The sequence below is a fragment of the Protopterus annectens genome, chromosome 10.part0 (assembly GCF_019279795.1).
Source record: "Protopterus annectens isolate FY-2018-M chromosome 10.part0, PAN1.0, whole genome shotgun sequence".
Lineage (NCBI taxonomy): Eukaryota > Metazoa > Chordata > Ceratodontiformes > Protopteridae > Protopterus > Protopterus annectens.
In genome coordinates, this window is record NC_056744.1 from 1,303,522,769 (window position 1) to 1,303,594,857 (window position 72,089).

The window sequence follows — 72,089 nt, forward strand, 5'->3', positions numbered from 1 at the left end:
AATTAGTAGCAAACTCTTTATACTGATGTTTTAGCTTTGCATTGCTAGTATGCTTTCCTGCCAATATAGTAGCAAGTCAAATCTTAACATTCCTGAAAGGTTACTTTTCTCTGAGGATAAAAAGCACAGACAAAACTAATAAATGACTCGATGAGCCATAGCTCTCAACCTCTGAGCACAAAATAAACTGGACAAAGCCAAAAATAACGGGGGGGGACAATTTTTCATTATTGTTCTTATAAACTTAGAACATTGCTAGAATAAAAGGTCTTGTGTTACCATGCATTTTCTGAAGGATATGAAGTCTAAAACTCAAATGCCTGGCATTATTTAGTGAATTCAGTCTTCACGGATTTGCAAAACTATCCAGAAAACTACAAATTTTATGAGGAACATACCAAAAACATGAGTCAAGAATATGAACATTCCGCGAAAAACTGGACAGTTGAGAGGTATGAGGGCTGTTGTGAGTACAACTACAATCTGAGATGGTATCTGGCCTTTGAAACATCCTGCAGGCACCCCTCCTCCAACCTCCTCAGCCAAAGTGGAAACATGCTCAGAAAGCCAGACTGAAAATGTAAACAAAGACTAGCACCAAAACAAATAATTCATGTGACTGTCCCTTTAAGGCTTGATGTGGGTGATTCGGGTCAGGAGATTTGACATACTGGTTGGTAAAGCAATCTTCATTTCTTGTCAGAGTTCTACAACAGTGGAACCCCAAACGTGCACCACAGGGATATTTGGTGCATGAGCAAGTTTTTTTTTAACTTATCTACAGCTTTAACTATTTTAGTTAAAAAATATATTTCCATTCTTTTCTCATTTTTCCTTCCTTGCTTAACATAGTGAAGGCTTTAAATGATGCCCATTTCCTCTATTAAATTTAATTTATTTTTTTATTTATTTGGCATTTGTTTCCCAAGACAGACTAAATGGGTCATGAGGTATCCATTTTCAGTGGAAGCCTGGGGAGAAAAGCCTCAAATACATATGGTTAATAAGAATGAAAAACTAGACAGACATAAAGTCATAACATTCAAGCACAAAATTTGAAAAACTACACATTTGTTTGTCAGAATGAAAACTCAACTGTCATAGTAAAGTCATAGTGTTCAAGTATAAATTATATGGAAAGTCTGATAATAGGAAGATGCAGCATTATTTACATAATAGATGATTATCATAATGATTATTAATATTCTAGAGGTCATGAGTTATGGCAACAGATTATATTGGTGAAAGCGTAAGATAGTATGAGTAGAGAAGGGTAGGGTGTGATAGTGGGGATAGTAGGAATAGATGTGGGAAAGGTATGAGTGTAACCTCGGGTGACTTTGTGTAGAGGAAGGGAGAGTAGGGTAAGTTAGTAGTGGGGACAGGAGAGCAGATGTAGAAAAAGGCATAAGAGTACCTCCACCTGGGCTCATACAGGAAGAAATTCAAGCTTTGTTGAAGTATTCTTTTATAGAGGTTTTGAAGGAGTGCAGGTTAGTTGCAGTTCTGATAGTTAAAGGAAGGGAGTTCTATAGTTTTTCCACAGAGCAGAAGTAAAAGTTTAGGTCTGGGGTTTTGTTAAGTTTATAAGTTGTGAGGAGATGTTTGTCTTCAGATCTGAGATGTTTATTTGGGATATAAAAGTTGATTAATGGGCTAAGAGCAGGACAAGCTAGTGGGTTGTGGATGATTTTGTATACTGTAGTAAGTTGTAGGTATTGGAGGTGTCGGGGGAGTTCAAGCCATCTTAGGGAATGTAGGGCTTTACAGTGATGAGTCAGTGGGGTTGTGTTATTGGCAAATTTGTCAGTTTTGTTATAGCAGCTTTCTAGATTTTTTTCTTAGAGAGGTCTGTAAGTTAGTTAGAATTGGGGTCCATTCAGATTCACTATATTCTGTATAGTTAACCAAGTCACCCCCCCTTATATTGATCTTCAGTATCTGCAGAACCATGAACTTAAATGTGTGCCCTACATTTTCTGCCACATGTTGGCACAGGGCATTACGTTGATTTTTTAGTCTAATATAAGATGTTTCAAAATTCTGTCTTTTAACATACACAATTTGTCTTTCCTACATAGAAGGATGTGCATGATTGACACCTTCCTACATAGAAAGACGTACATGATTGACATTTAGCTAAATAAATTACATTTTTCCTTCTACAGTCTGCATATCTACTCAAAAGATATTCCTTTCCTGTGATGGGGTGCATGCACAAATTACATTCCATAATATAGGGGCAGACCTTACACCTTCTACATTTAAATGTTCCTTTACTCTGAAGGGGGGGGTGAATTGGTTAACTATACAGAATATAGTGAATCCAAATTGATCATAGAACTGACAGCAGATAAAGTTCCTGGCCTGAATGGGTTAATACTGTTGAATCCAGCCCTAAAAAAGAGGAGAGTGCAATATTGAATAATAAATGTGATTGGTTGATTCTAGTTTAAAATCTTTGATTTTTATGATGCATTCTTATCTGTTGAAGGGCTTAGACCTGAAATCACTCGTGTTTTTATCTGCATTTTTATTAAAAAGTGGAATACAGCCTGGTGGTCTGACAGCTCCTTTTACATGATACATTATTGGATTATTTTGTGTGGTGGACCTTTAGCGAGGGACTTTTGTGTTTTGCTTCTGGTAAGTTATTAAGAATAACTAGGGTTGCCACCTTGAGTTGTGGCTAAAACCAGAGCAAGGTCACACCTCTGGCATCACCAGTATCCATGCCCACCACTGCTCTTTCTCCCTCCCACACTTCACCCATTTCATGACATCACAGTGACATCATCAGGCAGGGAATGCCATCTTTTTCCATTACTAATGCCTGCTTTTGGCTGATTTACTATGTTTTTCTGTAAAAAAAAAAAGCATAGTAAATCACCTGATTTACAAACTCTGACAGTCTGTTTCCTTTTTTGAACAGAATACCGGAGTTTGTACAATGTTTTCCGGACTACCAGAGAATCAATTTGATTTCTGGATAGTTCGGAAAAAAAACGGAGGGGTGGCAACCCTAAGAATAACTGGAATATTATTAAAGGCAATAAAGAAATATTTGAGGTAGTAGGATCTGAACCCAAGTCTGTTTATAGAAAAAAAATGTGACTATTAAGAATTTATTACAGCATTATAGATATTTTTCATCACATTGTGTACCAATGAGGCTAAGGGGACTTACAAATGTAATTGCTGTCCTGTTTGTCGATACATTTGTGAAGTACCCTATATTTGTTTTTCACATATAGATAGAATATTTGGCAGTTTCAAATGTTTTAACTGACAGTCTAAAGCTGTAGTTTATGCTGGTATTTGTTCTCAAAATTCAGCATTTTACATCAGAATGACTACAAGGTCTTTACAAAAACGGGATTAAAGAACACATATATGCTATTAAAACAAAGGATGTGAAAAATACCCTATAAAAACATTCAGGAGTCTGCCTAGGTTTAAAAAAAATTCTTATTCTACGTTTTAGATGATATACAGGAGGACATAAGAGGAGGGGATTTTAAAAACAGACTTCAACAAAGAGAAGCTATGAGGCAACTGAAACTAAGGGTGGACTGCCAACCAGGGCTGAATGAAGCCATCAATGCTTTAAAAAATACATGAAGTAATTAGTATGGTTAATTGTTTTATTTAATTGAATTATGGAAAAAATGTTCTTACTCTGTGAAAGTTTGTATATAATGATGTGTTATTATTTTAGTACTATTTCTGATGAAGTCTGATATCTGTTGGATGAAAGCAGTGAATAAAAACATTTTGATGCTAGGTTGTTCATTTTTGAATTGTTTCCTATTGGTTGGCTGTTTTCATCGGTGGATTTTGGTTTTAATTGTTTCACTTTTCCACTTAACATTTGTCTGGCTAATAGATTTATTTTGTTTAATTTTGATTCTCACAATTTTGCTTACAATTATATGCAGTAACACAGCAACCTACACCCATCTGATTGGCATGGCTTGCTGGCCACCTATTGATGGCAGCTGCAGCTGCAGCTCCATCACCACCACCAGCAGAAGTAGTCAGCAATTCTATGTTACATCCAACCACAGATGCCTCCACATCTCCTGCCTTATCTGTACCAACTGCTTCAGTTAGCCTTGCACCGCAGACTGGTACAGTGGTACTTACTAGTAGCAGCATGACACATTTGTCCCTCATTGGCAGCTGGAAGAGATTGTGGTGGACACAGGGAGACCATGCTCTGGTGACTCATTGATTTGCATCTCTGCCAGGCACTGATACCACCTTCTGATCCTGGACCAAGTGATGACAGTAGCTAGAGTGTTGAATAATCCACCACTGTCTCTCTGCTGGCAGAGAATGCATTAGCAGCACCTAGTCCTATTTTCCAACTAGGTGTTATTTATTTATTTATTTATTTTACATGTGGTTACTGGGAAAGTCCAACTGGACATAAGACCTTTTTCAGCGGAGGCCCAGGGAAAAAAGCTCCACATTTATGAAACAGTACATAGTACAATAAAATGATGATATACAACATGATGAATGGTACACATAAATTATACACAGAAACTAATACATACAAGTATGGAAAAAGTATCATGATACAAAAAGTGTCAGAACTATAGGACAATTCATACAGATCATATGTCAGAGAGATGTAGAACAGTGTGAATATATCATATGTCAGAGAATCAAAAAATCTTCTTTGTTTACACAAGGGGAGGTAGTGTGACCTGCTCTATGGAAATGATAAGAGAAGAAGGAAAGTAAGAAAGCAAACAATTTACTGGCTAGTAAGTTTGCAGTAGAGTTGTGGAAAACAGGGATGGATAGTATATGAGGTTAAGGATATGGACTAGCAGGACTAGAAAAGAGGGGTGGATAGTATATGCGGTTAAGGATATGGACTAGCAGGACTAGAAAAGAGGGGTGGATAGTATATGCGGTTAAGGATATGGACTAGCAGGACTAGAAAAGAGGGGTGGATAGTATATGCGATTAAGGATATGGACTAGCCAGGAGTGGCACAAGAACAGAGCCATGTATCAGCTAGGTAAGCTTTAGTATTTTTTCGAATTGTATTAAGGAGGATGTAGTTGATATGCTGGTGAACAGAGTATTCCATTTTTTAGCTATACAATTTGAGAAGAGGGATACATCAGCTGTATTATTGGCTTTAGTTACATCTAGGAGGAGTTTATTACTAGAGCATAAAATCCTGTTACTGCTGTAGGGATGTAGTAGATTTTGTAGTGCTGGGGTTTTTCAGGGTGATACAGAATTTTATGGACTAGAATAAGTTGGTTTGGACCTTCTTTATGGTATGTGAGATGTGGATATCAGATTTCATATTACAATCAATCTCTTCCCCAAGTAGTTTACTGCGAGTCACAGGAGAAGTAATTGTTTTATTCTTGGACATGATATTAAAAGGGGGAACAGGTGATGTATTTCTTGTAGGCAGGAAAAGCAGGAGTTTAGTTTTGTTAGGGTTTAGAATTAGTTGGAAATTAGTAATCCGTGTTCTGATAGAAAGAAAGGAAGCCTGGGTTAGTGAATGGAATTCTTGAAGGGAAGAAGCAGCACATACTAATGTGGAATCGTCTGCATATTGGAGGGCCGAAGCATGTAGTGTAGAAGTATGTAAGTTGCTAGCAAAAAGAATGAACAATAGGGGTCCTAGAATAGAACCTTGGGGAACTCTTAGAGTAACTGGAAGTAGGGGGAATGGGTCCTGCTGTCATCTAACTGCTTGCTGTCGACCTAATAAGTAGCTTTGGAACCAGGTAATAGAGGGTTCACTGAGATTTAGATCAGAAAGAACATTAATAGGTTTACTGTGTGCGACCATGTTGAAGGCCTTAGAAAGGTCAAGAAAGATCACAGATACAAATTTTCCACTGTTTCTATTGTTGTTTACTATATTTGTGAGAGACATTAGAGCAGTAGTGGTGCTATGAAAAGGCAAGAAGCTGTGTTGTGTATTTGACAGAAGTTTGTGAGTATTTAGGTCATGATTTGTGTATGTATCCATCTCTCTAGGATTTTTGGATAGAGGGGAAAGTATAGCAATAGTGTGATAATTGGTCAGTTCAGTCAAATTGCCTCCTTTGTGTAGTTGAATAATATCGAAAATTTTCCAGAAATGTTCTACATTTTCAGATATAGATCTGTTAATAAGAATGGCTACTGGGTAGGCAATTGCATCAGCAGCAATTTCTAGGAATTCAAATGGTAGTTTATCTCAGGCTAATGTTGTGGGCTTTATTTTTTTAAGTATTTTTTTAATTATGTCCACAGAGACAGGTTGTAAGGTAAAGCTCCAGTTTTTATTATGTGATTTAGTTGTTTCCATAGAGAAGGGGGAGTGCTGAGGTCTGGATAGGGCTAGAATGGATTCAGTGAAGTATTTGTTGAACTGGGTAGGTATATTCTGAGAAATTTGTAGTGGTTGGGAAGGGTGTACTATATTGTCTTGGTAGGAGTATGTTATTAATGGCTGTCCAGAATTTTTGAGGGTTGTTTTGGTGCTTCTTTTGTATATTACAATAGCAGTTAATCTTGTCTAATTTGACCAGTTTTTTTGCTTTATTTCTTAGCTCTAGGTATATTTGTTTAGAGGCATGGGATCTATTTTTATGTCATTGGTCCCAGGCTTTATCTCTAGTTTTCTGCAGTGATCATGTTTCTTTACTAAGCCAAGGAGCAAAATTAGATTTAATTCTGATAGTTCTAGGAGGAGCATATGAGGTCAAGATGTCTAAGAAGGTAGAATTGAAGTATTTAACTGCTTCTTCAAGGTTGAGTAGCTTGAGTGGTTCCCAGTGGCAACTTTTTAGAGTAGTAGTGAGGTTAATGGGGTTAAAGTTTTTTTGTTTCTTATTAGCTGGTAAGTAGTACATTTAGCCTGCCATGTATGAAGCCTTTGCATAAAAGGTTGGTAGGCAGCCAGAATGACAACAGGATTGGGTTGGTCTATTTATAAATATCCGGTTGAGGATTGACTGTCTCTGGAATGATTTATCAATTCTTGTGGGAGGTTGGATGATTTGAGTAAATCCATGGAGGCTGAAATAATTAGTGGGATTATGAGAGTTACAAGTTAGCCAATCTATGCTAAAATCCCCCATGATGATAGTTTCATGTGGGAGTGCATCGTGGGCCTGGTACAATAAGTTCTCTAGTGTGAACATGTTGTTTCCTGGTGGAATGTAGCATCCAATTATGTTAATAAGCTTTTGGGGATAATTTTAGACTGGCAAGAATTACTTCAGCATTGTCAAAAGTAGGGGTGGTTAGATCCAAAGTCTCAACATTAAGCTGATTTTAAATAATATTGCTATGCCACCTCCCTTTTTGGTTTTTCTGTCATTGCTTAGAATATTATAAGCTGGTTCCAAGATTTCATTATTAGTAATGTCTGGTTTAGCCATGTTTCAGTTAGTAGGACAATATCAGTTGAATATAGTGAAAGACTGACATGTAGATCATGGATTTTTTAGTAACGCTACTTATTTTTATGTTTAGTAACAACAGGTCCACAGCTCTCCTAGGGAGTTATGGTATGGCATGAGAGTGATTGGGGTTTTGGGTGGTTGAGCTGGTATTAGAAGTTGGTAGACCAGGATTAGGATGTACATCTCCACTGAGAGATAGTTTAGATGCAATGTAGACAATGCTTTTTATGATTTTTGCCATGTACCTATCATATTTTAGGGAAGGTTTGGGGGAGTGGTGGTGAGGTAGGGATAAGAAGGGAGTGTAATGAGTGGTTTATATGTAAAATATGGATGGAGAGATGGGGAAACTGAATGAAGCAGTGTTCTGAGAATAAGAGGTAGTGGTGGCATGATGGGATGTTGATTCAATTAGGTTGACATGATATGAGGTAATGTGTGCAATTGTTAGTATTGCTAGAGCAGCAATGTGTAGTTGGAGCATATTTGATATATTCTACGCAAAAGGTGAATGTAGGTTACTTAATCTGATATTGGTATGAGGTTATGGAATAGTATAATGGTGACTGATTATCTATCTGTTATTGGGTAGTGAGGTTGGTGAGAGTGATGAAAGTGTCTGAACTGTTTTAGCTAGGAACAATGATAACTAATTGTTAGACTTGGTCATTAGCTTAGTTGTAATAGTGAGCAGGATTTTTGCAGTAGTGCTTTTCTATTGTCCAGAATAGATTTATGTCAGTACCATCTATACATTTTTTATAAAGACAGTGTTTATATTTAATCTGTTTATCTAGTAAGAAAGTTTAGGGAATTGTTCTGTTAGAGGTTATGACACTATAGTGTACAATTTAATTACTTAAGTGTAAGGAGTACAGATGAATATGAGGAAGATGGAAGTAGTAATGATGGAATACTTTAACTAAGTTACCTATTACTTATTGTGTTAACCTTCTAAGTTTGTTGTTTCATTGTATAGCAAATGTCTTAGAGAAAAAAAAGAATTAAAGTTGGAAGGAGCAAGGTGTACTATTTAGCAGAGTGGATGGTAAGGTTGTAATGTTATCTTTGAGACAAATGGTTTTAGATAATTTGAGCTGAAGGTGAAGTTTTTAAGGAAAGAGCTGGGTATTTGTAAAAAGGTGTATAGGTGGAGTAGAGAGGTTTGGAAGATGATGGTAGGATGGGAGAGGTCAGATGGTAAGATGATATAAGAGGGATTTGATTTTCCACATACAGGTGTGGGAGTGGCTATGGTGTATTAGTCTAGATTTAATACGGGTGGGTGGGAATGGGGGTAGGATAAGGGTGTAGAATGAGCCTGAGTGAAGCGGGGTTGAAAGGAGCAGGTAGAACCATGAGGATGAGCAGTCAGTAACAGCAAAAACAATCAGTCACCTACAGAACTAAGCCCCAGGTCACTACTGAGAAGTTGAAACAATGCTGCAGCCCTATACTTTTAACCTATATGCAGTAAATTGAAATGGATTTGTAAAAAAATGGAGATAGGGTGAACATCTGATAAGGGCTTAAGAAAGGAGGGGGAACTAAGTCTATGGCTCCCGAGTATTGTGCGGACCTCTTGCCAAGTATACCTAGGGTTTCACTTATAAAGTTCAGTGTAAGGCAGGAATAATATAGGACACACACTGTATGCACTTTGTGGATAGAAGGCTTGATGCATGCTGGTACTTGGTGAGAAGACAAGAGAGTTCCAGACAATAGGTTCAGTGGGGGGGGGAACACTTGCTCTTTAAGGAATGGGATACTAAAGAAAATAAATGAGAAAATGTAGTTTAGGAGAGTGGGTTAGATAGTGGGTTAAAGAGGCACCCACACATAGCAGGTCACAGTATCCCTGGTGTGCACCACAACAACATACACAATTATTAGCATGAAGCATCCAGCAGAACAAGTACACATGTGTGACCTATGAGCAGCAGACATATATACTGTCACTGTATTCATCCTAGCATAGAAATTAAGTGGATGAAATATAAGTAACATTCATAGTAGCAAATACAGTTAAATGAATGAACTGTTAACATGAACTAATCTGCGGTATCATGTAAATGAGACCACACTATCTTCTATATAATTCAGATATATATTCCAGGATACAGCAAAAAGTAAATGTCTTCAAGCGTTTTAAAGCCAAATGCTAATTAACAACAGCAGCAGTACCATTAAAAGACAATGCTCTTCTTATTACACTATAGGCTATCTGAACATTACAAAACTATGCTAACCAAAACATTACAAAACTATGCTAACCACTGTTATCTGCAGTACTTTTAAAATGACCATGCACCGCTTATTATATGGTGAGGAGAATGTTCACTCCATGAAAATCAGGATAATTAGCTGCAGTGCCAGATACAGTTTCTGAATGAACTTACAAATAGCAAACTAAACAATTAATCTGCAGCTGCAGTGCTACCGTACAAAATACAATATTTGTTCATAATAGCCCCGGACAGAGAAGATAGTTCTGCCATATATTTAGACTAAAAATAAGAATAAAAACGTTTTATACTTTAAAGCAGCTTACCTGGTGAACACACTGATTTGGGATGCTGAAGCAACTACAGTCCTACCAGAGAGGAATTAAAAATGGCACATTTTGGGATCTGTTCAAGCACTGTAGGGGGAGGGAGACAGTTTCTGCCAATCAGTGGAGTAAGAAAAACAGAGGGTAAAACCATGAGGCTGAGCAAAATCAGCAAAAACAATCAGTCACCTATGGAACAAAGCCCCAGGTCAGTGCCAAGAAGTTGAAACAATGCTGCAGCCCTATACTTTTATCCTATATGCAGGAAATTGAAATGCATTTGTAAAAAAAAATGGAGATAGGGTGAATATCTGATAAGGGGTTAAGAAAGGAAGGGGAATTAAGTCTGTGGCTCCTGAAGAATGTGCAGACCTCTTGCCAAGTATACCTAGGGTTCACTTATAAAGTTCAGTGTAAAGCAGGAATAATATAGGACACACACTGTATGCACTTTGTAGATAGAAGGCTTGATGCATGCTGGTACTTGGTGAGAAGCCAAGAGAGTTCCAGGCAATAGGTTCAATTGAGAGAAACACTTGCTCTTTAAGGAATGGGAAAACTGTATGCACTTTGTGGATAGAAGGCTTGATGCAGGCTGGTACTTGGTAAGAAGACAAGAGAGTTCCAGGTGATAGGTTCAGTGTGGGGGAGGGGGGACACTTACTCTTTAAGCAATGGGAGACTGGTGAGCACACTGATTTGGGATGCCAAAACAACTACAGTTCTACCAGAAAGTTTTGTGTCCCTGCAAACCCCTCTTGGTTTTATAACCCTCCCCTCACCATTGCTCCCTGCTGTTATGGTGAAATCTCCTTCACCATTTTATAGGTTCATAGGTTCATACTAGGCTATCTGCCCTGGGGCAATTATAAGCCCAGCCCGATTCTTTATGGCTTACGCCACCCCTTGATTTGAGTATACTGTGCCCTTTTTACGGTTTAGTTTACTGTGCCTCTGTCTAATAGTGACACGGGAGTAATCCCTGGGACAAACCTACGATCCCCCATCCACTTATCGAGATTCTTCTTGAAGAGATTCAGTGAGGTGCTCTGCCTCACATGAACTGGAATTCTATTCCAGAGCGAAGGAAGCCTCTGGGTTATGAACCTGTCCCTCCAGCAAGTTCTATTTATTTCTGTGCTGAGGTTCAAGTCCCTCGAGCGTGTGGCTCTAAGGGATTTAGATTTACTGAGGTGGAGCATGTCCATTAATTCTGGATTTGACATAGCTTTGTATGTCAGGCATAGATCGCCTCGAAGTAGGCGGTATGCAACTGAGTAGAGCTGGAGATTTTTTAACCGAGCAGCATATGGCATCTGTTTGAGACCCTTGATCCTCTTGGTGAGATACTTTTGGGGTTTTTCTAATTGCTGCAGGTGTCGGGTAAGGTACATCCCAAAAGGGGCATTGTATTCTATGATGGCCCTGATGAGGGATGAATAAAGAGGCACGATTACCTCTCTTGATCTAGATGTGAAACCCTTCGTGATGAGGTGGGCTATGTAGAAGGTCTTTCTAACCACTTTGGCAATGTGGTTTTCAAAGGAGAGATTGCTATCAATCTCATTTTGTTACCCCATCCCATATTAATCATGTTTGTCTTTCCCTATAACCTATTCTTTAATCTATCAAAAATAAACACCACACACGTGCCCAAAAAGGGATTCTGAATCTAATTTTTTGCAGTTATATAACATGCAGAATGTCACAGAAAACACTGTTGATGCCTATGAACAACCAACAAAATATGGCAACAATGAAGTCCAATCAAAATCAAGTCCTATATTGCAGTCAGCTGCCATTGGTTGCACAAATGAGCTTAGCACCGTTGTGAAGAAGTTGCCAAATATGAGGTGGGGTAAAGTTTGTGCTAAATTCAGGTATGACACACTGTTGCTCAACTTTTTAATGAAGTGATTTGCAGAGTGTCAGTCCACATAGTAGATTGTTTAAAACCCCTCAGGGTTGTATTTTTTAAACTTGTCAACTTAGTCTGCAAATGTGTAACACTCACATGCTGTGTGTTTGCCAGACACCTTCAGTATGTCTCCTGGTATGGGTCACATTGTAGATGCAGTGTTTGTTAGAACATCACTGGTGGTTGAGGTTAATGGGTTCAAATCCCTTGAGGCTCTGTCTTTTCTTTTTGCTGTCATTCCACAAATGCGTAACCTTCTTTTGATATGTGTTTCCCTGAAACCCTCTGCATGATTCCTGTTTTGGCTCACCTTGTAAAATGCAGTGTGCGTGTGTGTGTGTGTGTGTGTGTGTGTGTGTGTGTGTGTGTGTGTGTGTGTGTGTGTATGCGTAACATTTTTACACTGAGTAGATATGTGAAATACAATCCAGTATGTTATGTGCTTAGACAAGAGAGTTCCAGGCAATAGGTTCAGTGGGGGGAAGCACTTGCTCTTTAAGGAATGGGATATTAAAGAAAAATGAGAAAATGTAGTTTAGGAGAGTGGGTTAGATAGTGGGTTAAAGAGGCACCCACACATAGTAGGTTACAGTATCCCTGGTGGGCACGACAACAAAATACACAATTATTAGCATGAAACATCCAGCAGAACAAGAACACATTTGTGACCTATGAGCAGCAGACATATATACTGTCATTGTATTCATCCTAGCATAGAAATTAAGTGGATGAAATATAAGTAACACTCATAGTAGCATTAGCAAATACAGTTAAATGAATGAACTGTTAACATGAACTAATCTGCGGTATTGTGCAAATGAGACCACACTATCTTCTAAATAATCCAGGCATATATTCCGGGATACAGCACAAAATAAATGTCTCCAAGTGTTTTAAAGCCAAATGCTAATTAACAACAGCAGCAGTACCATTAAAAGACAATGCTCCTCTTATTACACTATAGGCTATCTGAACGTTACAAAAGTATGCTAACCATTGTTATCTGCAGTACTTTTAAAATGACCACACACCGCTTATTATATGGTGAGGAGAATGTTCACTCCATGAAAATCAGGATAATTAGCTGCAGTTCCAGATACAGTTTCTGAATGAACTTACAACTAGCAAACTAAACAATTAATCTGCAGCTGCAGTGCTACCGTACAAAATACAATATTTGTTCGTACTAGCCACGGACAAAGAAGATAGTTCTGCAATATATTTAGACTAAAAATAAGAATACAAATGTTGTACACTTTAAAACAGCTTACCTGGTGAACACACTGATTTGGGATGCTGAAGCAACTACAGTCCTACCAGAGAGGAATTAAAAATGGCACATTTTGGATAGGAAGAATTTGAAACCTCTGTTCAAGCACTGTAGGGGGAGGGGGACAGTTTCTGCCAATCAGTGGAGTAAGAAAAACAGAGGGTAGAACCATGAGGCTGAGCAGTTAACAACAGCAAAAACAATCAGTCACCTATGGAACAAAGCCCAGGTCAGTGCCAAGAAGGTGAAACAATGCTGCAGCTCTATACTTTTGTCCTATATGCAGGAAATTGAAATGTATTTGTAAAAAAATGGAGATAGGGTGAATATCTGATAAGGGGTTAAGAAAGGAAGGGGAACTAAATCTATGGCTCCCAAATAGTGTGCAGACCTCTTGCCAAGTATACCTAGGGTTCACTTATAAAGTTCAGTGTAAGTCAGGAAAAATATAGGACACACACTGTATGGATAGAAAGCTTGATGCATGCTGGTACTTAATGAGAAGCCAAGAGAGTTCCAGTCGATAGGTTCAGTGGGGAGAAACACTTGCTCTTTAAGGAATGGGAAAACTGTATGCACTTTGTGGATAGAATGCTTGATGGAGGCTGGTACTTGGTAAGAAGATAAGAGAGTTCCAGGTGATAGGTTCAGTTGGGGGGGGGGGGGTACACTCACTCTTTAAGAAATGGGAGACTGGTGAGCACACTGATTTAGGATGCCAAAACTACAGTTCTACAGGAGAGTTTTGTGTCCCTGCAAACCCCACTTGGTTTTACAACCCTCCCCTCACCATTGCTCCCTGCTGTTATGATGAAATCTCCTTCACCATTGTGTTACCCCATCCCCTATTAATCATGTTTGTCTTTCCCTATAACCTATTCTTTAATCTATCAAACAATAAACACCACACACGTGCCCAAAAAGGGATTCTGAATCTATTTTTTTGCAGTTGTATAGCAAGCAGAACGTCACAGAAAATACTGTTGATGCATATGAACAACCAACAAAATATGGCACTGCTCATTGTGTAGCAACAATGAAGTCCAATCAAAATCAAGTCCTATATTGCAGTCAGCTGCCATTGGTTGCACAAATGAGCTTAGCACCATTGTGAAGAAGTTGCCAAATATAAGGTGGGGTAAAGCTTGTGCTAAATTCAGGTATGACACACTGTTGCTCATCTTTTTAATGAAGTGATTTGCAGAGTGACAGTCCACAGAGTAGATTGTTTAAAACTCTTCAGGGTTGTATTTTTTAAACTTTTCTGCTTAGTCTGCAAATGTGTAACTCTCACATGCTGTGTGTTTACCAGACACCTTCAGTATGTCTCCTGGTATGGGTCACATTGTAGATGCAGTGTTTGTTAGAACATCACTGGTTGAGGTTAATGGGTTAAAATCCCTTGAGGCTCTGTCTTTTCTTTTTGCTGTCATTCCGCAAATGCATAACCTTCGTTTGATATGTGTTTCCCTGAAACCCTCTGCATAATTCCCGTTTTGGCTCACCTTGTAAAATGCAATGTGTGTGTGTGTGTGTGTGTGTGTGTGTGTCTATTTTATACACATATATACACACACTGAGAGACAAACACACACACACATATATGTGTGTGTGTGTGTGTGTGTGTGTGTGTGTGTGCGTGTGGGTGGTGTGTGTGTGTGTGTGTGTGTGTGTGTGTGTGTGTGTGTGCGTGTGGGTGGTGTGTGTAACATTTTTACACTGAGTAGATATGTGAAATACTTAAATTGTGTATGGACAGTAGTGGATCCATGTGTAAAGCACTAATTGTTGGGTAAGCCAGCCATCCAGTATGTTATGTAGTTATAAATTTTTTCAGAAAACTCACTGCAGGAGTTCCACTGGAGATGTGTACAAGTCAAGAGTAGTGCAGTCAGCCTTTGCATTTTAACAAGCTGAAGGCCTATCTTATGGAGAGAATACTAAATTCAGGTGTGACATCTGTGCCTTCTCCTGATACTTATTTTATAATCATTGCTACATGGAAACAGGTGTGAAAAGATATAGTAGGACAGAAAAATTAGAAAATGCTATACTGGGGGCATGGCCAAGATGGTGAGCAGTTAGCAGCACTGAATTTTTGCTCTGCTTCTTTTGAAACTTTATGACATGATTATATTTCTAAAATTCAGTGAATAGTTTTTTAAGACTAATATAACTAGATACTGATGAAGTCTTTAGAGTAACAGGATGAAAGCACTCAACCTCAAAACATGCACTTTGCTAAATGATGCACTCAAACACTTCTCATACCTCCCTACAACTAACTACCATAATTTACATTCCTTCCCCATCCCATCAATTAGCCAACCTATTACTGCTGATAGTTATTATAACTAGTCCATTCCAAGATCCATTACACTGCAACAACGTCCTCCTTAGCTAACACCTTACTCAGTGCTAAAAGCATCAGGAATAAGCTTAACAGCATTAACTTTTTTTTAAATCCCCAGTCATCAAACATACTCTCCATAACCAAATCTCAATTTAAAAATGCTCACCACAATATATACTACTACAGAAAATTATTTGTAACCAACTCACCTCTTTTCTACAAAAATATAACTGGTTCTCTAAAAAACAACATGGCTTCTCTGTCGGCAGGAGCACCTTGACAGTGCTTTGGCCTCTGATAGAAGATATTTTAGTTAACACGGATAGAGGGGATTTGACTAGAATTGTGTTCATTTACTTAACCTGTGCCTTTGATATTATAGACCACTCAATTCTGCTTATCCATTTCCAAGACATGAGCATCAGCCCTGAATCTACCTAATGGGTCAAAGATCTCCTTTGCAACAAAACCTTAAGGGAAAGGATAGGCTATACTATGTTATTGCCCACAGTCACCCAGGTGTTCCACAAAGCTCCATTCTTTTTCATATACTGGTTTCTATACTCATAAACTCCCTTTAGACCTACATCAACTACCACTACTTCTATATGCCAGTGATATGTTCATCTATAGGTCATATCCTATGAACCTATATGATTGGATGGGAAATGGGAAATTCACCCCGGGGATCACTTCTGTGGCTCTGCTCGACAGGGGTACAGGAAAATAATTTTCTTGGGTGGCGAAAGCCAGGGTACATTTTTTGGCTAGGCTTGTATGGGCCCTAGGGCCAATAGCCTAGTACCTACCTATGAACCTATGAACCTATGAATCCCTTAACTAAAGTAATTGAAAACCAACTTAGCTAGTCAACTTCCCACATAAGAAATATTATTGTCTCACTCTGGACAAACCTAAATGTTTACCAGTTCAAGCCAGAGGGAATCATTTCATTTGTGCCCTACTTTTCAAATTATTCCATGAAGATACCTCCTGATCTCTTGCAATGTGTATTACAACTTCAACCTACAGCCTCAAACTCGAAGCCCTAAGTAGCTCATCTCTGCAAACACCAGTCACATTGCATTCTTTGAGTCACATTTTCTAGCCCCCAAATTATGGCAGTCATTCCCTTGGGATTTAGAGGAAGTCTCAGACTACTCACTCTTTGAGTCTCAACTCAAACACTATCTACTAAAACATTCCGAATGCCACTGCTTGACAGATGGACGCGTCACATAACTCATTACCATGTGTCCCTTCACCTACATTATGACATCTGTCTCCACTGAACAGATCATATCCTACCTCAGCTGGATTCCAGTTATTCTCTCCCTCTTTTCTTCCTTTACTACTTAACTAGTTTCCTACAATCATCCTTTTCCTTTATATTTTGTAAATATCTACAGAAATTGATTATTCAACGCTTGTATGTACGTATGTATCTCCTATGTTAATAAATACTTTTTTACTGTTTCATGTAACTCAGTTTGTTCCTGCATTTGGTCGTTCTATGATCAATGCTCTCCCTTTTTAAAAAATAAAATGTTTAGGTTATGTGCAATAGAATAAAGGATGGTTGGGTAAGGTGGAAAAAAACAGCATCATAGCAGCAAAGGTTATAAATCTGCCTTTTCTACTTGCACTCCTGAATGTAACCCTTTTTTATAGCCATGTTCTAGTGTCTTTTTGCTCTGTGCCTTACGTCTGTTTTCTCATTGTAGTATTTTTCCCTCCCTCTACTGCAGCATACATAGTTTCCTTATTGCTGGGTAGTAAAGACAGCTGTGACTTTATTTCCTTGTAGTTGCATGTGGTCTTGCTCTGAGTGGTTATCACTATTGAATCATGTCTGTGACATACATGTATACAACAGCATTATGTGCCCTCGATATCGGCATGAAGACCTTGGTGAGTATTGGTGGATTGACAGACTCGGATATCATGTCTGCATGTTTTCTTTGTAAATTACTGCATGCAAGCATCCTCTATAGTTAGTCCACGTACACAAATGACTTTAACAATCCTTTTGTTAATGGCTGGGCAGTCACTAATTATTTCATGACATTACCCTTGGACAGTGCTGTATAATTACGATTGTCCATTGTTCGTCATTGTAAAAGCCTAGTCTATATTTAACTACACAGCTGATGCTAAGTAATATTCTTAGTTCAACATCTGCTGCTGGAAAGTCTTACAAGGACCTGGAGGGTATTATGTGCAGCTTGGCACTGCTGTTTAAACTGCTTCAAATTTCAGTGAAAGCCCAAACTGCAGCACTGGAGCCATTTCACCATGTGCTCCACCCTCTTTGCAGCTAAGGTGATTCCTTTCATTTATGAGAGCATGCAGGCATGGCATGTAGGTCCACTGCATGCAATCACATACTGAATTCTGAGTCTTGTCATCAGACACACATTGATGTCTTCAAGTACTGTATGGCTAAGGAAAACAGATATCAATACCAAGGTGTATGCATCACTGTCATTGTCAAGACAGAGTGACTGTACGCCAAGTGATTATACGAAGTACATAAACTGTTAATAACCTGAACAAACTGTGCCTGATACAGTTGTAATGCTGCATGTTTAACAAACGGTATACATAACTGCACTTCACTTCAGAAATAACTGGCCACATGCAGAGAAGATGCAGTAGTGCAGCTCTACAATGGTGATGTCTTACCCAAGGTACAGAGGGCAACCTGGGATAAAGCAAGTGAAGATACCACCCATCTAGGGCAATTTCCACAGCATCTAATATTTCATTCTTTCTAAATAAAGCAACACAAAGCTAGTGTGCCACAACTAACTTTTCTGTCTTTATTACAACTTCTTCTAGTATTGATACACATTCAGAACAGATTAGATACTCAAGAATTGCCACATCTATTTGCAGTTTCATTTTGTACAGTTGACATGCTTGTACACACAGTACTACACTCAGACATCTATAGAACACAGTATACACACAGCACATATAACAGAACATTCAGTGATGTTCTACAGTGCACACAACTTCCCACTATAATATTAGCACTCAGGCAACAAATAAGGCAGATGCATATTTTATCCAACCAGTTAAATTCACCAGAGGCCCGTAACCAGGAGACCACTAGAGTAAAAGTTTGTGAATTGTTAGATATGTACTTGACTTGATAGTATGATGTCGGGCTTCAGTAATGTTGATAGTTTGTGGGCAGCACTATGATATTAATAGGTATGATTTCATCCAAACTGTAACTTACAGACAGGCTAGTCTTTATAATAATAAGTGGCATTGGTAATTGTATTGTTACATATAGGACCATAGTACCATTTGCTTGAGTGTTAAGTCTTAAAAATAGATTTTATATTGCAGATATGCTGAGGTATTTTATGATACAGTTCCACAGTTTAGCAACACAGTTGGTCACCATTATGACCGGTAGATTTTTGAGTGAATACCAGTTGTTGGTGTAATCATCACAGTTCTCAAATTACTTGCTGATGGCAGGGTATCTACTTGAAATGCACACAGTGACAATTTGGGTTAATGTGCTTAGTTACAAACTTATCAAATTTAGTGCAAGATTAATCCAGTTTACCTCTAATTATTACTCACTACTTTTGCATGTCTCAAATCTGGTATCACTGATGACATTGGTAAATTGCAATAGTATGACCGCTGCTTTACAGATGAAAATACCCTAAGTTTACTATGCATTTCTTATGGCAGGTTTTCAACTGTATATATAGAATGATATAAATACATATGTAGGTCCAAATATATGTGTTTTTATTTACATAAAACAAAAATCTTGATATCCATGTATATGTATTTCTATATGCACATGTGCACATTTGCAGTGGTACCTACCAGTCATTATGAAGGCACAACACACAATCTAATCTACAAAAAGGATAGATGCCCTAGCATCAGTAACATAATTCATTACTTCTCTACCCAAAGAACCCTTTGCTGTACAAACACCTATTACTAGAAGTCACAAAATCTAATAAATCTGTTGGTAACTCCCAATATTCCTCCAAAATCTGGAACAAAATCTTGCTCAACCTAAAACAAACCCATAACCTTTAAATAACATCTAGTAAAAACATGGTCATGCACATGCAACTCATCAAGGTAATACTTCAGTTCCTTAATGCACACCTCATCCCACCAAATGCTAAAAATATCTACTGACAAGAAATAATTCATATTGACATCCTTTATCTACCCTCTCTTTTAACTATGCACTTTTTGCTGACAAACCCTCCCTAACCACTCCCATACCTTCTCACTTTCCTCTCTGTTAAACCTTCTCTCTCTCATCAACCTCATCCGACCTACTTCATTGTTTTCTGTCTTTTACCTCAGTATCCCTGTATCTAATTACTGCCATTTTACTGTACCTTACAAACCACTCTATGAACAAGGTAGATAGAAGACATAGTAAATAATGTCCCCTGTACTGTAGTACTGATTCTTACCTGTTGATGATAGGTCTCTCATAAACACACACAGACACACACACACACACACACACACCTTACTCTCTTCTCTCTTGTTGAATACTTACATTTAGCCTTACCTGCAACACGTACAATGCAAATAAGGTATTTCTGTACTCTTGTAGCTCTACTTAGTTGCTGTTAATATTCAACATATCTTATTTCTTCTCTCTTTTGGTTTAGTAGTTGTGACTCCCTACACATCCCTGTAACATACACTTTTCTCTCTAGCCATTTACTGATAATGGTTAGTAATATAAGATTTTTACACCTCTGTTTTACTGTAAACTTAATGTATTTTGTACATGTCTTCTTTCGGCTGCTCCCATTAGGGGTCGCCACAGCGGATCACCTGTTTCCATTTCTTCCTATCCTCTGCATCTTGCTCTGTCACACCAACCACCTGCATGTCCTCTCTCACTACATCCATAAACCTTATCTTAGGCCTTCCTCTTTTCCTGTTACCTGGCAGCGTCATCCTTAGCAACTTTTTCCCAATATAGTCTGCATCTCTCCTCAGCATATGTCCAAACCAACGTAATCTTGCCTCTCTGGCTTTGTCTCCAAACCTTCCAGCCTGGGTTGACCCTCTAATATACTCATTCCTAATCCTGTCCATCCTTGTCACACCCAGTGCAAATCTTAACATCTTCAACTCTGCCACGTCAAGCTCTGACTCCTGCCGTTTTGTCAATGCCACTGTCTCCAACCCATATAACATAGCTGGTTCACTACCCTCTTGTAGACCTTCCCTTTTACTCTTACTGGTACTCATCTGTCACAAATCACTCCTGACACTCTTCTCCACCCACTCCACCCTGCCTGTACTCTCTTCTTCACCTCTCTTCCACACTCACTATTACTCTGAACTGTAGATCCCAGGTATTTAAACTCATCCACCTTCACCAGCTCTACTCCCTGCATCCTCACCATTCCTCTAACCTCCTTCTCATTCACACACATATATTCTGTCTTAGTCCTGCTGACCTTCATTCCTCTTCTCTCTAGAGCATATCTCCACCTCTCCAGGGTCTCCTCCACCTGTTCCCTACTCTCACTACAGATCACAATGTCATCTGCAAACATCATAGTCCACAGGGACTCTTGTCTGATCTCGTCTGTCAACCTGTCCATCACCATTACAAATAAGAAAGGACTCAGAGTTGAACCTTGATGTAATCCCACCTCCACCTTAAATGCATCCGTCACTCCCACTGCAGACCTCACCGCTGTCACACTACCCTCGTACATATCCTGTACCACTCTTACATACTTCTCTGACACTCCCGACTTCATCATACAATACCACAACTCCTCTCTAGGCACCCTGTCATATGCTTTCTCTAAATCCACAAAGATACAATGCAACTCCTTCTGACATTCTCTGTACTTCTCCATCAACACTCTCAAAGCAAACATCGCATCTGTAGTGCTCTTTCCTGGCATGAAACCATACTGCTGATCACTAATCATCTCCTCCCTTCTTAACCTAGCTTCCACTACTCTTTCCCATAACTTCATGCTGTGACTGATCACTTTAATCCCTCTGTAGTTACTACAGCTCTGCACATCACCCTTATTCTTAAAAATAGGTACCAAAACACTTTTTCTCCATTCCTCAGGCATCCTCTCACTTTCCAAGATTTCATTAAACAATCTAGTTAAAAACTCCACTGCCATTTCACCTAAACACCTCCATGCTACCACAGTTATGTCATCTGGACCAACAGCCTTTCCGTTCTTCATCCTCTTCATAGATATCCTTACTTCCTCCTTGCTAATCCACTACAATTCATGATTCATTATCCACACATCATCCAACCTTCTCGCCCTCTTATTCTCTTCATTCATCAGACCCTCAAAATACTCTTTCCATCTGCTCAACACACTCTCCTCGCTTGTGAGTACATTTCCCTCATTATCCTTTATCATCCTTACCTGCTGCACATCTTTACTAGCTCGGTCCCTCTGTCTAACCAATTGGTACAGATCATTTTCTCTCTCCTTAGTGTCCAACCTTTTATACAACTCGTCATACACCTTATCCTTAGCCTTCACCACCTCTCTCTTTGCCATGCACCTCATCTCCTTATACTCTTGTCTACTTTCTTCATCTCTCTGACAATCCCACTTCTTCGCCAATCTCTTTCTCTGTATACTCTCCTGTACTTCTTCATTCCACCACCAGGTCTCCTTGTCCTCCTTCCTCTTTCCAGATGTCACACCAAGCAACTTTCTAGCCATCTCTCTTATTAGGTCTGCTGTAGTTACCCAGCTATTCTGTAACTCTTCACTGCCACCCAGTGCCTGTCTTAACTCTTCCCTGAACATCACCTCATAATTACCATTTTTCAATTTACACCATTTGATCCTTGGTGCTGCCCTCACACTCATCCTCCTCTTCTTGATCACCAATGTCATCCTACAAACCACCATCCTATGCTGCCTAACTACACTTTCCCCTGCCACCACTTTAGAGTCTCCAATCTCCTTCAGACTGGCCTTTCTACATAAGATATAATCCACCTGTGTGCATCTTCCTCCACTCTTGTATGTCACCCTATAGGATCATAGGTTCATACTAGGCTACCTGCCCAAGGGCATTTATAAGTCTAGCCCATAGTTATTTGGCTTTCGCCACCCCTTTAGCTTGAAGATAACTATGCCTATTATTTTGCTGTGCCTCTGTCAAGTAGTGACACTGAAGTAATCCCTGGGGTATATCTGCGATCTCCCATCCATTGGTCAAGATTCCTCTTGAACAAGGCCAGCGAGGTGCTCTGCCTCACATGTACCAGGATTTTGTTCCACAGCATAGGGAGTCTCTGGGTGATGAATCTGTCCCTCCACCACATTCTATTAATAACCATGTCAAGGTTTAAGTCTCCCACCCTTGTGGTTCTGAGGGATCTAGATTTTTTGAGGTGAAGCATATTCATCAAATCTGGGTTTGACATGGCCTTATATGTCAGGCACAGGTCACCTCTGAGCAAGCGGTATGCGACTGAATAGAGCTGGAGTTCTTTCAGTCTGGCAGCATAAGACATATTTTTGAGACCCTTTATCCTTTTGGTGAGGAACTTTTGGGGCCTTTCCAGCTGCTGCAGGTGTCGGGTCAGATACATTCCGAATGGGGCATTGTACTCAATCATAGGTCTAATGAGTGATGAGTACAGGGGGACGATGACCTCCCTAGATCTAGATGTGAATCCCTTCATGATCTGGTGGGCAATGTAGAAGGTTTTCCTAACTACTTTGGCAACATGAGTGTCAAAAGAAAGGTTACTGTCAACCTGGGTCCCCAGATCCCTGATGACTTCTTCTGTGCTCAGTGGATTGCCACCTATATGGTAGCTAGGGGTAACCTTGTTTTTCCCGAAGGGTATGACTATGCATTTCTTGGCGTTTAACTTTAGGCCATGGCTCTGGCACCAGTTATCCGTTTCTGTGAGGCCCTTCTGAAGGATATCTGTGTCAGATGTGTTTTCGACTATGGCGCCCAGTTTGCAGTCATCTGCAAACTTTGTCAGCCATAACCCTCCTGTGTTTGCTTGTACTTCAGAAAAGTAAATGCCGAACAAGAGTGGTCCCAGGACTGAGCCCTGTGGGACACCACTTGTGACAGGCTTTGAGTCTGACATGGCGCCAGCAACTCTGACCCTGTGAGTTCTGTCACTTAGCCAGTTTGCAACCCATCTTGTGATGTATGGGTTTACATTTAAGCCAATGAGTTTTTCGATGATACCTGAGTGAGGTATTGTGTCGAAGGCCTTTGCCAGGTCAAGGTAGGCTGTATGGACTGCCTTGCCCTCATCAATGGCCTTGGTGACTGTTTCGAAAAAGTCAACCAAGTTTAAGAGACATGATCTGCCTTTGACAAAGCCAAACTGGGATGGATCCAAAGTCTGCAAGTTCCCTATGCCTTTATTTATGAGTTCCATTATGATCCTCTCCATGGCTTTGCAGATAAGGCTTGTCAAGCTAATGGGATGGTAATTTCCAGGGTCGGTGGAGGCACCGCCCTTATGAAGTGGGACCACAGTCGCAGGCGCCACTCCTTGGGCGTATCCTGAGGTGAGGCTAAGATTAAACAGCTGTCCTAACTGCGGGTTTAATTCCTCATTGAGTTCGTGGAGCACACAGCCGGGGACACCATCCGGTCCCATGGATGCTGTGTTTTTCCCTTGGAGAGAGCAGTTCTCACCTGGGCGTTGGAGATGTTTGTGGGGGCTACAATCCTCTGGTATAGCTATCTCTCCTTTTGGGAGGGGAGAAGTTTGCACTGAACCTGTCAGCCAGTATGTTGGCAATGTGTGTAGGTTCAGTAATCTTCACATCATTTTGAACTAATTCCGAGCATATCTGGGAGTTTCCTCCTAGGTTTCTAACATAGCTAAAGAAGGCCTTATGATTGTCTTTTGAGTCCTTGGTGATTTTTCTCTCAAAATTTGCCTTGGATGATTTTATGAGAGCTCTTAGTTTTTTACTTATAATGATCAAAGGTGTCTTACCTTTCAAGGATTTTGCTCTATCTTGTAGTAGCTTCCTCCTTTTGTTGTAGAGCTTGTTTATGGCTGGGGTCCACCAGACTGGACGCTTGTCTTTGGTACAAAGAGTCTTAGTTTTGTTTGGGATTGCCTGATCCATGCAGTCCTGTAGGTGCTGGTAGAAGGCATTTGTAAGTGATTCAGCGGTTTGAGTAATGTTTAACACTGGCTCAGGGGCCTTAAAGGAGACCACACTAGTTTTTAGAAGTGTGAAGTCGGCTTTTGAGAAGTGTTTCACTGTGGTCTTTTTTATTTCAGGTGGGGGCGGGATGAGGACCTCCAGTGAGATTAGTTTATGATCTGATCTCACCAGTGAGGGGTATACTTCTGATGTTGAACATTGTGATCCCATGCTCGTGATGATGAGATCAAGTATGTTTTCTCCTCTTGTGGGGATGGTGACTAGTTGTTCCATGGCATTTGAGTTTATGAACTCCAGGAACCTTTGGGCTAGAGTGTTTGGGCTTGAATAGTGTTCCCAGTCTATATTAGGGTAGTTGAAATCACCTAGTATGATGGTATTTGGAGATACATTTATCCCCTCCAGTGTTTTCAGGAAGGCCATGTGAGGTTCCTGAGTTTGAGAGGGTGGCCTGTAACATGCTACAAATTGCAGAGCAGTCTTGCCTATGGTTAATTGCACCTGGATGGTCTCCGATGCATCGTGCGTTGCCACCAACCTTGAGGTGTGTGTGTCCTTTATGAATATGGACACCCCCCTCCTTTCTTGGTGTTGTCCGGATTTTGGGGCCGGAAAGCATGATATGAGGTGAAACCTGATATTGCTGGGGTGCTCTCAGGAGCCTTGAACCAGGTTTCTGTCACAGCACAAACATCGATGTTCTCCATACTGAGAAGGGCCTCGAGTGCGTGCATCTTGAGATTGAGACTTCTGGCATTGAGCAGCATTACCCTTAGTTTTTTCCTTTTTTGTGTTCTAGGGTGGTAGGTTTAGAATTTGAGCTTTGCCTAAAAAAGGCACTATGGGGGTGGCAAGAGCCTTTGCCAATATCCGAAGCCCAGGGTGACAGGTGCAAGCCGTCCCTCATGGCAGCGTGGCTTGTCCAGCATGTCATCCCAGGCAGACAGACATTGGATCCCCTTTGAATGACACCAAAATTTAAGCCAATTATTAAAGCTGATCATCTTATCACTGTATTGTGGCATCATTCTAGGTGAAGGTAGGATACTGCTCAAGGTCAGGGTCATACCTGCCTGGGCTACATAATCAGAGAGCTCCTCTATGTCTCTTTTCATGTAGTCCAAGGAGGTACATCTCAGGTCGTTCACACCAGCGTGGACAATGACAGAGTCATACTTGTACCTGCTGTTGAGAGACCTGAGTGCTTGCGTTATGTGGCGGATTCTAGCGCCCGACAGGCAGCTTACTGTGACCTTCTCCTTACTCAATCTGGTGAGCGGGACGTCAGTGTGTCTGACTATGGAGTCACCAATGACGAGTGTGTCTGGCATTGTGTTTGGCCTTAAGGGCTGTGACTGTTTGCTCCTCCCTCTTGTTAAAATATGTATTCAACACAGCCATGTCCATCCTTTTCGCAAAATCCACTACCATCTGACCTTCTGCATTCCTTTGCTTAACACCATACCTACCCATTACTTCCTCATCCCCTCTGTTCCCTTCACCAACATGCCCATTGACATTTGCTCCAATCACCAGTCTCTCACCCTTGGGTACAGTCATCACCACTTCATCCAACTCGCTCCAAAATTTTTCTTTCTCATCCATCGCACACCCAACTTGTGGAGCATATGCACTAACAACATTCATCATTACACCATCAATTTCCAGCTTCATAAACATCACTCTATCCAACACTCTTTTCACCTCCAAAACACTCTTAGCATACTGTTCCTTCAGGATAATGCCTACGCCATTTCTCCTCCCATCCACACCATGATAAAACAATTTGAACCCACCTCCGATACACCTAGGCTTGCTCCCCTTTCATCTGGTCTCTTGCACACACAATATACCAACCTCCCTTTGGTCCATCATATCAGCTAGCTCTCTCCCTATACCAGCCATACTGCCAACATTCAAAGTTCCAACCCTCACTATTACAGTCCTAGCCTTTACCTGCCTTCAGCCATGCCTTCCACCTCTTCTCCTCTTTCGGCCAACAGTAGCCCAATTTCCACCAGCACCCTGTTGGCCAACAGTACTGGTGGCGGTCGTTGTTAACCCGGGCCTCGACTGATCTGGTATGTATATGTGTACTTTTGTCTGCATGTATGATTTGGCAAAATTTTACGTCGGATGCCCTTCCTGATGCAACCCTCCCCATTTATTTGGGCTTGGTACTGGCACAAAGAAATGCACTGGCTTGTGCATCTCCAGTGGCTGGGTTGTGCATCCCCAGTGGCTGGGTTTGTGCATCCCCAGTGGCTGGGATAATGTATTTTGTACGTGTAAAAAAAAAAAAAAGTCAGCACACTGTGAGTCTGCAGCTGTGTCAGCTCAACAGAGAAATGTGCAGTATTTGTCTTCTTTTCTACTTAAAAAAAAAGTTTTTGAGGCTATAAATACAGTTAAAAGATACAGTTACTTATAGTAGAGAGAACTTACTGGAAATCAAGCAACTAAGCTCATTGGGCAGCTGGATGGATGACCTGTTGTCTGCACAGTCTGTGGGGCCTACAATAAATTCTGTACTCCACGACCTTGGTATTCTTGCACACCATGGCTCAAAGTGCCTCAAACATGTATAAAGAGCTTCCACAATACACTGGAAAGATCCAGGAAAAGGGGGTCAAGGGCTGGAATTTTTGCCAGACTGAAGAAAAATCGTTTCAGGTCTGCATTACCATCCTTACTTCTAGAATCGTGCTCTTTCTGGATAATAAGATTGACTACATAAGACTGGAAATAACATTACAAAGCAAGGTGAGAAATGCTTATGTTCTTATGTTTACAGAAACTTGGCTGCATAGTAACATCAATGACAGTGCAGTACAACTGGAAGGGCTCACTCTTTTTCATGCAGACAGAGATCAAGCACTCAGTGGGAGATCTAGAGAAGGTGATCTGCATATATGTAATAATATCTGGTGCATAAACTGTGGGACTGCCCTTAGCCATTGGTCTGAAACATAGCAGTCAGATGTAAACCTTTTTATCTGCCTAGAGAGTTCAGTGGTGTCAGTATCATAGTGGTGTACATCCTAACAAGTGCAAACACTAAAGAGGCACAGGCAGTGGCTATACTGTATGACTAAATACGTGAGCTGAAGAATAAGACCCCAGGTTTTGCACAGATTATTGCAGGGGATATTAACCAGGCAGATCTGAGGTCAGTTTGCAACAAGGGGTAGCAACACCTTGAACAAGGTATACACCAATATCAAGATGGCATATAAAGCAGTGCAATACTCACACTTGGGCAGCTCAAACCAGCTCAACATCATGCTAATGCCAGCATACCAATATGCACTAATCAGGGAAAACCCATTGTGAAGCAAATCAGGGTATGGCCAAATGGAGCAATCACAACACTCCAAGATTGCTTCGACAATACAAACTGGACCATATTCAAAGAGGCTGCAACAGCTGATCTACACATTAATGTGGATGAATACACAGAAACTGTGATGGCATATATATATATCTAAATGCATAAAGGATGTGACCATCAACAGAAACGTCATAATAAAAGCCAACCAAAAACCCTGGCTCACCAGCAAAGTATATGAGCTTCTGAAGGGACATAATGTGGCATTCAAATCAAAGGACAAGGAAGCTATCAGTGTGGCAGGGACAAAGTTGAAGAAAGGGATAAAGAAAGCAAAAAGGGCCTATGGAAAGAAAGTCCAGAACCACTTTACTAACATGAGAGACCCCAGGCACATGTGGCCGGGCATAAAAGCCATAACTGAATACAAACTCCTGTTAGTCCAATGTGAGGACAACACAGAATTTGTGGATAAGCTGAACAGCTTTTTCTACAGGTTCGTGGAGAGGAACAGCTCCAAGGCAGTGAAACTCACTACAGACCCAGGACACAAAATGCTCAGCCTAAATGCAATAAAAGTGAAGAGGATCCTACAGCAGGTGAACCCTAGGAAGGCTGAAGGACTAGACAACATCATGGGAAAGGTGTTAAGCACTGTGCTGAACAACTAAGCACTGTAACTCACGGATATATTTAACATCTCTCTCAGTCAAGTGAAGGTACCCAAATGCTTCAAAAACACAAATACTATTTCACTGCCAACGAAATCATCTCCCTCAAGCCTCAATGACTATAGCCCAGTAACCCTCACATCCAGGGTTATGAAAAGCATTGAAAGGTTAGTCAAAAAAACACCTGACAACAAGCCTTCCAGTGGCACTAGATCCACTCCAGTTCACATATCGTGACAATCGCTCCATGGTGGATGCCATTTTGGTTGCACTGCATCAATCATTGGCACACCGTGAGAACAAGGACAGCTAATGTTATAATGTTGTTTTCTGACTTCACTTCGGCATTCAATACTGTCATCCCACAACAGCTAATTGAAAACCTTGTTCATTTAGTTATCAACGATCATATGTGCAACTGGATTCTGGACTTCTTGACTGAAAGACCTAAAAGGGTATGTGTGGCAATAACTCCTTGAAAAGCAACACAATCAATACAGGAGTACCTCAAGACTGTGTGTTGAGTCCACTACTGTTTCTGAACTTCTAACCAACAATTACTTGATATCTACCACCCAAAAAGGTCAGTAGGCAAACTACTCTACAAAAACTCCCTTGCCCATGCTTGGAACAAACTTCCCCTTGACTTACGTTCAATCTCCCACACCACACACTTTAAAAATTAACTAAAAGCTTATTTTCTCAATTCCAGAACCTGCCCTTGCCATGACCCTACCTAGTCTTCCTTCCCTTTATGTACCCTCAAAAGGACCATACTTAGTAACTCATTACACCTCTCTCTCCAATGTGTGTACTATGCATTTGCACAATTTTATACAAACAACAAATGTTAATTGTTGACCTATTGAACTATATCAATGTAAAATTGTTACTTAGCTTCTTTTTAATGCAACTTTAACTTTATGCATGTATCCCAACATATGTGAATTGTTTCGCTATAACTGCTATTATATCAGCATTATTTAAAATTGTACTTGTTTTAAAATGTATTACTGGAGCTTTTCTCCTTGGGTCTCCACTGAAAATGGGCCACAAGCCCAGTTGGACAAACCCGGTTAACAAATGTTAATAAATAAATATAAATAAATATAATCCATGACTATAAAGCTAGAATCAACACCAACCACATCATCAAGTTTGAGAATGACTCTACAGTTGTGAGCCTCATCAGCAAAGGAGATGAAAAGACTATAGGGAGGAAGTGAACACATTTATTGACTAGTGTGGCAAGTACAACCTCAACCTTAATGTCAGTAAAACAAAGGAGATCATAATGGACTTCAGGAAAATACAACCAGCTCATTCTCCTCTCATGATTAATGTCAAGATGGTGGAAAGAGAAAAGAGCAGAAAATTCCTGGGGGTTCACATTGCAGAGAATCTATCTTGGTCAATAAGCACCAGTCATATAGTAACGAAGGCTCATCGACATCTGCATTTTCTGAGGAGACTGAAGAAAGTGAGTATCCTATCCTCTATCCTCGCTGCCTTCTATAGGGGTACCATAGAAAGTATCCTAACATGTAACTTTTCAGTGTGGTATGGGAACTGGTCAGTTGTAGACCAAAACCCCTACAAAGGATAGTGAAAGTGGCAGAAAAGATAATGGGATCCAACCTTCCAGCACTACAGGAGTTATACATGGCATGGTGTCACAACAGAGCTACAAAACTAACCAAGGATCCTACACACCCTGCTTATGAACTGTTCACAAGCTTGTTGTCTGCAGAAGATACCACATTATGCACTATGAAACATCCAGGTTCAGAAATAGCTTCTTCCCTCAGACAGTGAGACTCTTGAACTCTGACAATGATCTCAGGGAAGCCGGACACTGACAAGATATGGGACAACCAACTCTTTTGGTGCAAATAAATGGGAGACAGTTCAGATTCTAAACATTAACAATACACAGATGACAATGAATGTGCAGTATATTATACTACTAGATCCTCTTATTCATGTGAGAATCACACAGTGCAATAAGAAATTATTCAGTTGCTGAAAATTATAGATAAGGTAAACTATGGTAATATGTAGGTAGAATAACATGTCTAATATGAAATGATGAATATATGTCCATTGTATGTGTTATTGTATGTATGTATGTATATGTCTTATCAATTTGAGCCTGATGCATGCTATTTCATTTAGACTGCATTTGTGTAGGCTAAATGACAATAAAGTTTACTCTGACTTTGACTACTTTGACTGTGACTTTCAAATTTAGTTTTTCTACATGGCCCTCTGCTGAAAAGTAGTCTATCATGATAAGTATATAATTTCCAGGTGCCTCTTAATCAGATAATAGACATCTGTCTCCACATTATGTCAAGGTCTAAAGTCATGGTGACTGCCAATAGTAAGTCAGTGTGATCTGATAAGTGACTAGTGTATTATTTTTCCATTACTATGGAATTCAGGAATGAAATGGGTCAGAAATTATGTTATATTTGTTTCCCCTTGATACAGTGGGAGTAAAACAGCTTGCTGTCATAAAATGGGCTCAAACTCTTTTCTGAAACTATTATTAATGATCAAAATGATTGAGGGAGAACAGGGTATCTGCTGACATTCACAGAAATGGTTGTGGTATTCCATCTGTTGCTTGAATTAAAATGGCTTTTTTCATTTCATCTCCTGTTTTCTAGCTTTTGGTAACTTGAATAATCTATTCAGTTTGCACAAGACACTGATGTGTGAGTAGAGATTTAACAGACAGGAACAATATTCATAATACACAGTTTAAACCATTACCAATACCAGTGGAAGAAACACCAGGACAAAAACTGTAAAAACAAGGTCTAAGATAAACATGCTGAAATTCCTTTCTGTTACTCCATGGATGACAAACCAGGGGAAAAAAGACTGATTGTAGTGTTTTTAAGACCACCTGTAGTTGCTGAGTCTGTGTCTAATTGCATTTCAGTCTTTTTGTAGTAGTGCATGCTAGAGTTCAGCTCATCTATAAGCAAGGGCAGAGGGCAAGGGTCCAGAGAGGTCATCATACCACTGTACTCAACCCTCACTGGGCCCATCATAGTGTATAATGCCCCCTTCAGTATGTACCTAACCAGACACATGCAACAACTGGAATGTCCACAAATGTTCCTTAAAAAAATACAGGGAGTAAACACAATGTCCTACATCGATCTCAATATCATACAGACTTCTGAGAGGTGATCGTTGCCTGACATACAAGGCCTCCCTGGACCCTGTTTTCATTAATGTTTTGTACATCGACAAAACAAACAGCATCAGAACTTCTAGGTTAAAAGACCTACATTTTGCTTGCAGCACAAATTGGACATGTTGGAGAGACAGATATGTTTCCCAAAGAATTCCCATTCTCTGGCACAGGCTCCCCATCCATATGAAGCAGAGTCCATACCTATCCCTATTTAAGTACAAGTTGGACCAATGAAAAGGTAATCAGAAGTTCACTCCTAGTCTGGCTCCTTTGTCTCTGATGGACAGAGACAGTCAGTAAATCACCCCCTAAAAATCAAATATAAATCATTTGTGGGTGACAGCTAGGCTTTTAAAGGCCCTAGTGGTAGTTAACCTAGTATATACCTATGAAACTATGATGTAATGTTTCCAAGTGGCAACACATTCCATCATAAGCTATTGAAGCTCATTGGTCACCAAAGGCAGTGCGTGAGTGTGTGTGTGTGTGTGTGTGTGTGTGTGTGTGTGTGTGTGTGTGTGTGTGTGTGTGTGTGTGTGTGTGTGTGTGTGTGTGTGTGTGTGTGTGTGTGTGTGTGTGTGTGTGTGTGTGTGTGTGTGTGTGTGTGTGTGTGTGTGTGTGTGTGTGTGTGCTTCATAGCCTAAGATTCTGGGAGAAGAGACATCAGTAAATCATATCAAAGTGGTACTAAGCAAGACAACACCCTCAGGTACACAGTCAAAATGGTGGGTTGTTACTTTAAGGATTCACCCATTTAAAGTGAATGAAAACATATGAGCTAAGAATATAATGATGGCATTAGACTTTGCGGGGGGGGGGGTAGTTACTGAATGACCCAGTCAGGTTACCTTCTAATTGCTATACTGTTTGAAAATGTTAAGGGATACATTCAAAGATTTTTCTCACCTGAAAATGTCTTCAAGTTGTGGCTGAAATTATTAGTCCAATTATATGGAGACTACTTGGATAACATGCACAGAATTCATCACTATTGTCTAATTTTGACATCGCCTATAATGAAAATGTCAACCTGACTTATTAGTGACCTGGTGACATTTTTTTTTTTCTTTTTGCAAGTGTTAAAGCAAGTTCTGAGAGTTTGTATTTGTAAAAGATGTATAAAGTTTTGGCAATTCTCCTGTACCTTAAGGATTCTCTCTCATTCTCGTACTTGAGGGGTTTACATAGGACTGATGTAGCACATGAGCATCTCCCAGACTACATCCCTACACTCCCAATTTCTTTATGTTTTATAATTTCTGCCTGGAAATTAGCACTGAGAAGTAAGTCAATAAATTGTTAATGAGCTGTGTCCTGTAGCTGGGGGTGCGAGGTATGATTCTTTCCACCTCCATTTGACATGTGCAACTCTGAGCAATTTGCTTTACCAGGCAGTGCTCCTGGGTTTCCTATGAAAAGGGACACTTGGCCTGTGGCTTAACAGACTAACAAATCTGCAACATAAAAATAAAATTTGAAGCAGCATAACACATAGTCTGGAACTGATTCATCTGTGTCATTATTATGGACTTCTATATGTCTCAGAGATACAGAATATTTCAAACATTTACAATTTAGTTTGAAGTGGTTAGATTCATATGTGATATATATTCTATCTACATTTCAACAGAAAAATTGAAGGCTTCTGTGATTTGGCAGACATGGCTGCCTAGATCATTTAAACAGGACATTATTTAAAGTAGTCCCCCATATTAGAGTAGATGTCAGCAGAATGTAAGTTACTGAGGAACAGCTGTTTGATAGGGCATGTATAGTTCCCATAATGTGATTGTGCCTGGACTGTGACATAAGTGATTTACTATACATTTTCTTTAGTGCATGCAGAAGCATTCTAAGAGGGTTGTGAATGAGCCATGACTTGGTCCGAAGTTGCTACTGAAAGGTAAAGAACATTATTAAGGATACAAATGACCTAGAGAATAGGTTTTATTCTCTAAGTCATGTAACCTTGAGGTGTTTAAGGTTACTGATGGGTGCATTTCCTTCTGCAATGGGAGATTGACATAGGTAAGGTTCCATAATGTAAGAAAGCAGTGGGTAGGTATGTGTGGAGCAATTACATCAGTTTCAGTTCATATTTGAGAAGCTAGGCAAGCAGAGAAATAGTCAAGGTAAGTATGTTGCATACGTGGTGAATGAGGAATGGGCTCATAATGGAAGAAAGGTACTTAGAAACAATAGGGTGCTGGTATTTAAACTGATGTCAAAAGTACATCTGTACTTAGAGACTCCAGGGGCATCAGCAGCTAAATTATGTTTGTACTTACGGATAAAAACATCAAGTAACTAATCTACTTGACTGCAGCAGATTTAAATGAGTGCATAAATTCTGCAACATGCTGAAAACTATTCTGTATGAAGAGTAGTGACAGGTTTTACTTACTGATAAATACAGCTAGGTATTCAGCAATAAATATAAATGCAGCAAGTTTTATTAAGTGGCATTTTTAAGATGCTGCAATTTGAGGATATCACTGCTCTGGAACAGACCACCCATCCACATTAAACAAAGCTTATCCCATGTCCATATGCAGGATCAACTTATATCTATGCTTGGGAAACAAAATATTTATCCCAGGACTGCCCCCTGTCCTACTAATGGACAGAGGTGGCTCCTAATGTTTTATCCCATGCATGGGTCCCTTCAGATTATCTATGGTATGATCCCAGTTATTCTCATTAGGAGTAATATATAATTATTGACCATGGGATGGGTAAGGAAAATCTCTAAACAAATGTTAATTTGAGCAACAAAAGGAAAATTGGGTGGGCTAAAATGGCACATAAGGGCAACTAGCCTAGTACTTACATATGAGCAAGACTGCATGTTCTAACTAATTATATCCAGATAAATGTCAAGCAATACTGCAAGTACTTGGCAGCCATCCATACATACACAATACCTGTTATTGTTTAAAATAAACCAACATATTAAAAATGATAAATAATTAAATAAATAAAAACAATCTGGCATTTCTCATCAAATTTCAGGATGCACTTGTTTTGATCTAATCTAAGACAATGTTACCTTAGACTAAGTCAGCTAAATGAAATTATTAAAAGGCAGTAAAACAGTCACAGTAAACGGCTACATTCCTAAGTCTTCCATTTTATCCCATTACTATAAAGCTAGAAAAATTGTTAGACTTGTACAACTCCAAGTTTGAACACTTCTGTTTATAAATAGTGTGTTCAAGTCATTTTCTGTTAAAGTGCATTTTTGTCACACAAACCATTGAGTATGAAATGGATTTTGGGTTGCTTGTAATTAGCCTCCCCTGCATTAACTGCAAATAAAATTTCATCTGCAGTCCATCTAAGGTGACAAGGTCATAAATCAAATAGGAAAGGCTGTGAATTCAGATCTGTAAGATGCTTAGAAAGACACAGCTCAGAACTGATATGCAGTAGTCAAGACTTGCTCCAAGAAGCATTGTACAGAAACAGCAGTATATGCTTGACAGGTTAAATCTGTCTCCATACTCTCCAGACCAATGAAAAAGCCATTTTATACTTTACCGTCTCTGAAGCAATTCATGCACCAAGGACAATTCAGCAAGGCTAACAGCTGCTGACACTGCACTATCGTTTCTTACTTAGCCAAGTTGAGATCATTTAACTTGTAGCTAAGTAAACTCAAGCCAGCAAGAACTTTTCTTAAAAAAAAAAATAAGGGGGTAGTCTTCAAAAAATATATGTGTATACAAGTAAAAGGTTATTGCATTATATGCAGTCAAGTGCTATATAAAACTATATCTCAAAGCAGAAGTAAGTTTTTGAATTTGCTACTCTGACATCAGTAGTGTATACTTTTATTCTGAAGCTTATTTATTTCCTTTTTTTGAAAGCAGTTGCAAAAAAAAAATGTATTTGACTGTTTAATGGCTTAGGTCATAAGGGGTGGTCATTGCTGACAATTTGTATAAACCATGTTCTTTATAGTTACTGTTCTAAGTTTGAAAATGGAAGTGATAGTATGGAGGCTTTAGGAAGTTGTAGTCATCATAGTTCTTGATAATGCAGTAATTTATAACTGTTCTTTCAGATGTGTTATCAAGGAGAGTTAAGAGTGCAGTGATTGATGAATACAAGGTTAGGATGAATAGAAGCTTAGGTTACCTTTGCTTCACTGTGTGAGTGTAGCATTCCTGGGACTAGAACTCACAAAATGTTTCAATTCATTAGGCACAGGTACCTGTTTTCTGGTCAAGCCAGAAGCATCACATACTTAAATACTTTGCTCATTCTCATCCTATACTGATAGATGTTTTGGAACTGAACTCAAGACTGTTATGTGTATGCCAAGCTGACTCATAAATATCTAGATTACAGCTGAAGTCAAGTGATCCAATGGACGTTTGTCATTCTTCATATAGTAATGAGGGATGCATTCTGGTTAAACCAAGGAGAAAAACAAAGCTACATTAGCTGTTTCAGAAAACAGCTACAAATATTAGGAATGATGGAAACAAAGTGACTATTTCAGACAGAGTTCATGACATCTAACAACTAAAGGAATCGTGCTGTTTTCACCCAGTGAACTGAATTAAAGGTAGTCATTTCAAATAATGGGCTATAGAACAAGACAGAGAAGGTGAAGTTTTCAAATAAGACCGCAATCTGCAAATGAAATGCAGCTATGCAATCTAAAAAAAAACAAACATGACAGAATAAAGGATATGAAAATTTAATTAGGTTAGGATAAAAAAAAAGAAAAAAAAAAGGAAAGAAAAAGTAAGAAAACAAATATTTAGAGGCAACCCAAGACAAAGTGAAACAAGCCAACCCTGTTCTTGGATTAAGTAATGAATGCAGAATGAAAGAGGATTTTTTAACCAGGCAGTAAATCTAGATAGAAAAATATGTATACAGATTGTTTCATCAGAAGTATTAATACCAACTAATAGGGGGCCAGCAATGCCAAGGAAGAGATACAGTACAAACTGCTCACCATAGTCTTCAGACATATTTAGAAAATAAAACTAAATGTGAAAAGATCAGTACAAACAGCAAAATAACCCTGGAAATATAGTTTCAGGTGTTAGTACTAGGCCAACTACCCTTGTGGGCCATTGTAAACCTAACCAATTAACCCATGTGAGAATCAAACTCTGCACTTTATGTTTATAAGGTAAACACCTTAACCATTATGCCATGCTAATGCAAAAAGGTATTACTGCCCAGGACTCTAACCCAGGACCTATTACATTGTAGGTCATGACTTAGCCTATCTAGCCACTGGGATAGTAAGCGTAAAGAAGGGATTCAGAATATATTCCTTGATACTTCAAAGTAATGGAAAACTTAGTGTGTGTGTGTGTCATATGTGGTTAGCTCCTGCTGACTGCCCTTCTATATACTGTTTTTGTGCAGGGGACAAAAATGGAATGCCCAAGGAAGAATACTATTCCAGCAAGAAAAGCCAAGGAAAATTCAGCTTCCAAGTCAGTGTTTGTTCAAACTGGCACTGAAGCAAATGACCCTTAGTCTCATGGGTTTTATTAACTAAAAGTCCAAGATAGCATATGCAGTCTTTACACAGCATGATGCAGATCTGTTAAAGACCTGTTTACATGGCACTAACTATTTTTTTCTCTATATACATTATTTTCCCCACTGACATAATAAAGGCATAGTTACATGGTCTGAAGGAGTCTAGTGACTGGGCCATATAGTAACCATAAGAAAGAAAGTACTGCATAGTGTGGCAAAGGTAGATGGCAGGCCCACTTATAGTTGTGCAAGGAGTGCTTGTATATGCTTGTGTGAAGTATCTATAATACTCAAATACAGGGAGACCCCCAGTGTGCATTCAGAGCTACAGTTCCCTCCCTAATAAAACCACTGTTCATCACTGACCTGCATTATAACACTTTGCACCATGATCCTAGATCACCAGAAGTCTCTCATTGTAGTGTGGCATTGCTGGTGTGACAACAAGTCATTCTAGCATGGAGTAACAGAGTGACTCTTCAGCTTGTTAAACTTCAGTGACTCTATGCCACTATAGATCAACAAATAACACCTAACATGCTATTATCCATTCAACAACTGGGTTGGTCATGTACAATAACATTGTTTTCACCTAATGTAACAGGTCATTTAGAGATGCCGTTGTTAGTTTAATGATGTTAACCCCTATCCTTGTGGCCAAGATCATAGATGTAACATACCTCTCAGCTGTCCAGATTTTTTGCCTCTTTGTTTTGGTTTGTTCCCCATAAAATGTGTGGTTTTCTAGCAAATCATCGAGTATTGAAGTAACAAAATAATGACATACATTCGAGTTTCAGACTTTATGTCCTTCAAAAATGCATCCTATTGCAAAACCTATTATTCTATTAACTTTCCAAGTTTAGAAGAGCAATATTTAAAATGTGTCCCTGCTTTTAGGTTTGTCCATCCCATTATTTTTGGCTTTGTCCAGATTTCTTACACTTAGAGGTTGAGTTGTATGGGTTGAAAATGGTCTGAGACAGACTAATTCTCATACCTAACAATACATACTCTTTAATATTCTAAAATGTGCATGCTGGTTGGAGAAACCAATCAGCATCCTTGTTATAAATTGAACATTCACAATACAAACAAGTACTGGCATTTCTTCAATATGGGGATATAATACTGTTACAGATGAAATGCTGGTAAAGTCCTCTACATTTTTTAAAACTAAGTAGTCACTAAATTGCCGAAATGTAGTACCATTTCTTTTTTTTTTTTTTTTTTTAATTATACACTTTTTTAAAGCTTATTTCAAGACAGAGCATTCACTGGAGGTGTGTAGATACAGCTTTACTATGTTTGGTACAAGTTATATATATCCTGTGACAAAAGTGAATTACAGGGGCTGTTTTTGCATTCACTACCTTCTCCATTCATCTAATTTACTTCTAGAACCACCAGGCAGCTACAGGGATCACTTCCACATGCTTCTCCATGAAGTCATGGAAGACACATGAACAAGCCCTTACAGAATATCTTATAAACCACTTTCACAAGATCTACAATGAAGAAAGAAAATGCAGGTACAAACATTTGTCTTTGCTGGCCAGAACTTATCTCAGATAGTGCTGAGGGTCAAACAATCACCTGAAAAAGACAAAATGAAATAAAAAAGTGGATGGGTAAAAAGGAAACCAATTAACACACAGTTAAACCTGTGTAAGAATGTAACTGTCAAGACATCACAATAAATTTAGCGCTTTCATTCTTTAACAAAACAAGCACTTCATAAAAACTATAAATAACAGTTAATCTTGACTGTTACTTTAAGGAAAAAGTTTTTATTGTATTAATGTATCCATGAACAAGCACTTTTTATTGGTGGAGGTTGATGTCTATAATGTCTATCATTTATTTGAAGTTATTTAAACAAGATTAATGTTTACATGTCCACTTTTTCATTTCATTTTGTGTTAATCAGTTTTTGCTATTGGAATTAGTGGATGTGAAATGCCTGCTCAAGTGCCTTATTGTGGCTGTAACAGTAAGCCACCCTCAGCATGGAATTTTGATTTTAGCAACGGAGATGCTAGCTTAGATGTTACCATTCATGCAGTACAGGAAGAATTTCGTGCCCTCATGCAAACTTTAACCAATGTGATTGGGTAGGCCCAAATGATCCTTTGGCAGGTATGGGAAGCTTGTTCTTTATCCAGTTCGTCTGGTAAAAATAATTGTGATGTGACCATTGAGTCATTTGGAGAAGATGTTACCTTTGTTGCCGATGGTGTGGAAATATTTGGAGGAAACTTTTTAAATATTCCTGCTGAGAATCCGTTTTGCAGCATGGGACTAACTGTTAATGGAGTGTGCCTTAATGAGTATTTTAATTGTAAGTCCTTTATTTATGAACTTGAACATAAGTTGTTCAAATTGAAATCTCTTGAGTATGATCATTTTTAATTACAGAGGTGTATCGAGTCAAAACAGATACCTCTTGGGCTCAGATTCTACAAATTTCCTAATGGCATCACTACTGTTGATAATGTTTACAGTGACTTGGTAGAGTCATACAATAAATATAGTACTGAATTTTAAAAGAAGTTTTAATAAGATATAATTCCAAAAAAATTGATCTAATATGGAGACATTCATGAATTTAATGGGTGTATTTGCAGTCATGAGGCATTTGGTTTTCTAACGTCTCTGTACAATGGTATAGGGGCCAAAGTACAAAGACATACTGGTACAATTATAGCCAAGAAAAAGAAAAAAAATTGGACAGAGATGCTTCAGCATATTCAACAAACAACACAACTCCATTAAAGTTTAAAATAATAGAGGTGGTCCATCTGTTTCTACAGTGATGGATAACATTCAACATTCAGATTTTATGCTCCTTGACGATGAAAATTTTCCAAATTTAAATGTGAATGGTATTAGTACTAATGGTAGTTCACAAGAGTGTGCTGGAGTTAATAGAATAAGTGATGATGAAGGAGAATTAACCAATTTTTATGATCGCCCCTTTTTCAATGAATGTGCCATCAGTGAAAATGAAAGCTCCATCAAAGGGATCAAAAACATCCAGAGGGAGAAAGAGAGGAAGGGGATGTTTACGGTAGTTCTGACATGCCAAGTTTATCACTTGAGCTTGGTGAATTTTGCCGACATTCAACTCAAAGTACTGGTGAAAGGGTTAACTTTTATACCAGCAAGAAGAGCTAATATCACTGATTTGGTGGTTGATTTAAAACAGTATGTCAGGAAATTAACCTTGCAATATATTTTACGAGTTACCTAATTATGGAGCAGGTAGGATTTTTAAAAAGCTAGTACAGTAAATCCACCTTGTTTGCCAATTTAAAATGTTTTCTAAATTTATGTGAAAATGATTTTAATAGTTTATTAAGTAGAAAACTGAAGAGCAGATTTTATAATATGAGTTGTTCTGAGTCTAAAGCACTTTTACAGCTATGTAAATATAATAGTGTTAGATTTATAAAAGCAGACAAGGGAAATGGTTTAGCCATTACGGATTATGTAGATTATAAGAATTCCATGAATGAACTTTTAACTGACGTAAACAATTATAATAAAGTCAGTAAGGATTATGTCAGGAGGAGTTTCAAAAAGGTTGATAATATATTACTAGATTTGTTAAATCAGGGATATATTGAGTATATATCATATGAACTTTTTTATGTAGAACAACCTGAAATATGAAAAATGTTTTGGTATCCTTAAAATCTGACTTCAACAATTGGCTTAGTTTCTGGTGTCATTTCAAGGGTATCCAGTACCTGACAGCCTGGGAAGATAAGATCAACAGACCACGATGCTTTGCAAGAGATGGCCTGCATCTGTATCCCTTGGGCTTCAGGATTCTGGGAAATGCCCTTGCCTCGCCCATAGTGCCTTCTTTAGGCAAAACCATAAGGTCAAAACTACCAATATGAAAATTTCATCAAAACGCAAATTAAAGGTCATGCTGCTAAATGCTAGGAGTCTAAACATGAAATTGCACTCATTCAAGCATTCTTAACCCTGGAAGATGCTGACATTTGTGCAGTCACAGAAATTTGGTTCAAAGCTGCAGAGAGCAACCTAGCCATACCAGGTTTCTCATCCTATCATACATTCAGACCCAAAACCGTTGGCAGCAAAGCAAAAGGAGTGGAGTTGCAATATATATTAAAGACATACACACCTCCAGGCTGGTCAGACAATATGACACACAGGAGACACTTCAGGTACAGTTAACCATTGACAAGATCCCTATTCAAGTCATAGCTAGTTACAGGGGCCCAACATTTACTCAAGATGCCCACTCCACCTATCTGGACCTCTTTGAATCAATCAAGATTCAGCCCTTTACCCTGATCCTGGGAAACTTTAACTATCTAACCATAGATTGGAAGAACTACTCATGCCAAAACACAAATGCCCAGAGATTTCTTGATTTTGTGAATGTAAATGCCTTGGAATATTTGGTCGACACCCCCACAAGAGGCAATAATATCTTGGACTTAGTATTAACCAACACGAGTAACCACTGCAGCATTCATACAGTGTCATCCTCCCTGGTAAGATCCAACCACAAAGCGGTCACTTTTGAAGTAACCATCTCCTCCGACCCCCCCCCCTCCCAGTAGGGACAAACAAAAACACTTCTCCAAAGCTGATTGCAACCTCATGAGGGAAGGTATAAACAGCTTCACAGCCCCCTTCCCCTCCATAGGAACTGGCACATATGTCCAAACCTACACCAAAGTACTATATGAGCATTTATATAGCTGCATGGCATCAGGAATACCTGATAACGCAACATCATCCTCCTCAAGGAAGAGTAAGCCATGGCAATAAATAAACTTTATAATAAAAGGAAAAAAATTCTGTCCAGGACCAAGATGGAGCAGGTGCCTAACGCTCTCCAACTAATCTCTCCTTAGCCTGAACTAGCAAATAAGAAGTGAAATCCTCCAAAGCAAACTTCGAGTCCAAACTGGCCACATCTACTAAAGACAATCATAAGGCCTTCTTCACATATGTCTGCAGCCACAAAGGAAGCACTCAGATCTTTTCAGAACTTGTGGTCAAGGACACAACATACACAAACGCCATAGATATTTAATCAATATTTTTGATTTTTAATTAATATTCTTGTTTGAGATTCATGTTTATTGCATTATTTGTTTTGTAATCTGGAGCTTTTCTCCTCGGGTCTCCACTGAAAATGGGCTATTAGCCCAGTTGGACCAACCCAGTTAACAAATGTCAATAAATAAATAAATAAATAAATAAATAAATAAATATAGCCAACCTGCTGACAGACAGGTTCAGTAAAAACTTCATCCCTCTGTCCCCAATTAGTAAAGTAGAACATCCCCAGCACCTGCCCATGTCCCTTTATCTCTAGAGAGCAAGTCATCACTGCCTCTCAAAAGCAAAAAATACAGCCTCCATGGAACCCAGTAACATCCCAGACTGCATCCTAAATGAACTCAGGCAGGAACAAGCAGCACAGTTAGGCACCCTGTTCAACTAAAGCCTGAGGATCGGCTTTGTCCTAGCCAATTGGAGGACAGCCACTGTCATCTCTCTGCACAAAGGTGAAGTGTCCACTGATCCAGGAAGCTATAGACCCATCAGTCTAATTAGCTTGATTTCAAGGCCATGGAATGGATTATCACGGACCTCTTTAACAATGACATTGGCAACCTCCAAACACTCGATCCCACACAGTTTGGTTTCATCAAGGGGAGGTCATCCCTGTTAAATTTGGTTGACTTCTTTGAGGCAGTCACTAAAGCCATGGACGAGTGAAAGACTGTGCACACCACCTACCTTGACCTGGCCAAAGTCTTCAATACTATTACCCCTTGGGTATAATAGATAAACTCTCTTGACTAGGCATCAATCCATATGTTACCAGATAGGTATCAAACTGGCTCACTCATAAAACCCACATAGTCAAAATAGGGGAAGCCACCTCAAGCAGTATAAGAGTAATGAGGAGTGTACCCCAGGGATCTGTCTTGGGCCTATGTTGTTTGGGATATACGTTTCTGAGTTGCAGGTCAAAACCAGTGGGCTATAGCTGACAAAGTTTGTAGATGACTGGAAGCTGGGCACTGTCATCAATTCCCGTACTGATGTGGACATCCTCCAAGGGGGTCTCACCCAAACAAATGACTGGTGACAGAAACATGGCCTCATACTGAATGCCAAAATAATGCATCATCATCCCCTTTAGGGAGAGTGATGTTCCCACAAATTATTACATTAATAACAAGGTCCTAAGCAAGCAATCAGTCATGAGGGACATGGGCACCCAGGTTGAAAGCAAACTGACTTTTGACCACCATTTTGCCACTGTTGTACGGAAAACTTTCTACATGGCCAACCTCATTAGTATGGGTATCTCATCCAGGGACAAGGAAGTCATAACATCCCTGTATCCTTCCCTTATAAGACCCATTATTGAGTATAACACCGCTTTCAGCATGTGCCTCACAAGCACATGCAGCAGCTGGAGAGACCACAGAGGTTACTCACCAAGAGAATCAAGGGCCTCAAACTTCTACCCTACACAGATAGGTTAAAAAGCCCTATCCCTATACTCAGTCTCATGCAGACTCCTCAGAGGTGACCTCTGTCTGGCATACAAAGCAATCTCAGACCCCACCTTGATGGGACTGCTGCATATCCACAAGTCAAGCTCTGCTCAAGTAACTGGCACACACGATCTCAACCTGGTCTGTGACATCAATAGAACTTGCTGGTGGGACAGATTTGTGTCCCAGAGACTCCCCCTTTTGTGGAATAGACTCCCTCTCCATGTTAAGCAGAATACCTCATTAACCCTTTTTAAGTGCAACCTGGATAACTGGATGGGGAACAGAAAATACACCCCTGGGATTCTACCTGTGTCCCTAATGGACAAGAGCATTGGGCACTGACTTGTTAGAACATGGACTAAATTCTTGTCTAGGCTTGTAAGGGCCTCAGGGACAATAGCCTAGTAACATCCTTATATCCTATGACCTGTAAAGACATTAGTAAGCCATCTTTTAGACCAATTGTGTCTGCTCCACAGAGTTAAATAGTCACTATTACACATTATTTGGTTATTATTTTGAATCCAGTTACTCAGAACACCAAATGTTATTTAAAAAGATTCTTGGTTAGTTTTAGATTTATTGAAAAATTATGAGTTTCAAGGAAATTAAAAGTTTTTTGTAACTGTCAATGTCATATCAATGTGCATGTCTATTGATCAGAATATTGGATTGGAGTTTGTTAAGAATTTTTAAGGCAGTTTAATGACTTTAACTATGTTAAAATTAATACCATTTGTGAATTATTAGATACTGTTTTGACTAATAACATTTCCTTATTTGAAGAGCATATTTAACAACAGAAATCTGGGGTAGTCATGGGGGGCAAAATGGACCCAGCTTTTGCCAATCTAGTATTGTGTTGGTGGGAAAGTATTCTATGAGTTAAATTACCACTTTTTAAAATGTGTGAAATTCTGTAGAAGATATATAGATGATCTGTTTATTTACTTGGGCAGGTAACTATGATGAATTTAAATCATTTTTAGTACACATCATTCAAGGTATCAATTGCCTATCTTTTGTACTTAGTGATGAAGGTGACAGGATTAATTTTTTGGATGTTAATATTAAATCGGATGTGGAACAAAATTGCTTTGAGAATGATTTTTATAGGAAGAAGACTTTTACTAATATCTGTTTGCATTTTGGAAGTCAACACCCTAATTTTATGAAGTGCAACATTTTAGAGGACAGGTCAATAGGTTAAGCAAACTGATTAGTAACAATGTTTATTTTCAAAATGAGGCTAAAGTTCTGACCTAAATGTTTGTGGACAGGAGTTATCCAAAAAATAAATTAATAGCTACTAAAGAAGAAATTATTCAGTCTAGAAATACCAAGTTTCTTTCTATTTTAATAAGTGGTTTTGATCTGAAAGGTAATATAAGTGAGGGAATTGATTGGGACATAAGTCACACTCTTCCTGTCCTTATTAGTTTGGACTATAAAAAGATCCAACAGATTTTGGGAGACAATTGGAAAGTTATTTTAGGTAATATAGATTTACAGATTTAGTAAAAATTGTGGGTGATTGTCCTAAGTTTATTTATAAGAAAAGTTGTAATGTTAAAGGGCTATTAGAAAAACAAATAACTACAACAAGTTAGGTATTGGTCAGGCTAATATTTAATCCATGTTTGAACTGCAAACAGTGCAGGTTTATGAATTCCACAATGCAGTATAAATTTCAAACAGTTGAATAAGACCATTACAGTGAGAAGCCGTTATAATTAAAAAAGTGCAGGCATTATTTATTGGGCTGACTTTTGTAGCTGTGATAGCTTTTATGTGGGGAAGACTAATAGACTACTATCACAGAGGATATAATATAATATAATGCATAATGCAGCAGTTATAAAGAAGGATGTTAGCAATGGATTGGCCAAATGTGCTTCTGCTTGTCCCAATTTTAGGAATTTTTTTCTTGTTTTGTTTTAAAAGCTGTTGATCAGGGTACTTTTGTTCAAAGCTTGAATAACACATTGGAATTTAATGAAGTTAGACGGCATGTTTTTAGAGTGGACAAAGAGCCAGGATGAAATTAATTTATTAGTATTAAATGTGTGTTTAGAATACATTTATTTAAGTTAGGTTTATTTTTGATTGACTTTTAGTTTAAGGAAAACGTTTTCTTGTTGTATTAATGTATTCACAAATGAGCACTTTTTATTCTAGGAGGGTAATGTCTAAAATGTTTGTGTTATGCATTTGAAGTTATTTAAACAAGATTAACTGCTATTTATTTTTCTGATGAAGTTCTTCTTATATTAAAGAACAAAAGTGCTAAATTTATTGTGTTGTCTTGGCAGTTAAGTTCTTAAACAGGTTTAACAGTGTGAATCACCTGCAAAAAGCAGACTCACAACAGAATGTACTAATACTGACTCCTCACTTCCTGAAAAAAATAATAGCAATGATCCCTCCTGGGTGTGCGTAAAACAGGATTTACACTTAATCACTTGGGCATCACCCTCATGATCAAACCATGCTAAGTATGCGTAAATCTTGCATTATCCGCACCCAGTCATGGATTATTGCTAAAATAAATAAATTCACTAGTGAAATAAAAGGCTGATCAGTTAAAAAATTATACTAACCAATTAATTTCAAAAGCAGATACATGAATTTTCTACCTTAGAACAAAGCCAACACTTGTACAATTATAAACTCTTTTAGTCTGCAGAAAACTATATGCATGGTCTTGTGTATACAGCCTTCTAATATGTCTAACATGTAAAAAAAAAACAAAAGCATTACCACAATCAATATTATATCCATACCCCCAATATTGACATATCCTAATATCCCAGAATCCATCTTCCAAATTTCTCATTACTGTTGCATGCATCAATCATTTTAGCTTTCTGTACAAATTATTTTTTATAATTTTAAAGATAAGCTCGCTATTATGGCTCTACATGAGGGCTGGGTTTCATAGACATGTGCTGTTTGCCTTCACAAGGCTTGAATGACTTAATAGCACTATGTATAAGTGCATTAATTCATTACATATCCAAAGTAGCTCCACAGTTAGCTACATAAGTGAACAAACAGTACAGTATATATACAAATAGACCTCTGTGTAGCGGAACAAGCACAATCCACAATCCATAGTGATCCACCTGCCACTTTCTGGGCATTTTGTGAGAGCTGAACATGTTACCTTACATACTGCCACACCTTGGAATAAAGTAGTATATACGAAGGCTTTGCTGTGCATGATGACATGCTCCTTAGCAGGATGACACAGTGACACCTAAAGATATCTAGCTATGCAGTAATTTTAACTTCAGAACTATGGTGGGTGTCCACACATACAGACAACTGTCATATGCATATAAAAGGGAAGAAAGAAGTGTATATATAAAGGGGAAGGAAGAAAGTAAAGGGGGCACAGGACATGTACAAGTGTGAAGGCTGGTGTTGAAAGCAGGTCATCACTTTTTTCTGGCAGTAGGGTTCTTTTTTCTTTGAGCAGTGAGAAAAGGGAAGGTTGAAGTATAATAAGAAAATAAAGGAAGTAAAAGGGCAACCTCCTCTGTATCCCCCCTGATAGCCTGGTTAAGCACACCATAGCCCCAGAACTCATCCATTCCAACCCTCTAGACTACCAGCCATATAGAATCCTACCGGCTATAATTAAATCACATACCTTTTATAAGCACACTAAAATACAATACAAGTTAGCAAAACTCCTGCTACACCTTGCAAAGGAGCTAAACCACTCTGGAGACAATCACCCCAATCCTAGCCCCCCCCCTCACCAGATACAATATCCAACCCAACCCCTGGGAACATCAGACTGTTGTTGCTATCTTTCAGCTTTTCCCGGTTAGGGGTCGCCAGAGCAGAACTCCAGTCCGCTAATGATTGGCAGTAAATTTTCACGGTGCCGAGTTGCCAGCACGATGCCCAACCTTCAACGAAGGCCCGCCCAATCAAGCATGTCTTTTGGAATGCCACTCGACCCGCGGGGAGGACATGCAGACTTCACACAAAAAAGATAAATCTTCCACACTGTTTCTCAATATGAATATCAGAAGTATTGTGAATAAAGTACATGACATGCATGCTTTACTCTCCCTCTATACTCCTGACATTGTCTTATTAACCAAAACATGGTTAAAACTCAACATCTGCAACAATGAAATTGTAGCCCCAGGATACAATATAGTACACAAGGATAGGTCAAACAAAAAAGGGAGGGTGTTGCAATTTTGTTTAAAGAACACCTAGCACTAGACTATCTGAAAAATAACAGCCCCAACTTCGGAAATTTAGAACTTATCTTTACTAAATTAAAAATCAACCCAAAAAAGTTCATTAACATCACAGGTGGGTATATTTCACCAGGAAATAATATCCACACACTAGAAAACGTACTTCACTGGGCCTCTAATACATACCCACAAGAAACAGTCCTGCTGGGTGAGTTCAATATTGACTGGCATGACTGTTCCACTCTGAACTCATCATCTCACATTAACCTTCATAGATTTATACAGCTTATCACATCCCCTACAAGAACTTACAAAACTACCAAACACCAGTCTATCCTTGACTGGATTTTGGTTAACAATCCCTCACTAACATCTCAGGCAGGCTGTCTTCCAGATGGCCTAAGCGACCACTTGCCAACCTTTCTCATGCATGCCTGCACCTTCCAAACTAACCACACCTCTTACTGTACAATCAGAAACAAAAAATCCTTCAACCCACAAAAGTTCATCTCAGCCCTCAAATGTTGTAAATGGGAATCTCTCAAACATCTACCCCTAGATGAAGCAGTCAACTCATTTAATAAAACTTTTTTAGAGATTCAAGATTGCAATGCTCCCTCCAGAACCATTAGAGTTAGAGCCAATTACGCACCCTGGTTGAGCAAGGAATGCCATTCCCTTCTCAAAACTATGGATAAAGCCTGGGAACAATACCACAAACACAAAATCCAATCCTCAAAACTAACATTTCTAGAGCTACGTAACAGAGTTAAAAATAACTCATCAAACAGGAGAAATCAATTATTACCACAATATTCAAGAAAAATACCATAATAACCCACAAAAATTCTGGGCTGCAGTTAATAATATACTATCTCCAAGCAAAACCTCCATACCCACTCCAACCTCTACCACTAACCCTGAAAACATTGCAACACAATTTAATGCTTATTTTACAGAAACAATACTAGCCCTAGCAATACAAGCAACAACACCAATAGCTATAACCCAATAACTTCCCATCTCAGTAAACCCTCTCAAAACAACCTCAGTCTATTTACACTACAACCAATAACATTAAATACTGTAAAAAACTACTGCTCAAACTAAAACCAACTACCTTAGCCACAGACAAACTGCCAGCCGAATTTCTGAAAGTAGCTGCTGATGGAATAGCTTACCCAGTAGAAATACTCATAAACAGATTTATGTCAGAGTGCGTAGTACCTGCTATATGGAAAAAAATACCCATATAATGCCCCTTCACAAAGGAGGCAACTCAACCAATTTTAGCAACTACTGCCCAATCGCTAATCTATCACCCCTATCCAAAATCCTAGAGAGCGTGGTCCATACTCAACTCCTGAACAACCTTAACACCCACAATCTGTTATCAATCACACAACATGGATTTTGCCCCCATCATAGTACAACTACAGCCCTCATGTCCTTTACTAATACACTCAACCAACTTAGAAATTTAGGGCAATTCATATCCGCCATATTTCTAGACCTGTCCAAAGCATTCGATATGGTAAACCACAACAAACTGATCAAAGTCCTCTCCTCCTTAAACCTTAGTGCTTCCACTGTTACCTGGTTCCGAAACTACCTATCAGACCGGCAACAAGCTGTACTGTGGCAAAATCACCTGTCCACTCACCTCCCAGTCTCCCTAGGTGTCCCACAAGGCTCGATCTTAGGACAACTATTGTTCTCCCTCTTTATCAACCAACTCCACACCTCCACTCACCAAGCATCTATGATACAATACGCAGATGACTCCAGTCTCATATGCTCTACCCCCACCATACAGTACCTCCACACCATAGCCCAGAACTACTCATTTCTATCAGTAGAATCCTGGCTTACCAATTCTCAGTTCATTCTAAACCCAAATAAAACCAAACAGCTCCTCTTCCACCCCTCAAGAACACCTACAACACTCCCAGTTTTCACCCTAGAGTCCAAAAACAAAACTATTATCACCCCTGTGACACATACCAAACCGCTAGAGGTCAAAATTGACAATCTAAAATTTGATATCCACATAGCCCAAACTATCAAAAAAGTTCATAAAAAATTAGGCCTCCTTTACAGAAACAAGAAACTTTTAACCAGATCTACAAAAGCTACCATTGCCTAGACACACGTCCTGTCACTCCTATTCTATGCCCCCCCATACTAACCAACCTACGCAAATCAGACCTTACTAAACTAGACTCATGTTACAATAAAATAGCCAAATTCACTGCAAACTCACCCTACAATACACACCATTACACAGCCCTTAGACAACTAAACTGGCTAGAACTTCCTCAGCTCCTTCAATACAAGCAACTAACCTTCACCCATAAAATATTCCATGAACCAGATAAAACACCAGCCTTTCAAGATCTCATACAGCCATACACCACCACTAGAATACTCCATTCCAGTGACAAACTCCTAGTTAAATCCACCAAAGCTAACAACTCAGCTGGAGAATCCTTATTCTCTAACATCATTCCTAAAATATGGAATACACTACCCACTTCCATCACTTCCATCTGCACCAAAGTACAATTTCAAAAACTTCCATTTACTCACTTAGAAAAATCATGGCTTTGCTCTTGCTACCCACGTGACTAACTATATTCTCCACTTTTTATACACACCCTCTGACTTTCTTTAGATCAACACTTTACAGTAATATCCTATTATGCCTTCTTCCTTCCCTATATATACTTACTTTTTTACCTCACATCATTTCAAGTCTTTCTCAAAAATATCATACTGTGCTTTCTAATATATATTCTAGTCTAGTTTGTTTAATACCATATACTCTTTGATGTACAGATTTTGTTAAAATTGCTAAGGTGTCATCTCTTTTGGATATTTATATTTGCAATGTGTACTTTCTTTGTTAACCTGCACTCTGTAATTTTCTTGTGGTATAATATTTGTTTGTTTTTCATATTGTTGGAGCTTTTCTCCCCGGACATCCACTGAAAATGGATCTGTGTCCAGTCGGACTTTCCCGGTAAACACAAGTTAAATAAATAAATAAATAAAATAATGGTCAATGTATACACACACACACACACACACACACACACACACACACACACACACACACACACACACACACACACACACACACACACACACACACACACACACACACACACACACACACACAGAAGAACAGTACAGATAAACAATAGCAGATGTGCAGACAATAAAATGTCTATGGGTATCACATGCCATCCCAAATAAAAGTCAAATTAATGGTGATGGAAAGGGTAGGACAATGCATAGCTATGGGGTTGGCACAAGAGGGAGGGGGTACACTAGGCTGGGGATAGGCTGACGTATAAGCAGCAGAATGAGGCCTGCCATCCTGAGCCAGAGGGACATTACTGTGATCACCAGTTGACAGATCAAGGCAAATGATGGTATTAGGCACTCCTTCCTCTAGCCTACAGTCATGGCCAACTGGTTGAGAAAATCTGAAGATTCATCCAGGATGACCTCACCTCCATTCTCTCCCTGTACTTGCCCACTGCCTCTGGAATGACATCTTCATTGCTGGGCCACCTCACACAATAGAGCTGGGCTACCTACTGGGCAGAGACCCCATCAAACATGGCAGATTCACAGTCTCAGCAGTAGGTGTATACTAGCCTTAATATTATTCTAAGGTGTATATGTAGGCTTGAACTTGGATGGTCAAGGATTTTACAGGCTGCATCTGTCAGTTAGGGACTTAGGTTCCAATTCCCCATCCATAAGTTACACTTGAATTGGATCAGGGAAAAACTCTGCTTGACATGAATAGGAAGCCTGTTCCAGAGAAGGGGTAGTCTCTAGGAGACATAACTGTCCTCTAACATGTCCTATTTATTTATGTTGCAAGCAAGATGCAAGTCCCTTGATCAGATAGTTATGATGCTATTTGTTTTGTGGGTATGCAGAATGTTCATCTGTGTGCCATCCAAAGATGCCTTGTATTCCAACCACTGATCACCCCTCAACAGTCTGTAGAACAAAAAGTACAGGGACAAGGCTTTGAGGCAATTTTTGTAGGACGTGTTGTTTACACCCTGTACCCCTTTTGTGAGGAACCTTTGCAAATTCCAGTTGTTGCACATGCCTGGTCATGTGCATACCAAAGGCGCCACTGTACTCAAGGAGTGGTATGAGGAGGGACAAATACAATAGAATGATGACGTCCTTGGAGCTAGATGCCATATCCTTGCCTATATATTGTTTAACATAGAATTATTTCCTTTTTAGTGTAGACTCATTATGGCTGAAGTCCAGGTTTCTGCCCACATGTGTCCCCAAATCCCTAACTACTGTGTCTATTCTTTGAGATGTGTTACCAATAATGTAGTTTCCAGGGGCAGCCAACTTCCTATAGTATACATTTCTTGGCACTGAGTTTTAGAACATGGTTCTGACATCAGTTATTTGACTGAGTCAGCCTTTCTCTGAGGATATTAATGTCTTGGGAGAATTCTATGACTGCAACTAGTTGACTCAGACCTTGAAATCTGAGAAGTAAATGGCATATCAAACAGGAGAGGACCCTGCACAGAGCCCTGAGGGGCTCCTCTAGTGACCAGCCAGTTTATGGAGGTGGACTCTCCTATGATAACTTGAGGCCTATCTGAGAGCCACCCAGCTAACCAGTGTGTGGCATAGGCATTTATACCTAATTTTATGAGTTTGCCTATAATACCCAAGTATGGTATTGTTTCAAATGCCTTGGCTGGGTCAAGGTAGGCAATACGCACTGTTTTGCCCACATCCATTGCTTGGGTGAACCTTTTGAAGAAGAGAGAGAGAGAGACCTGTGCAAAAGTATGTCCTTGGCACTCATGGGGATATACAATGTAGTGTGCTGTTACCCATGAGATGGTCCAGCATAATCCTTTTACACAACAGAACTCCAGAATGAACATAATTGTTTCATGGATTCATAGGTACTTACTAGGCTATTAATCTGTGAGGATTTTAAGCCAAGCCCTGCATTCCCATGAAGCTTTTTGTCCTAGTAATTTAAGTTTGAATAACCCACAGCTGGGCAGAACATTTACATGTTCCCTATCCATAAGGTACAAGAGTACTAAACCAAGTACGATTTTGCAATTTCACATTCATTCATTCTTCCACCCAAACTATGTTTCAATAGAGTAAGGGGAGTACTTTGCTTTATGTAGCAAGTTCATAGGTTCTTACTAGACTAATGACCACAAGGGCCTTTTTAAGCCTAGCCATGCATCCTAAATCTCTGACAAGTTCTGATACCCTTGATAAGTGTAAGCATCGGCCTGGGAGACGAATCATTTACAGGTTACCTGTTTGCATTAGAGACATAGGTGCCAAACCATGGATGAATTTCTGGTTTCCCATCCAATCATCCAAGTTACACTTGAATTGGGTTAGGGAGGAACTTTACTTCACATGGATGGGGAGCCTGTTCAATAGATAGGATAGTCTCTGTGATATATATCCCTCCAATATATTCTATTTATGTTGCAGAAGAGATGAAGATCTCCTGAGCAGGTGTGTATGCCATCATCAGATTTGCAAATGTATAGTGGATCTAAGAGGATAGGGTCTGTTGAGGTCTATACACGAGGCAGAGATCACGCCTCAGTAGCCTGTATGATAAGGATGAGATGGACAAGATTTTGAGATGCTTAGTGTAGTTTAATGATTTATACAAATTATTTTCTTGGTGATTAAGTGTTATGGTCATTAAAGCTGTATTAAGTGTTTGCAGAGGTACATACTAAAGGCATTATACTCAATAATCAGCCTAATAAGTGCTAAATACAGTGGAATGATCACATGCCTGGATCTAGATACCATACCCTTACTAATAAGCTTTGCAGTGAAAAAGGACTTACTTTCTGACAATAGTGGATAAATGATTATCAAAGGACAGTTTATTGTCTACATAGGTTCTCAGGTCACCAACAACCCAATCAATTTTCAGAGGTGTGCTGTTGATGTGATAGTTGCAAGGAATATCATGCTTGCCAAAGAAGACCATTATATACTTTTTGGCATTTTGTTTTACTGCATTGTTTTGATACCAGCTAGCTGCTTGACAAGAGCCCTCTTGGTGAGAGTTTATGACCAAACCTTAGCACTAACTTTGAACTCCAAGAAGGAAATACCAAAGTGGAGTGGATCAAGGACTTAAACTTAGAGTATAGCAGTAGATATCCTTCAATATTACTGTTACAGTATTCTAAACAGAAGGGACCTCCTGCCCAGGGCAGCCCAACACTGAGCCAGTATACCAAAGCTTAGATATTGTATGTGCTGTACGGCATGCTTATGCTTCCCACACAGAACATATTACATTAAAGACTGTAAGAATGCAGCTACCCTCAATTTCTTTGCCACCAGTTCAAACGCCATTATTGCTAGGTGGTCTGAATGCCTTGTTGCTGTGCTGAATACCAAGTTGCCAGATAAGTGCCCTGTTGGGGTTGTTATTCTTTTTCTTTATGCCCAGGGTAGTAAATGAAATGTCCTTGAATCAGTTGGTTCATCTCCCTTCTTTTTCCCTTCTCCTCAGTCTGCTAGTGAGGGGGTCTTGCATACCTTGGATTTGCACAGACACCTCAGGTACTATGTGGATAAAACTAAGGCCATTCATAAGTCTGATCAGCTTTTTATTTCATGTCATCCCAAGATATTAGGTTTAGCTGTTTCTAAGCAAAGCATCTCCTCCTGGATTATCTAAGGCCATTTCCTTTTGTTATACTTTTCATGGCATATCTCTGTCTACTTCTGTTAGAGCTCATTCCACTGGGGCTGTTGCTATTACTTTTATAAAAGTTAATGCCAAAAAATATTAGTAATAGTAAATACTCAACCATAATTAAATGAGTAAATAATCAATATAAAATGAAAATCAACAGTCAGTAAACAGGGAATAACACAGAATTAACATGAAGTTAATCACGGGTATGGCTATCAGGAAGCCACTAGTAAAGTAAACAGTAAATAGTAGTATGCCAAACATATGCCAAAAATACATATTTTACTAACCATATGTCACTGTTATATCAAAAGTATTATGTAACATTGATACAGGAATCGGGAACAAAATAAAGATAGTGTCACCATGTGATAATTCAATCAAAATAATAAAATGTAACTAAAGACAGTTTAAAAGGAAATATTATGAATTAATGACATGGTTAAGGAATGGTTTATACCATATTATACAATGACCCCCCCCCCCCATTAATAATCCAAAACGTGCACTCTGACTGCTCAGCGTGCACATTGTAAATCAGAATTATAGTAATGGAAAAAAGTCCGGTTGCCCGGACTTTTTCCATTAGTATAACTCTTTTTTTTTTTTACAGTAATGGAGAAAGCAAGATCTCCGTTGCTTTTTACAACCTGTCTCTCTATGTTAAACGAGTTTAATATAGCGAGACAGCTTTTAAAAAAAGCAACGGCTCATCTCCATTGCTTTTTTTAAAGCTGCCTCGCTATGTTAAACCCATTTAACATAGTGAGACACTTTAAAAAGCAACGGAGATCTTGCTTTCTCCATTGCTTTTTTCAAAACTGTCTTGCTATGTTAAATGGGTTTAACCTAGCAAGACAGCTTTAAAAAAAGCAATGGAGATTCTCCATTGCTTTTTTTAAAGCTGTCTCGCTATGTTAAACTCATGTAACATAGCGAGACAGGTTGTAAAAAGCAACGGAGATCTTGCTTTCTCCATTGCTCCATTGCTTTTGCCCATAGCTCTGATGTACTGCATAAGTATACGCATGCGCAATACATCAGAACTGCCGCAGAACACCAGACAGCTGTGGAAGGGCAGCAAGGAGGCATTATACAATGCCATTATTTAAGAAAAGTAATTATTTTTTTTCTTAAATAATGTCATTGTATAATAGCAATAACCCACTTCTGGGTGTGGGTAATGCTGGATTTACCCACGGTTGGCTTTGTTTGGCCACTCGGGCTTCGCCCTCATGACCAAACCACACCAACCATGGGTAAATCCAGCATTACCCACACCCAGGGGTGGGTTATTGCTATAACATAACACGTCTTATCAACACTTTCACTCATAGCTTGCTCACAGTATTGGCTCACTTATAAGTTTTATTGGATATAAATTTAGGTAGGCAACTTTACTCCCCTCACTGACTGGGCAATTTAAAAGTACACAGTCTCTACATAGCGAACCCATTTCCTACCCAACATTTGTTGGTTTTCATGCCTTCCTTTTTTACCTGTTTCTTCCTATTTCTGATCCAGCAGGAGTCCCACAAACCCTTATTATGGCATGCTTTTAGGACTTATTGTATATAACCAGTATAAAATCATTTTTTTTTTACTTTTTTATTTTTATTATTTCTTAGATTTATATATTTTTGTGCATTGTATAAGTTTCATTCCCACTCCAACTCCTAGAATATTTTCTTATTTATGTTTCAATAATCTGATTTTTACTGTTTTTAATATTTTACTGTATTTAATAGTTATAGTACCATCTTTCAACTCTCTCTCTCTCTCTCCCTATATATATATATATATTTATTATACTGCATGCTGTAATTTCTGAAACAATATAAAGCTACCATAATCTTTTATTTTTTACATATTTCAGTTTTACAGGGGAACATTATACTTTCAAAAGGTCAAGACTGAGTGCTTTTTACACTGAAAAGCAGACAATACTTTGCTCTCATTCCTTCTATAATTTCTTATTTAGCATACACCTTTGTTAAATGCACCAAACATCTATACTGAAATTCTTTAACACAAATATGCAATATTTCTAATATTTGTCCTTGGATAATGAAATATTTTTAATCTGTATACTGTTTTTCATCTAGTTTTATTTTTTCTTTTAGTTGATTATGTTAATCTAGGTCACTAGCCTAAGATGATTAGTTTTAGAACCCCCCCCCAGTACTAAGATTATTATTATGAACATCCACAACACATAGATAAAGATATTAGGCAGATCTGAGGAAGCTATGAGTGAAAGTGCTGCTAAGACCTGTTATGTTACGGTATAACCATTCCTTAACCATGTAATTAATTCATAATATTTTTCTTTAAACTTCCTTTAGTTACATTCCTGATTTTGGTTGTATTATTGCATGGTGACACTGTCTTCATTTTGTTCCCAGTTACTGTATCAATGTAATATAATACTTCTGACATAACAGTGACATATGGTTAGTATAATATATATTTTTAGCATAGGTTTGGCATAATATTATTTACTATACTTGTGGCTTCCTGATAGCCATACTCATGGTTAACTTTATGTTAATTCTGCATTATTCCCTTTTTCTGACTGTTTATTTTCATTTTACAGTGATCATTTAATCATGGTCGAGTTTTTACTATTATTATTATTTTTGGCATTAACTTTTATAAAGGGAATAGAAAACTCTAGCTTCTTCGTCAAATTGTTAGCATGATACAAGAAGGGTAATGGCCATTTGTCAAGTTGGAACTACCACAACCAATCACTCATGTCTCTAATGAGATACAGGACTTACTCTTCAAATAAAGGAAGTGTATCAGCCATTGGCTGACTTTGAACTACCACAACCAATGACTCCCCTCCACATGTCCACAGACTAAATTCTTATACTATTTTCTGAAGTATATATATATGTATATATATATATATATATATATATATATATATATAAAATGTTTCTTGTTTTTTACTATTTTGTTATACAGTGCTCATCTGCCAGTAAAAGTAAAATGTTTTCATTTCTATACTACAGATTCTGGAGTCTTTTTAGTATTATGTTTCCTATTTAGTAACCTTCACAAAGACATTGCCCAGTTAAAGACTATCCACCAAGGAACTTGTTAACAAAGACCACAACCTGGATTAGTGGTAAAATGTTTATTCTTCACTTCTGTCAATAAAAGACTTCATCAGAACAACTAAAACCATATTTTTATGCCATCAGTTTTCATTAAGATAAACCAATAAAATCATTTGCAATTAATCAAGTAAGAAAAACAGCCTCAAAGTACAACTATACCTAATAACACACATATGGTATAAAAATAATCAAAAATATACAGGAAAACTATGAAAGTAATAATATATTTATTTCAATTCACTTTCAATCTTTTATTATTTAAAAATACATTTCAAATGTATGACCTCATTCAATCCTGGGGGTTTGTCAGCATTTAATTTCATCTGCCAAATAGCTTCCTTTTGCTTTACAAACCCTCTATAATTTCCTCCTCTTAAATCTTTGCACTTGTTCCAAGACAGAAAATAGAAATCTTTTACTCTCTTTACACGCTAAAGAATGCTTAAATAAAGCATTTTATGGTCCTTTACTTTAAAAAGAGTATAATTGTTCCTTTATACAATTTTCCAAGCTTCTAGTAAACATCCCTACATAAAAGCTTTCACAATGGGAACATACACTAATATAAACAATGCCCTCCATTTTACAAGTAAAAACACCAGATACAGCTATGGTTTTGTCTAGGTGTTTCAAGCTAATAAATGGGCCTTACAATAGGCACCTGCAAGCAGAACATACCCCACATCTGTACATAGCCTTGCATCTATTCAACAATAAATTTTGTGTAATAATTTTATAAGAGTCATGCTGTAAATACTTTGTTTTAAATTAAAGGTGTTCTTATAAGTAAACCTAGGGGCATCTCCGAAAATCTTAACTAAATCCAAGCTGCCCTGAATAACACTCCAGTTCCTTTGAATATATATATATGTGTGTGTGTGTGTATGTATATATATATATATATATATATATATATATATATATATATATATATATATATATATATATTTTTTTTTTTTTTTTTTACCTTGCCTTTGTCCTTAAACAGTGAAATGAGTCTACTGCAATGCATGTTGTTGAATTGAAACATGTCATGTTTTCATTACCTGAAATACTAACCCTGACTTACAGTAAGTAAAGGTCCAATGTGTCACACAAAATTTCCCCTAAAGATAGGATGGGATGGGATGGATGACGGTGCCTGAGACAATGAGGAAGTGCCATCAAGTGAGCTTCATGCTGACCTGCTGTGATAATTTGATCTACTGGATGCAGGTAAGTCTGCAGATACTGATCTCGCAGTGCTGAGTGACTGAGACCTCAAATGAGAGGTTCTGCTATGTGTAGATGATTGCTGATAAGGCTATGTCAATTCTTATGAGTTAGGTCCCCCTACTATTTCCAAAACGTTCCTCAGAAGCACTTGTAGTGTGACTTGATATATCCCCACATGCACAGGCAGTACACTATCCTTTTATCCTTCTACAGCAGACTCCTACTTAACTTTGGCTAGTGTATGCATGGAGGAGGAGGAAACAGCTGATGTATGTCACAACACTGTTCATAACTGCGACCACGACATTATCCTTACTGTCTAATGTTTTATGTAATGTTCACATGCAGCTTGCAGTGCATGTCTGCCTCACTCTCTGTGGCAGTGGACTGAGCCTGAGCAATGTCACAGCACATTTGCTGCAAGACAATGTTTTCATCTTTCTGGAGTTAGCTGTGAAATGTGTCTGTGACCGGCACCCATTTACACAGGTGTCACATTGAGCACTGCTACCTCTGAGATGGTGCCAAACTCCAGAAGGTGTTCCTGTGGTGGAGGAGACACTGGTAATGACATACATGGGTTCTTACCAATCCACTTGTCTTTTTTGGTCCACTGTCACTTCCTGCAGAGTGATGCAACTGCTATGGGTTGTGTGATCTTGACATTAAACTTGTTGTCTACGTGTCACTGTTCTCAGGCTATGACATCATCATTATCATGAACAGATATCATGCTGCTGACATTTTCCATCTCATGACTATGACATCATCATCATCATGAACAGATATCATGCTGCTGACATTTTCCAGCAGTGCTGGGAAAAGGGAACTGTTACGTTTGGTGCTGATCCTGTTTAGAATTAATTCTTTGCATTAGTACCAAGAGAATGAAGTACACCACTGAATGCTGTGTAATGAATTGTGGAATGCACTTACCATGCACATTTACTTTACTTTCATGATTGACAGAGATGGAGAGTTTACTGTTGGTAGTAAATGTCATGTGTTATATGTAACCAGTTAACCTCTACTGTCATCTTGTCAAGATGAATGTCATAGTGGATGCACAACCTTTCCTATACATGTCTCTGGAGTTTGCTGAGTTGTGTAGTCACCAGTTTCCATACACCTCTAATTATGCCCATACCATCCTCATAGCTATTGTATTCATCTACACATTGGGTGTAGAAGTGATAAGTTTGGGAGATCCCCCACCAGTGCTGCTATGGACAATTGCATTCAGTTGCCTTTGCTCTTCTACATCCTACTGTATTTTTAGCCCCTTTCATGCACTGTGGCAATGTGGTTCCTTCCCTCAACAGCATTTATATCCATAACCACTTGGTTCCATGCATTCGTTTTCTCAATTTATTTTGCCACCCCCTTTCAAAAAGGCACTTTACATATGTCCAATGGGGCCCCCATGTGAACACTGTTCTCTTTTGGGCTAATATTTTATTTTCTCTGTCATGATTCCTGCAGCTGCATCATGCATTAACCTGGAGCAACATATATAAATAACTCTAATGAAACTTGATTTTACAACATTAAACAAAGTCATCCTGCAATAAAGGACATAAACACTCACCTGAATTCCTTATACCTAAATTCCTTTTTAGTTTAATTATAGCAATGAAGCAACAACTGGACAGGTAATTCATAAGTTTCACTTACATGGCAGTAGTTATGAATTGGCAGTAGTTATGAAAGGATTACCTCAATCACGATGTGAAATTTCATGCTAGAATAACAATGTGAATGCATGTTGCTATAGCCAGAAATGTACATACAGAAGCTATGTTACATCCTGCCTCAATAAAAGTCACAGGCCATGCAATGACACTCTGCTGCACAGAACCTTATTTACTCCAAGACATAATCGATATCTGTGCAGTGACTGAGACCTGGTTCAAGGCGCCAGAGGGCACCCCTGCACTACCAGGCTATAACTCATACCACACTTTTCAGCCATGTAACCTGGACCAAAACACCAAAGGTGGAGGTGTGTCTATATTCATTAAGGATATCCACACCTCCAGGCTAGTTGCTCAGCATAATGCATCCAAGGTTATCCAAGTGCAACTAACTCTGGGCAAAACTGCAATCCAAATTGTAGCTTGCTACAGATCCCCCACCATGCCCCAGGATTTCCACTCCTCTTTTCTTGATGTACTGGAAAATATTAGGGTTCAACCAAACACTCTAATAATGGGCAACTTCAACTACCCCACCATTATCTGGGAAAACTGTTCGTGTACCAACTCCTTAGCTCAGTGCTTTATGGAATTCATAAACTCCAATGCCCTGGATCAACTTATCCACACCCCCACCAGGGGCAATAATATCCTAGACCTAGTCATTATCAATATGAGTGACCGGTGTTCCACACCTGAAGTCAACTCCTCGTTGGTCCGATCCGACCAAAAGCTAATCACCCTTGATATCCACATCCCGCCCCCACCCCCCATTAAGGAAACCACAGTAAAAAATTTCTCCAAAGCCAACTTCATGCTTCTTAAGACAGAAGTGGTGAACTTCATGACACCCATGCAGATGGACAATACAGTTAAAACTGCTGAATCCTACACAGACGGATGGTATAATGGTTAAGGTGTTTGCCTTACAAATAGAAGGTGCAGGGTTTGATTCTCACATGGGGTAAGTGGCTAGGCTTAGAATGGCCTGCAAAGGCAGTTAGCCTAGTACCAGCCTATGAACCTATGAACCTATGAACAAATGCATTCTATAAGCACTTACACGAATGCATGGATCGTGCTATCCCAAACAGAACCAAGATGCTATCCTCCAAAAAAAGGAAGCCAATCTGGTGGTCCCCTGCCATAAACAAACTGTACAAAAGAAGGAAGAAACTGTTGCAAAAGAGAGTAAAATCCCATGAGTGGAGGAGCTCCCTGGTCAGCCTCAGTAAGAAGCTGAGATCCCTTATAAGATCTTCCAAAGCTAACTACAAAAACAAAATTGAAACTAATTCTAAGGACAACCACAAAGCATTCTATAGTTATGTCAAGAATCTCGATGGGAACACCCAAATCTGCTCTGAGTTACAGCACAACAGCACAAAAATTACAGAACCAACTGATATTGCCAACATCCTGACAGATAGGTTCAGTGCTAACTTTACCCCCGCACCCCCTAAAGGGCCCATATCTATACAGGCAGAATGCATCACAACTATGCAGGTAAAAGCTGCACTCTCTAAAGCCAAAAACACAGCATCCATGGGACCGGACAACATCCCAGGCTGCGTTTTACATGAACTTCAGAACGAACTGGCTCTCCACTTAAGCACCATGTTCAATAATGGCCTCGCATCAGGCATTGTGCCCACTGAATGGCACACAGCAACAGTTATCCCACTCCACAAAGGGGGAGTCACCACTGATCCCGGGAACTATCGACCTATTAGCCTGATGAGCCTGGTCTGCAAGGCCATGGAACGTATCATCATGGAACTCATAAACAAAGACATTGGTAACCTCCAAACTCTGGATCCCACCCAGTTCAGGTTTGTGAAAGGCAGGTCATGCCTCCTGAACCTGATCATCTTCTTTGAGGCAGTCACCAAAGCTGTAGATGAGGGTAAGGTGGCTCACACAGCCTATCTTGACTTCGCCAAGGCTTTCAACACCATCCCTCATTCTGGAATTATAGCTAAACTCACTAAACTAGGTATAAATCCCTATGTCACAAGATGGGTTGCCAACTGGCTCACTGACAGAACCCACACTGTAAAAGTTGCAGACTCCAAATCTGACCTCAAACCAGTGACAAGTGGAGTACCACAGGGTTCAGTCCTGGGACCTCTCCTGCTTGGTATCTACTTCTCTGAAGTACAGGCTAACACAGAAAGCCTTTGACTAACGAAGTTTGCAGATGACTGCAAGCTAGGAGCCATAGTTAAGTCCCCAAATGATGTGGACATCCTACAGAATGGCCTCGCTGAGACAGATGCCTGGTGTCAGAGCCATGGCCTCAAGCTCAATGCCAAAAGTACAGTGTCATCCCCTTTGGTAAAAACTCTGTACCCATGAACTACCACATAGGCAGCAATCTACTTAACACCGAATGTGTGATGAGACCTTGGGACCCAGGTGGACAGTAGTCTCTCCTTTGATAGTCACGTCGCCACAGTAGTCAGGAAGTCCTTCTATGTGGCACACCTCATCATAAAAGTGTTCTCATCCAGGAAAAAGAGGTCATTGTTCCCCTCTACTCGACACTCATTAGACTCATTATAGAGTACAACGCTTCTTTTGGAATGTACCTCACAAGACATCTGCAGCAGCTGGAAAGGCCACAGAAGTACCTCACAAAGAGGATTACTGGCCTCAAACAAATGCCCTACACTGACCGTCTCAAAAAACTCCAGCTTTATTCCGTAGCATATCACCTACTCCAAGGTGATCTCTGCCTAACATATAAAGCTGTCAAACCCAGAGCTGTTGGACATGCTACACCTAAAGAAATCCCAATCCTGCTGAGCTACACGCTCTAGGGACCTAAACCTTGTCACCACAATAAACAGGACTTGCTAGAGGGATAGATTCCTGTCCCAGAGACTGTGGAACAGGCTATCCATCTATGTCATGCAAAGTTCTTCATTAACACTCTTCAAGAAAAATCTTGATGAGTGGATGGGAAATAGGAAATACACACCAGGGATCACTTCTGTGGCTCTGCTCGACAGTGGCACAAGAAAATAACTTTCTTGGGTGGCGTAAGCCAGGGAACCTTGTTGGCTAGGCTTACGTAGGCCCTTGGGCCGATAGCCCAGTACCTACCTATGCACCTATGAACCTATAATAGATAGGAGTTGTGTGAGAGCACTGCATAGCATAACACACATGGTGTCTTTGAATGTTAGCTATTTTTGCAGTACAGAACTCCTTGTGCACATTTTATGGACTTGGCTTTTGTTTACAGTGCTACTGTGCAGAAAGACTCTGTGTGACACTTGACAGCCTTAGCTTGCAATGCAGTACTCAAACAAGCTTCTGTACACATAACAGTAGCCAGTCCCACAAAGGGCCATTCAAACCATGTTGATATAAAAGCACCCCTATGCACCACAACGGTCCATTTACACCATGCTGATATAAAAGCACCCCTATACACCACAGGGGTCCATTCACATTATGTTGATATAAAAGCACCCCTATGCACCAAAGGGGTCCATTTACACAATGCTGATATAAAAACATCCCTATGCACCACAGGGGTCCATTTACACCATGCTGATATAAAAGCACCCATGTGCACCACAGAGGTCCAGTCACATAAATGCCAATATGTAGTACTAGCAAGCGTCAGTGCTACATTATGGTAACCAGAACCATAAAGGTTCATTAATTTCATTCTCTTCACACCATCCACATTACTTTTTATTGTTTCCCTCACAGTGTTTCTTACTATTCTGTTTTTTTCTGCAGCCTTTCAGCACCCACTAAGTAGCAGAGACTGCATAGTAATAATTGTAGAAGAACAATGCTAAGTAAATTGCGAGCTTGGGGGCTGCTATACCCCCATATGCCATGTGGCTGTAGATGGTCCAAAGTGAATTTTAGTCTTTTTCAACCTTTTGATCCAGAAATGACCTGAACAAATATCACAACAAAGGAAAGAAATTCAGTCTTGTTTATTTAGTTACTTAATTACCTACCTATTTATTTTTTTTTTCAAGAAGGAAATAAGATGTACCAAAGGCTCAATGCAAAACGCTTTGGTTCCCAATAACCTTAAAAGACAAGTGCATGCTGGCAGAAGAATAGCTAGTCCATTTGGACCCCAGGGTGAGACCCTCATCTGCACCCCACATGAAGAGGAAAAAAATGAATGCAAGGGTGGTGGGGGTCTTTAAAAACAACTTTTCACAAAAGCGTAAGAGGCCAAGAACAAATCCAAACAGAAAGTTTTATTAAAATTTAAAATATTTTCAGAGTAAATCATTCCCGTCATGTGGTGCATAATCAAACACAACATTGCTTTAGCAATATAAAGAAACCACAGTTTCCCTTAACATATCCAGGCACTAGGCTAAATGCCTTCTGGACTATTTTAAGCCTAGCCAATTTCCCTTAGTAAAAATCAAGCCTTGTACCATCTCTTTGTGAGGTAAACATGTAAATCATTATGTCAATCCCCGCCCTCATGTTAAAAATAAAGCATGCATGACTATCACACTTTTTATACTGTAATAGCTTACCTGGTGTGCTACATAAAAAAGTTCCAATGTATGGCATCTGTGAGGAATGATGGCAGGCATTCAGAGGTGGACATCGCTTATATTGTGCAATCCCCCATGGTTGTTGTTGTGAGTCATACTGACCCCAAATGCAACATACTTAAACAAGTATATGAATGATGACTTACTGAGAGAGTGTGCTGCCAATATGACATTCTCACACCGTTCTATTGCCTTTGTAAAATATTATGCCAGAGCCGTCATAGGAAACCTTGTCTGAAAGCAACCTAATTAGTGAAGCATGCAGCATGCTAACTGGTCGCCTGCCCTTTCATCACTTCTAAGTCTGATCCAAAACTAAATGGCAAGAACAAAAATGACTTTGCTGTGTCAACATTAAATTTAGGTTTGAGAGTTCACATCTTCAGTCAGTGAAAGTACACAAGGTATTTAACAAGCAAACAGAACCATCTGTGAACCTAGGATCTGGACTGGACCAGAAACTTAGATGCAATTTCTCTGATATACATCATTAATGATCTATCGAGAAATGAATGGCATATGCATGTTATGCATGCGTAGAATTTCATGAAAGTCCTTTTTTCCATGTGGAGAAAATCTGTGGCACTTGTAATCTGAATTCAGTGTCTCCCCTCCCTATTACACACCATAAAATGTATAAAGTACTGTTCAACAAGTCATAAGATGCAAAACTTTATTGCATAAATTGCATCCAGGAAGGAACCAATGTAACTGGAAAATAATTGGTGTACATTAGAGAAAAGCAAAATACAATTATCTTGCAACAAAAGCATTCTCAGAAAATCTTTAAGAAAATAGGATTTATTCATTCAAATAATAATAATAATAATAGATAAAAGAAGCTTTTATGAATTTAGAGCTCATCTCTTCCTTACCCCATGAAACAGTGTAGCATTGTTTGAAAGTCCATATCTCATCCCCCCATTTAATAGAGCAGCATTCATTGAAAGTCCAAGTCCAATCATTAAAAATAATAATCAATTAATAGATAAAAGCAACCCCTCTCAAAACAGCATAGCATTCACTGAGAGTCCAGTCAGCACACATAAGCAAGTAATAATAGATAAAAACAGCTTAGATAAATCAAGAACTCATATCCACCCCCACACACACACACACACACACACACGCACACCAGGACAGCCAACAAAGTCCCTATCTGCCCTGTATAGCAACAGCCATAACCTGCATCGACAGCAATGGCAGGAGGACAACCCACAATGTTACATCTTTGTCATTCCTTACAAAACAGTTATCACTTCCCATCAGACAGAATAAGAGAATGTCAATTCATATGCATGTTTCTAAAGTACTCTATTTCTAATTATTGTCATCATTTGTTATGTGCAATTTACTACCTGTTTCTCCAAAAAGGTAATTGTTTAAAAATGTTTAAAAATTAAACCAAACTACGTTTATGCATTTGATCTCCATTGCATTTTAATTTGACACATCCACCAGTCCAGTCTTCAGTCCACTATACCTCTCAACTGTCCAGATTTTCTCCTCATATTTTTCATCTGTTTCTCATAAAATTTGTGGTTTTCTGGAAAAGCAGTGTTGATAAAGTTACTAAATAATGACAGCCAAAAAAAAGCAAAGGTACTAACTAGCACTCCCATAGTGAACAATCAACCAAATAAGTCAAAACAAATAAGTAAATTGCTCTGGGTTACAGATATAAAGCCTTAGAACTGCTTTTTCTGTACCACTCCTTCATCTATACAGTCAGTCACATGTCTTTAGGGTGGTGCACATGTGTGATGATTTAAAGGCACAGGAGGCACCCTGGAGTGTCTCTGACATCCACCCATTTGCATGACTTTTTCTTTCCCTTAAAGGGAAATAAAAAGAATACTATAAGCAAAAAAAGCATGTTCTTATTTATTCACAGTAGATTGCACCCAAAACAAAGCAGTAACCCTACAGCGTACAGTGCAATATAGACAAATAGATAGATAAAAGGTGGTACTATATCTATTAAAACAGTAAAACAAAACATAAAAGACATATTATTATAAAAAGATAAATAAGAAAATATTTTTGGAGTCAGAGTGAGAATTAGACTTATAAATTGCACAAAACATGAAATCTAGGAAATGATAAAAATAAAAATTATTACGTACTGGTTAAATAAAATGAGTCCTAAGTATGCCATAACAAGGGTTTTGAGGGACTTTTGCTGGATCAGAGATCAGAAGAAACAGACAAAAACAAATGTTCTATATTGGTAAAACCGTCAACATGTTGCATAAATGCATATACCAGCACCTTTACGATATTAGAAAAGGGAATTCCAAGAGTGCATTGGCAAAACATATTATAGAACACCCACAACATAATTTTAAGTTTTCTGTTTTGGAACAAGTCCAAAGTGATGATACAAGGGGTGGGCCAGCGGATGCGATTTTGGAATTTAAAGAACTGCTCTGGCAATTGAGGTGTAATGCAACTAACAACTTTGGCTTGAATGAAACATTCCCCGGGATTCATGAAGCTCGGCGCAAGGCCGGTGTAAGGCTTGCACCGGCAGTGCAGTGTATAATTGGCGTAGCAGCGCCATATGCATAGTAATGAGTGCACGCCGCAACCACAGACACGTGCAGAGGGCACGTGAGCGAGTCCAAGTAGGATGCGCCTGTAGGCGTGGCCAAGCCAGCAGGCAATGAGCAACCTAAAGTGCTGACTGTCACAGGCCGCCTGCAATAGTAACCGCACCAGCCAGGGTCCATGGATAATGAAACGTACGCAGAGTATGCAACATAGTACCCGTTCACACAAAACGGAGAACCAAACATTAACCCACGAAGTCCAAATTGTACCTGTCCAAGGAACAAAGGATACGCGTAATACCGTGTCTGTCACGCAATGCACTGTCAGTGGGCATACCCAGTGAAGGTGTACCGCAGCATGTCAGCGCGCCGCACCTACACACAAGCAGCCACATGGGCATGGTCACCAGCAGTAGTGAGAGTACATACCTTTCAAGTGTACCTCATTACGAGGAACGTACCTCATTTGGGGTCTTAAAAAGTTCATGTTCCTCGAAGTTCCTCAAAGTTCCACATTGAAAGAGTCTGTGATACAGTCAGTGTTAGGAATATTTTTAAGTGAAATCCATGGTAAATAGAAATTAATCATATTAATTCATTAAATGATCTTCTTTATAAGTAAAACCAGCATATTTTAACCATCCTATGACCTTCCTAGTTGACGTTGTTAGTAAGCCATTAGTATGTGTTCCGCATTTTGTCCATTTGTTCCACATTATGAAGGTGAGTGTTCCTCATTTTGGAGATGGAAGGTTGAGAGCTATGGAGTACACAGCCGGGTAGCCGTGTCGATATAACAACCAGAAGGAAACCAGATACCCTAAACACAGACAAACATGTGCATAGCAACATGTACTACACCCAGCAACGTGCCGTGATACACATAGGACGGCGTATGCCTAAGCGTAATATCCAGAAGCAGAACCCATGCATGCAAATGTAATACACAACAGCCCCGTCATAGCACGTAACCCGCGCCCATGTATAACCATGCACCCAACCCAGCTAGCAGCCTTGTGCAGCTGCACACCTACACACAATGGGTATACCTGAAATGTAGTAAGAAGTATTGTCCTAGGCAGTGCCACGCGGGCAAATATGTACCCCACATGTTAACATCCCACCTCAGGTACAGATATCCAAATGGCTGCATGTGAATGTGTCGGCAGAATGTGTACATCCCGCATGTGGTATGGACCTGTTGAAACCCCACAGGCGTGCACACGCCACGGTGCGCATAACTGTACACATCTGGACAAGGCAGTATGTTCAGCCACCGTACTGATGATTAGCTATGCAGACATGTCAAACACAACACATATGGTGGAACATCTGCCCACCAAGCAGGACGCCCCAACAGGGTGCCACATGCACAGAAGGTGAAGGTGGGACATCACACATTGAGAATAGCGTTGCCGGATGGCCAAACACCCACGGCCAATGCAAAGGATGTAATAACATGTATATGCCTGGATGAATGGGTATGTCATAGCATGGGAATAGGCCAAGCTATCCAACATAATAGCCATGCGTACCAGATACAAACTGCCAGTAACATGCAGTAGTAATGCAGGAAGGCATACACGACTGTGGGAATAGCACAGGACATATGGCATGTGCCAAGTGTTGACGCATGACACAAATGTCCAGGATGGGGATCCCTGCAAAGAGGAACATGTGCCAACCCCACCCCCCACAGATGTACCAGCAGTGGAAACACATCCCAAACACACACCAACACTACCGTCCATCCCACGATAGCAATGGAGGCTGGTCAAAGACCACCATGACGCGTGTACAAACAGGGACACGTGTAACCGTTGCCCTAACAACCCCCCACAGGCCAAGGAATAATAGTATGGACATATGCATGTAATGCTGTGAAGGATGTGTGGTAGTCCTCAGTATCACAGAGGTAGGTACACAGATACAGTGTAATCAACCGTGACGTATGTGCACTGTACACAGCATACCTGCAGGTAATACATAGTTCAATCATGTGCCACAGAAATATACACATACGAATGAGGATAGGGGATAGACAAGTGTGAATGGGACAAACTATAAACATAGGTTCATAGGTCCATAGGTACATAGTAGGCTATCTGCCCAAGGGCAGCTATAACCCTAGCCCATAGTTACGTTGCCTTTGCCAACCCACCAGTCCGAAGATAACAATGCCTATTATATTGCTGTACCTCTGTCAAGCAGTGACAATGAAGTAATCCCTGGGGTATATCTGCAATCTCTGATCCATCGGTCAAGATCCCCCTCGAACAAGGCCAGGGAGATGCTCTGCCTCACATGTACTGGGATGTTGTTCCACAGCATAGTGAGTGTCTGGGTGATGAATATGTCCCTCCAACACATTCTATTAATGACCGTGTCAAGGTTCACGTCACCTGCCCCTGTGGTTCTGAGGGATGTAGATCCATTAGGTGAAGCATAGTCATCAAAGATGGGTCGACATGGCCTTGTATGTCAGGCACAGGTCACCACTGAGCAAGTGGTATGTGACTGAATGGAGCAGGAGTTCTTTCAGTCGGGCAGCATAACACAAATTCCTGACACCCTGCATCCGTTTGACGCTGAACCTATGGGGCCTTCCCAGCTGCTGCAGGTGTTGGGTCAGATACCTTCTGAATGGGGCAATGTACTCAATCATTGGTCTAATGAGTGATGAGTACAAGGAGACGATGACCCCCCTGATCTAGATGTGAATCCCTGCACGATCAGGTGTGCAATGTAGAAGGTCTACCTAACTACGTTAGCAACGTGTGTGTCAAATGAATGGTGACTGACAACCTGGGTCCCCAGATCCCTGGTAACTCCCTCTGTGCTCAGTGGATTGCCACCTATATGGCAGCTAGGGGTAACCTTGTTCTTCCCGAAGGGTATGACTATGCATTTCCCGGCATTTAGCTGTAGGCCATGTCCCTGGCACCAGATATCCATATCTGTGAGGCCCTTCTGAAGGATATCTGTCAGATGTCCGTCCCACTATGGCACCCAGTTTGCAATCATCTGCAAACATTGTCAGCCATAACCCCCCTGTGTTTGCTTGTACTTTGGAAATGTAGATGCAGAAAAAGAGTGGACCCAGGACCGAGCCCCATGGGACACCGCCTGTGACCGGCTGTGAGTCTGACATGGTGCCAGCAACTATGACCATGTGGGTTGTGTCACCTAGCCAGTTTGCAACCCATCCTGCGATGTACGGGTTCACATCCAAGCCGATGGGTTTATCAATGATACCTGAGGGGGGTATTGTGTTGAAGGCCTTTGCCAGGTCGAGGTAGGCTGTATGGACTGCCTGACCCTCATCAATGGCCTCGGTGACTGTTCCTAAAACGTCAACCAAGTTTTAAATGCATGATCTGCCTTTGACCAAGCCAAACTGGGTTGGATGCAAAGTATGCAAGTCCCCTATGTCGTCATCTATGAGATCCATTATGATCCTTCCCCATGGCTTTGCAGATAAGGCTTCTCAAGCTAATGGGACGGTAATTACCAGGGTCAGTGGAGGCACTGCCCCTGTGAAGTGGGACTACAGTCGCCGTGCGCCACAACTTGGGTAATGCTTACCTGAGGTGAGGCTAAGATTAAACAGCTGTCCTAACTGTGGGTCTAATTCCTCAATGAGTTCGTGGAGTATACAGCCGGGACACCATCTGGTCCCATGGATGCTGTGTTCACTGCCTTGGAGAGAGCATGTCCCACCTGTGCTACAGAAGTTTCGGGGCCACAATCCTCTGGTACAGACATCTCTCCATGTGGGAGGGGGGGAGATGTTTGCACCGAACCTGTCAGCCAGTATGTTGGCAATGTGTGTATGTTCAGTAAACTTCACATCATTCTGAACCCAGTCCGAGCATATCTGAGAGTGTCCTCCCAGGTGTCCAACATAGCTAAAGAAGGCCATATGATTGCCTGTCGAGTCCTTGGTGATATATCT